The sequence below is a fragment of the Theropithecus gelada genome, chromosome 5 (assembly GCF_003255815.1).
Source record: "Theropithecus gelada isolate Dixy chromosome 5, Tgel_1.0, whole genome shotgun sequence".
Taxonomy (NCBI): domain Eukaryota; kingdom Metazoa; phylum Chordata; class Mammalia; order Primates; family Cercopithecidae; genus Theropithecus; species Theropithecus gelada.
In genome coordinates this window covers 61,682,599-61,754,687 of record NC_037672.1, presented here as the reverse complement: position 1 = coordinate 61,754,687, position 72,089 = coordinate 61,682,599, and the positions used below count along the sequence as shown (strand labels likewise).

Sequence of the window (72,089 nt, the reverse complement as noted above, 5' to 3'; positions counted from 1 at the left end):
GTGCATGCTGGACAAAATGATGATTCACGTCCCGGGCAGGATGGAGCAGGATGGCATGGGATTCATCACACTACTTTGAATGTCATACAATAGAAAACTTATGAATTACTTATTCTGGAATTTTTCTTTTACTATTTTTGGACCAGGACTGACCATGAGTAACTGAAACTGGGGAAAGCAAAACCATGGACGAGGCGGAGGATACTGCTGAATTACTTCATTCTTTCTCTCATCCTTTCTATAAATCCTTACCATTACTTCCCATACCCAGGCAGTTGAATATTTTGGGCAAGCTTGATGAACGGCTCACAGAAAGAAATGAGAAAAGTGTATTTACAATTTTCCAAATATGGTCCTTGTTAGAAATGTCTCACCATTAGAAATTAGTGACAAATAGGTTGTTAATATGACTGAATAAGAGCTTGAGCTATTAATTTAAATTCCTTTAGCCCTATATTTCCTCTTTCTATGACCTCCATACAAGCAAGTGGCTGACTCTTCACTTTATTGAGTTAGAGAAACTATATGGTTGTGTAGAAACAAGAGCAGCATACAATATTTTTGGGATTTGTAGTTAAAACCCTAACACTTAGAAGAGGTTAAAGGGTTTGTGGATGAAGACAAAGAGACAAGGGGATTCACAGATATCAGTTGGGTGTCTTAAAGACTCAACAGCAGAAACTAAAAAAACAACCCACAAACTAACTTCCACCCACAAACTAAAAGAACAACCTCTGACATTGTAGAATCATTCAGTCAGGAGACAAATATATGAAGAAAGAAATATCTTGGGGCTGTAAAACTCTGGTAGCTTTGTCCGAGAGGAAAAAGACAGAGAACAGTGTCTGGCAGATTCCTACTGCAGATACAGTACACATATACCAGAGGTTTAATAATTGTTAAGGAATAGTTTAGGACAATAACCATTCCACTGGCAATCAATATTAACAAATGGCTAATAATTGAGGTCCCCTAAATTACCTTAAGCTTGCCCCAAACCTGGAGGGAGGGATGGAAAACCCAAGAGAGACTCACTGATATCTGGTCAATCTGACATAATGAAGAATTAGAGAACAATGAATATTGAGTTTACATCTCTGATTCTTCATTATGTTGGATTCGCAAAAGTTATGTTAATAAGTCACTCTTGGGTTTTCCATCCCTCCCTCCGGATTTACTCAATTATAAACTTTTAAAAATTACATTGCTCACACCTGTAATTTGGAAATTCTTATTTCTTACAACAGAGTTGTACTTAGTTCCCTACTAGTGAAACGTGTTTAAGGAAAAAGCATATTTCCCCAACCATTCACAATTTCACCTGCACGCAATCTGTTTAAAATTATATTTTTCAACCTGCGAAGCATGGTCTATTAGTGGGTTATGAAATCAAATCAGTAACTTGCAACATTTTAAAGAGAATAGTTCAGATGAAAAAAGAAAATAGAATATATCAAATGTATGACACATGCCTAGCTTAAGTATTACTTGGTGCAAGTGTGCACTGGAAGTCACATACAATGTACTGCTTAAAGCAAACTGTTTTAAAGACACTGTTTCAGGAAACCATCAGGACTCATCCCATCATGCCCTACATTCCAATTTACTACATCATCATAAGAAATCTCTCATCTCCATATAATTCTGAGCATTTTCTCATCTAACCCTTATTTTCCCTTTCTTCCCTCTCATTTTCCACTGTGCCTTCTGGAACTCACTTCCTTATGAGAAAAATCCATTATATATTCAGTGACATTGAAAAATGCCCCTTATCGTCTTGTCCCAACTTAATCCTTGCTCGCCCTCAATGATCATGCTTCCCCTACAGACCTTTCAAGTCACAGCTGTTTCTCTCATGCTTCTTATGCCATTTAGGCCAGAAGAGGGGTAAGTATTCTTCCAGACCACTGTCCCTCACTTCTTCCTAAAACCCCCAACTTCAGACCTCTTGCCATCAGATTATACCACTTGCTACCCTCCTTATTGGGGACAATACAGATGCTCAAATCTCTTTATTTCTTACATATATTATTTCCTGGTTCTCTCTCTCCCTCATTACTTCTGTTTTTTCTCTTCATAATTATTTCCATCTCCATATTGTATATCCTTCAGTACTATCGCCTCTCAGTTTTTTTTAATCTGCTTTCTTCTGATGATCATGTCCTCCACCCACAACCGTAGATATAATGCCTTAAGCGTGCTGACTGGTTTTTACTTTAAATTTACTACCATTACCTTTAGCTCTTTGGCAATTGAACTATAACTCCCTAGACTATTCACCCTCCCACTCTCCTAGATGCTGCTCTTCTTCTCTCCAATCTCCAATGCATTTTTTTTCCATTCTCATTCTCAAATGAAACAGAAACAATCAGAAGTAATTTCATATATTCCCACTATTACATCTTCAAGGTTACCAGTATCCATGACCATTTTACCTGCTTTTCCTCCTGATATGATAGACGGACTCTCTGTACCTTTACCTAAGAGCAAGTCATACACAAATGTTTCTCAACCGGGAGTGATTTTGTCCCCCAAAGGGCAAATGTCTAGACACATTTTTGGTTGTTACAACTCAATGATGGGGAGCAGGTGATTCTGGCATTTAGTAGGTAGAGGGCAGAGATACTGCTAAACATCCTGCAATATAGAGAAGAGCTCCCACAACAAAGAATTGTCTGGTCGAGGGTCCAGGAAGTCAGTAGTGCCAAGACAAAGAAACCCTGTCTTAACGATAATGCACTGAAACCTGCCCCTCCACAGCACCTCTCCCCTTCCTCTTTTACATCCCCAAGTTTTCTTCTTATTGGATCATTTCTACCTTCATACAAACATACTGTTGATATTTCCTATTTTAAAAAGATTTTTCTCATTGCCATATTTCCTTCTAGCTACTCCCCCTTTCTCTGATCCCAATAAAAAACAAAATTCATGAATGAGAGAATTTTCTGCTCAAGAAATTACCAAATCTTTTCTTTCTGCTCTCTCTTGAGCTCAGAGAGTTCAACCAAACTTTCTCATCACTCACAATAATAGTATATCATTGTCAAATTTAATGGTCAGTTCTCATCTGACAAGTATTAACATTTAGCATGGTTGATTACTTCCTGCTTCTTGAAATAATTTTTTCTCTTGGTTGCTGGTCACCTCTCTGAGTTTGTCTCTTACCTTACTGACTGGGGATTTTCAGTGTCTTGCTTTCATTTTATTCATGGCTTAACTTTAAAATCTTTTGATCTCTTTTCTAACTGTACTAGTTTCCTGGATGACCTCATCTAATCTCATGGCTTTAAATTTCATCTATATGCTGATGGCTTCTGAATTTATATCTCTAGGATCAATTTCTAACTCCAGACTTTTGTAATCAACACCTATTTAGCATTGTCATGGATTTACCTAATAGGTAGCCATAACAGAACTCCTAATTGTATCCCCTAGACCTATGCTTCCAGCAATCTGTCCTTTCTAAGTTAATGGACCCATTCTGCAAAGTAGCTTGGTGTCATTCCTATCTTCCTCTGTTTCCTTTGTACTGTACACTTTCTATCAGTCACTCCTGCTGCGCTATCTTCAAAATGTATCCAACATCCAACCTTTCAATCGACTCCAATGCAAATACATCAGTCAAAGCTGCATTCTCTTAGGACTGGATTATTTCATAGTCTCCTAATAGAACTTCTGGCTTTCACCCTTGTGTCCAGTACAGTCTATCCTCTACCCAACTCCAGAGAGATCATTTTGAAAATTAATTCAGACCATGTAATTTTGCTCAGAACCCTTCATTGGTGTCCCTTATCTTTCATAATAAAACTTGCAATCCTTGCCGTTATCTGTAAGGTCACACATGATAGTGATCACTTTTTCCTTTAACCTCTTCTTTTACCAATCTTGTTCTCTCTTACTCTTTGTCAATCACATTGGCTTCCTTGTTCTTCCTGGACTACATCAAGCATTTTATCTTTTCCCAGAACATTTTTTTCTCTCCATGGCTGTGCAACTTGCTTCCTCACTTTCCACGTTTCTGTTCAATGGCAATTTGTTAAAAATGCCTCCCTTGACCACCAGTTGTTATTTAACAACACTTCCTTCTCCCACCTGATATCTCCATCCTGCTTACTATGAAAAATATTTTGTTCTATTCTATTCTATTCTATTCAGACAGGGTCTTGCTATGTCACCCAGCTGAGTTCAGGGGCACAGTCACAGCTCACTGCAGCCTCAACCTTCTGGGTTCAAGCAACCTTCCCACTTCAGTCTCTCAAGTAGCTGAGACTACAGGCATGTGCCACCATGCCTGGCTAATTTTTTTATTTTTTGTAGAGACGGGGTCATGCTATGTTGCCCAGCTGGTCTTGAACTCCTGGATACAAGCAGTCCTCCTGCCTGGGCCTCACAAAAGGCTGGGATTACAGACATGAGCCACTATGCCAGGCTAGATTTTTTTTTAAAGTGATTTATTTATCATTTGCCTCGCTCTATTGGAATTTAGTTCATAAAGGTCACAGTTGTTTTGTTGTTATTGTTATTTATTATCATATCTCCAGCCCCCAGAATCATACCTGGGTACTATTATTTTAGTAAACACTTTTAGTACATTTAAAAAATTTTGTCATTATAAGTTGACATTTTAAAAACAACAGCTTTCAAATTATTATTGTCTCAGAAAACATATCATAAGGTAATGAAATGAAACTCTGCTTTGCAACTCAACCTTCCCCTGAGCAGGACTGACGCTTTTGGAATACTATTCTCCTTGAGGACTACCTTCTTGTGTGAGACAATTTGTCAAGGCAAACATAATAAAATATTGATGGAATTCCATCACATTGAATTAAAATGTCTGCACATTGTACTGTTACATAGTGTCAGGGCAGGACCCAAACCCAGCATTGCAGGAGTCCTCAGTGACTTGCTATTTTGTTAGAAGTTTAATGCAGCAATCTGGCATCGGTAAATATTAACTCAATTGAATCATATGACAGAAGTACTTTACAATCATTTGTAATTAACCATCTTGATATATGGTCTCAACATAGCTGTAGAATTGGGGCTCTAACAACATGTTCAATCTCTGATTTCTAGGCTAAGAACTCTGGGTTCTTAGAGTATTTGTGGATACACAAGGGCTTCTTTTGGATTATTGTCCCCCAAGTGGAAAAAGAGGAAAGCATCAACAATAAATGAAAAATAAAATATTGCTAAGATTCATTTCCCTTTGTTTTCCACTCTCCATGGTGACTGCAGTGTATCACCTGGCTTCTGGCATATAAGCTCTAGGTGACTCTCGGGTCTGCTGGAGTACTGCAGGCTTCCCTGTCATCGTGGTGTGATCCTCCCAAGCCAATTTGGGGCTGCAGGCCACCACTTCCACTCTCATCACGTTCCCTGTTTGTGCTTGTTTGGGGGAGTACCTATCATCCTGCTATGACAGTCTGTTCTGCCCTGCTTCTTTATCCCCGTGCCACCGTCTCTGCAATTTCTCTGCTATCACTAGTTCCTGAACTCTGGTTACCGACAGCTTGCCAACAGCACACTCTGTGCCCTTGTCATCTCTAGCCTATCACACCTGCTGCTGCCACCTGCTCCAGTACCTTGCCAACATCTCCCCTACTGCCTTCAATGCCAGCCCTGCTCCTTCAGGAGGAGAAAGGACTTTTTCTAATCAGTGGCTGCTGCTGGACAGTGACACACTAAACAGTGACATCTGGGAAATATCAAGTCATCTGTCCTTGAGATGGTGTATACTCTTATTGTTGCCAAGGTATTTTGCCATCAAATTCTGGGTTCTGTGGTGTTTACTGTTCTAATACCTTCTTTTCCTGGCTAAGACCTGCAGCCTCTATTAAAATAAATTCTAACCATTAAATATTCTATTGTCTTGTTTTCAAAGTCTTCTCCTTTGATTGTCATACAAAAATTTAGTTATGGGGGAGGGAGGGAGGAATATGCAGTGGTTAAAAGTTTGGTTCCAACATCACTATCATTATCTAGGATAATAGAAATATATCAAGACAAAGAGCTCTCTTTTATGTTTACAGGTATGCCTGAATTAAACATTTACATGTTAACACGAATATTAAGTCGGTAAATGATCTGTAAAAGATAACTAATTAGGGTATTGGTAACTGTATTACATACTTCTAGATAAATAATATGTCCCATAATATTCTATTTTTCCAAAGCGTCAAGGACAAGACTGGAGATGTGTATGTGAAAGAGAGAGAGTAAGAAAATGGGAGAATATTTTGGGATTAATATAAATTTTCTATTTATATCAATATAAACTAAAATTGTTTTTAAAATATCTATAAAATAACAGATTAGTGGGGATCCATAGATAAATGGAAATCAAGATATATTAATGTTCTCTATAAACAATAAATTATAATGTAAATATGAAGATGATTAATAGGTTATTTCCAAAGCACAGCCTCCAAAATAGTAAAATAACTTATTAATAAGGCAGTCTATGTCATTAATGAGTGGCTCTAATGCTAGAAAAATTATACTAAGCCAAAAGCTACTTTCCTTTATACTAGTTCTACATACTGAGTGACACAAAATAGTCTAATCTCATTTGCAAAGCTCGTTAAATAGTTGAAGACACTTTTATGAAATTGTAAAATCTAGAAGAGCCATGTTCCTTTAGAAGTGAGGAGTCAAGAGTTTCATGCATTGCTCAAGGGGTTTGTGGAGAGCTTTTTGAAAAGTAATCTGGCAATATATAGTGTAATATAAAATACACATAAACTTTGACCCAGCTATCCCAGTTTTAGGAATCTATGTCACAGACATACAATCATTGGTACATTTGAATGCACCAATGTATATTAATGCATTGTAAACAAATGGCAAAAAATTATTGGAAACAACTTGAATGATTATAAAATGTAGATATATTTATTCTATGTAACTCTATTGAACATAAAGCAAATATTTAAGAAAGAGAACTGTATCCATATGTATTGATCTAGTTTGCCCTTAGTATATTTTTACATGAGGAAAGCATAACTACGTGTATTATAAAATCCAGTTTCTTAAAACTAACAATCCAATTATGTATTTGGGGATAATAGCATAGAAAAGACATGGAAGAGGATGGTACACACTGCTAACTGTCCATTACATTTTTAAAAATATACATCTCTTTTGTTTGAATAAGTTTGCATTTCTTTTAAAATTCAATTATCTAATACTTAAAATGTAAATCATTTTAAAAATAAAGCTCAATCTATGCTGTTTCATAACTACATGAAAATATATTTACTTCTAAAATTTCTTGTGGTTTGAAAATTGTATGCTCATTTTCTAGTCACAGACAAACTTATACCCAAGAAACCCTTGGTTTTCATACGTTAATCACTAAGGATCTTGTTAATAGTTATTCAACTTTAGTAAAGTTATTCAACTTTAATAAAGTTATGGCAATAAATCCTCTGTTATTTTAGAAGTACACATTTTTATATTTGGATCAAAAGTGAGAATACATCTAAGTAAATGTCAAAAGGTTATATCTGCAGGAAAAGGTAAGGTCCCCCCAAATATTTTATTTTCTAGGCTAAACATCTTTCGAACAAACAAAACATTCTCAGATCCTTTACATCATGTTAATTGTCATTCTCTGGTTCCAGTTTAAGATATGTTATTCTGCTTTGGAGACATTTATCTATATCTTTCTTAAAATATACCAATATTGCAACTGATTTTTAGAAGACTTATCTCAATGAAATTTACACTAATAGTATAGCAAATGTTTATTGTATTGTAATTGTGGATGTTTTAACACAGCCTTGTTGAGTCCTCTATTATCTATTTTGTTTTTGAGCAACTTGTGTTTTTTTAGCCTAAATGCAGGACTTTAACATTATCCATTTTCAATTTGATGATGTTCACTATGTTGAAATTAGAAAGGAACTATATTGTACATACAGTATGGTTACCACTACATGAAAAATATACCTACCTGTTAAAATAAATCATGCTTACAGTGGTGCTATTCACAATAGCAAAGAGGTAGAAGCAATCCAAATGTCCATCAATGGACATACAGTAGAATATTATTGGACTTTGAATGAATATACAGTAGAATATTATTGGACTTTAAATAGAAAGGAAATCCTATCATATGCCACAGCATGGATAAACCTTGAGGATATTATGCTAAATGCAATAAACTACTCACAAAAAGACAAATATGATTCTACTTGTATACGAGATCTAAAATAGTCAAATTCACAAAAAAAAAGTAGAATGGTGGTTACCAGAAACTGAGGAAAGGGGAGGATAGGAGTTGTTTAACAGGTATAAATTTTCAGTTTTGCAAGAACAAAAAGCTCTGGATATCCATTTCACAACAATCTGAATGTACTTAACACTACTGAATTATACACTTAAAAGTAGATAATATGAGAAATTTTATGTTAAGTGTTATCTACTACAATTTAAAAAGCAGAAGGAGCAAAACGTACTGATACAGATGTGAGGGATTGAGGGATGTGGATACACACAATAACTCAAAGCATTCTGCCTTGGGCAACTTGATAATGGTGATTGCATTAACAGAAAAGTGAGGCTGGGCATGGTGGCTCATGTCTGTAATCCCTGTACTTTGGGAGGCTCAGGTGGGAAGATCATTTGAGGCCAGGAGTTTGAGACCAGCTTGGCCAACATGATGAAAAACTCTCTCTCAAAATACAAAAATTAGCCAGGTGTGGTGGCATGCCCCTGTAATCCCAGCTACGCAGGAGGCTGAGGCAGGAAAATAACTTGAACCCAGGAGGCAGAAGTTGCCGTGAGCTGAGATTGCACCACTGCACTCTAGCCTGAGTGACAGAGTGCAAAGCTCCATCTCAACAACAACAACAACAACAAACACACAGAAAACAAAATGTGAATATATATGGGGAGGAGCAATCTGAAGTAAAGGTTATAATAGACACTGTGGTACTTTGCACCATCTCTTCTTTGCCCAAGTGATTTCAGCACTGTCTGGTAAGCAGTTCCATGCACATTGCTAGGGTCCCATCTTAATGAGAAGATGTGCATCATTGCTTTCCTATTTCAGGGGCTTTCTTCTAAGACGCACGTATTCCAAACCAACACACAGATGCAGCTTGGAAGTGGGAGGAAGAGGAAATAATGGATCATTGCTCCTACTTCCCCATCCTACGGGGGTAATGCTTTCAGGCAATTTCTACAGGGTTCCCAATATGTCCCAGTGGATCTGAGCCCCAGCTGCTGTTGCTGGTAACCAGTTTAATAATGTACCCCACTCTTGCCTTTTTTGTCTTTTTTTCCCCCCATTTCTGGTTTCATTCTCTGAAAGCTCTTTTTTCGTCCTGATTCTTAGAGTAATCTTCCAAATAAAATATATATTAATACACCCAATCTTTGTCTCAGGTTTTCATCAAAACTACAGACAGTTTTCAAAAGAAGACATACATGTGGCCAACAATCATATGAAGAAAAAGTTCAACATCACTTATCATTACAGAAATGCAAATCAAAATCACAATGAGATACCATCTCACAGCAGTCAGAATGGCTATTACTAGAAAGTCGAAAAATAACAGATGCTGGTAAAGTTGTGGAAGAAAAGGAATGCTTATACACTGTTGGTGGGAGTGTAAATTAGTTCAACTATTGTGAAAGTGTGGCAATTCCTCAGAAATCCAAAGACAGAACAACCATTCAATCAAGGAATCCCATTACTGGATATATACCCAAAGGGATATAAATCATTATATTATATGGACACACACACATACTTATTTGTTCATTGCCGCACTATTCACATTAGTAAAGAAAGGAATGCCAACCCAAATGCCCATCAACCCAAATGCCCATCAATGATGGACTGCATAAAGAAAATGTGGTACACATACACCATAGAACACTATGCAGCCTTGAAAAAGAATGAGGTCAAGTCCTTTGCAGGGACATGGATGGAGCTGGAGGCCATTATCCTTAAAAAACTAATGCAGGAACAGAAAGCCAAATACCCCACTTTCTCACTTATGAGTGGGAACTAAATGATGAGAACACATGGACACAGAGGGAAACAACACACACTGGGGCCTATTGGAGAGTGGAGGGTGGGAGGAAGGGGAGGATTATGAAAAATAACTATTGGGTACTAGGCTTAATACCTGAGTGATGAAATAATCTGTACAACAACCCCCCACGACATAAACCTATGTAACAAATCTGCACAAATGCCCCTGAATTTAAAATAAAAGTTTAAAAAAGGAAAATATATGGAATATTTAGGACATGCAAAGTTTTAGGAATCTTTGGGAAATTTAGTTGAAGATGTTCATTAGAAAGTTAGAAATTGGCTGGGTATGGTGGCTCATGCCTGAAATCCCAACACTTTGGGAGGCCAAGGCAGGAGGATCGCTTGAGCCCAGGAGTTCTAGACTAGCCCCAACAACATAACGAGACCCTGTTTCTATATCTGTATCTATATCTATATCTATATCTATATGTAAAATTAATTAGCTAGGGTGATGTCTCACATTTGTAGTTCCAGCTACTTGAGAGTCCGAGGTAGGAGGATAACTTGAGCTCAGGAGTTCGAGGCCTGCAGGACCTATAAACCAGCTACTGCACTCCAGCCTGGGTGACAAAGCCAGACCCTGTCTCAAAAAATAAAAAAGAAATTAAAAACAGAAAGTTAGAAATCAATTAGTGTCACCTCATAAGTAGTTGTCTTTTCCATTTCTTGATCCATTCTGCTCTTCATCTTCCAGAAACTGCTTTCTGCCACTCATTTACATTTGTCATTGTTTCTGTGCTTTTTCTCCTGTTTTGCTAGTTTTTTGTTTTGTTTTGTTTTTTAAGTCAGAAAGCTTAAGAAAGTTCACTGAATAAAAAGTTTGTCTAAAATGCCTCAACTTTCTCTTTCTCAAATGGATCATTTGTGACTATATAAAGCTCTAGTTTTCTTTCAATGACTCTTCTGTCCTTCATGAGTTTCTGGCCGTAGGGCCATGCCTAATTTGCTTCTCAATAGAATTGCTCTGAATAATAATAATGATATGTTATCTACCTTCTCTGAAACTTTATTTCATCCAAAAAAAAAAACAAAAAAAAAAAACCGGTATCCTTTAAATAGAACGTGAAAAATCTTAAAGATATTTTGGCTCAGCCTGGTCTTGTCAGTCTAACAGAGGTTTACTCTTATAACAAAGAGGTAGGTTTTCTTTTCTTTTCTTTCTTTCTTTTTTTTTAATACCTCTAGGAACCCATTCTGTCCATGTGTCATATCTTATTTGATGCACGATGTCAGAAATGTGGTTGAAATCTGGAAAACATCCTGGATCTTTGGCACTTTTCCAAAGGCTAAAAGAAATCTTTGCAGAACTGAAAGCTGTCATTCATGTCCGGGGAGAAGTAAAATTGTTCTACTTAAATCCAAAATTGTTGTTTCAAAGAGAACAAAAATGAAAAGTTTGGAAGATAAAATGGTGACTAATCCACTCTTGTAAGTTAGAGTACTCTTCTTTTTGTTTTAGTAGATGCTGTGATCGTGTTTCCTTATACTAATCCTCCTGCAAGCACAATGATCCCCATCTCCTGGGATATCATTTTCCCCCTATGCTTTGTTTCTCCCAGTTTTATACCTACCTCTATTGTATTTTTCAGAAACGTTTTTTTCTATGAATTGTATCTTCTTCATAAAGTTTAGAGGACTGATTAATTTCACTTAAGTTTAAAAAGGATCATTAGAAATTGGACAGTTAAAAGACATTAATTCAAGAATTTTCTTTTTTTTTTTTTTAGACGGGGTCTGACTCTTGCCCAGGTTGGAGTGAAATGGCGTGATCTCAGCTCACTACAACCTCTACCTCCCAAGTTCAAGCAGTCCTCACACCTCAGTCTCCCAACTAGCTGGGATTACAAGCTTGCACCACCACACTCGGCTAATTTTTGTACTTTCAGTAGAGACAGGATTTTGCCACATTAGCCAGGCTGGTCTCAAACTCCTGACCTCAAGTGATCCATCTGCCTTGGCTTCCCAAAGTGCTGGGACTACAGGCACCATGCCTGGCCTAATTAAAGAATTTTCATAGTTTTAAATAAAACCTGTAAAAGAAACTGGAATAATCTGATGTTGATGTTGAAAAGTATCAGAAATATCTTCATTATTCTCCTAGGTTTATATATAAGAAAATGAAGGTCCATGCAATTTAAATAATATGTCCAAAGCCATATATCAATAATCAGCATTACTAGAACTAAAACACACTCTTTCTGTCATTTAATACAGTTTAATTGAATTGAACCAATTTAATATGATCAGTAAACCCTGAGATTAAGAGGAGGCATAAGTGACTTTTTCTTGTTTATCCTGTTTATTAGTTTTTTGCTTGTTTGTTTTAGATGGAGTCTCACTCTGTTGCCCAGGCTGGAGTGCAGTGGTGCTATTTTGGTTCACTGCAATCTCTGCCGCCTGGTTCAAGTGATTTTTGTGCCTCAGCCTCTGGAGTAGCTGGGATCACGGTGTGCGCCACCACATTCAGCTAGTTTTTCTATTTTTAGTAGAGATGGGGTTTTACCACATTGACCAGGCTGGTCTCAAACTCTTAGTCTCATGTGATCTGCCTGCGTAGGCCTCCCAAAGCCCTGGGATTACAGGCGTGGATCACCCTGCCTGGCCTCTATCTAGTTTTTAAAGGTTTTAGCTGAGTGTGGTGGCTCATGCCTGTAATCCCAGCACTTTGGGAGTCTGAGGTGGGAGAATCCCTCAAGTCCAGAAGTTTGAGACCAGCCTGGACAACAGGCAAAAACCCATTTCTACAAAAAATACAAAAATTAGCTGGACATGGTGGTGTGAGCCAGTAGTCCCTGCTACTTTAAAGGCTGAGGTGGGAGGATAGCTTGAGCCCAGCAGGTGGAGGTTGCAGGGAGCCACGATGGCTCCACTGCACTCCAGACTGGCGACAGAGGGAAATTTTGTCTCAATAACAACAATAATAATAACTTTTACATATTTTACATTTTATAGATGAGATTGACACATGGAGAGGGTAACTTGCCCAACCACGTGGTAAATCAATGGCAGAGTCAGAACTAGCACTGACTTATAAGTGCATTTGCTTACTCATGCAATAAATATTTTGAGTGCATTCTCTGTTGCAGGCATTATGCTAGGTAATGAGGATTCAGTTAAATAATAAACAAAATAGAGTCTCCAACAGCATAAAGTTCATAGTAGGCCATGACTGGGCTGCTACATGTCTATGATGATGGAAATAAGAATTCAAGAGCATTTCATTGTGGAGTAGCAAGAATTCCTAGTTGATAGAACCTTCAGTGCTGATGTGGCCTGTTTCCCTTAAAACACATACACGGTGGTAGTCTTATGTTTTTGTTTTTTCAGTTTTTTATTTTTATTTTTTGGCTCCTCTTACCCCATTAGTACTTTAAAGGACTGACTAAATCAACATACTTTGCACCCACTAACCAATATGAAGAACTTAGGAAGAAATAAGCAGTCACATGCAGTCCTTCATAAGTTCATATGATGCATGCTCTTTACTTATTTGTGGGTTCTGTAGTAAAGCAAAATGAAAGAAACCTTTGCTATTATCTGAGTTGCCTCTCTTGCCAGTTTTTGAACCCAGGCCAACTTTTGTGGGCCAGCCTAGCTTAGAGTATATTGTTCAGTAAAAGCTACTAAAAAGTGCAGTAGACTGTAGACTAACTCTAGAGGGAGTGAGACTAGAGGCAGATGTTGTGTCATTTGTTAGTTGGGCAATAAGTTGATATAAAGAAGGTTCCACATGTAACTTCATTTACATGCTTTATAAATCACACTGTTGATTTGCTGTTATACACTCTGACTCTTACTTCTCACAGCTTTTATCTAATTACCATAGAAGTGGGTGGGTGGTTAATTTAAAATTTAATGAAAAGAATTAGGCTTTTTTTGACCTAGTACCTTAAAAGAATTGTTAAAACAAATGGCGTTCTTTAGAGAGAATAGAGGACCAATGAATATTCAACTCCTTTATTAGCTGAGTCAGTGTGGGAGACAGACATGAGACAAATTGTCCAACAAAAGCTATATATATACATATATACACACATATACATATCTATATAGATATAATTGTGGTAATAAGGGATACTTTAAAAAGAAGAGAACACTTAGAAACACATCATGGAAGAACTTAGGTGTAGATTCGTCTAGATTTGGGGTAGGGGATGAGTCAGGGAAGGCTGTTGTGAGAAAATGGCTTTTAAGTTGAGATACTAGAAAAATAAATAAAAGAGAAGAAATGAATAAAAAAATTGTGAGAAGTGGATGCTTCATTGCAGAAGACAGAAGCATATCTCAGAAGACAGAACTTTCCTCTGATATTTTTCCCCATTCTTCATGTTTTCCATTTGAAGGACTGAGCCAGGCACACTTTATCATTCAAATTATGTTACATATTTCTTAGCGCTAATTGAAACCAGATTAAGATATTGATTGTGGTAATAGCTACATGACTGAGAATTTTTCCCAACTCAGATCCACATGCCAAAAGAATGACATTTACTACATATACATTTTGAAAAGAAATAAAACCAAAATAAAAGAAAATACAAATTAAGTTTACACCATTGACTACTGTTGTCCAGTTGCTCTTTCAGCTTCATACTGAAAAGCAACAAGTAAAATATAAGTGTGCACAGGATTATGTGTGTTTCATGGAAACTCTAATCTCCTTCTTGCTATTAAAATATTTGCTCTTGTCTGATTTTTTCCATTTCAAACACAAAAGGGACTCTTTAATATGGCTTTAATATGTAGACAGGCTAGGGAAATTCCCAAAAGAAAAATGTGTTTTGTAACATACTGATTTGACAAATGGAGTGTCATTTTAAGGCTTTATTCTGGCACTACCTGACAGGCACCTTTGTTATCTAGAAGAGATATGGCTACACTTGCTGGTAGAACACATAATGGAGGTACCAGAAAGTCATCACTCCAGTAATGACAAGATGCCAGAGATCATTATTTCCTAGCCTGAAAAAATTGTGTACCATTGTTGTTAAATTGGAGGCCTGTCATTTTACTGTATGTCATCTGATGACATTATCTCTGATATTTATGACAAAGGAAACACCTTGTGATTTTTTACCATTCAAATTAAACAGCATTTTTTAATCTTTCACTGGATTGAAGAAATCTGACTTAGGAAGGGAAAGCCCATTTGGATACATTTGTTGACTTGCATTGAAATGTGAATCCCTCCCTCCTCCAGAATCTCCAAGGGGGAGAAAGAGGGATTCTGTTTTGACAGTGAGGCTTACAAGGTCCCAGAAATTGACAGTACTGATTTGTTTATGGGCATTAGCTCCTTAATTTTCACAACAATAATTGAAACAGTACTTCCCCGAGGCAGAGGTTATTGGCGTTTCAATTTTGCAAAAGCAGAAATTAAAGTCCAGAGAGGTCAAGAAACTTGCTCCAGGTGGCAGAGCCAGGAAGTGTTCTGAGAGTTGTGCATGTCACGGAGGCTCGCGTGCTTTATCTTCTAGGGTCGGGTGTGCTGCTGGAGAGGGATGATGCTGCGTAGCTCACCCAAGCAGCTGCCAGTGCTGATGCTTAGATGTGTGCTGATTTCTTCCTGTCAGATGCTCGAATCTTGTGTCAATTCACATTAGGACCTTAGTGTTTCCTGCTTCTCAGCATTAACATTCCCTGTAAGAAGCTTTTTGTGATTCCCTTTAAGGAGCTCCAACTGAAGAGTCCCCAGAGTTTTGCTTAGTTAATAATCCTGCTTTCAATGGCAGTGTATTAACTATGAAACAATTGCAAGGGAACAGTGTAAGAGTTTCTCTCTGCCTTATTAATAAATAAAAAGATAATAGTAATACAATTTATTTATTTATTTTTATTTTTATTTTTTGAGAAAGGGTGTTGCTTTGTTGGCTAGGCTGGAGCTGGAGTGCAGCAGGTGCAGTCACAGCTTACTGCAGCCTTGAACCCCTGGGCTCAAATGATCCTCCCACCTCAGCATCCTGGGTAGTTGGGACTGCAGGCTTATGCCACCAGGCCCGGATAATTTTTTTAAAAAAATCTTTGGTAGAGATAGGGGTCTCACTGTGTTGCTCAGGCTGGTCTCTAACTCCTGGGTTCACACGATCCTCTTGCCTCTGCCTCCCAAAGTGCTGGGATTACAGGCATGAGCCACCACATCCAGCCACAAATTCTTAATAGCAATTTCAAATGTTACTAACAAACCAATGGTGATCTTTCACATTGATATAGACTTTTTTTTTGTTTTTTGAGACAGAGTGACACTCTGTTGCCCAGTCTGGAGTGCAGTGGTATGATTTCAGCTCATTGCAACCTCTGCAGTAGCTGGGATTACAGGTGCTTGCCACCACACCCAGCTAATATTTATATTTTTAGTAGAGACGGGGTTTCCCCATTTTGGCCAGGCTGGTCTCGAACTCCTGACCTCAGGTGATCCGCCTACCTTGGCCTCCCAAAGTGCTACGATTACAGACACAAGCCACTGTGCCCAGCCTGATTTAGACTCTTTATGATTCTTCTGTTTCTTAAAACATGTAATCTTTTTAATTTTAATCTTAGCCATGCTCAAAACTTTTACTAATATGACTTGTTATAGTAAACATACAGTCCTGTTGCTTATCTTTCTCCAACAAATCAAAGTACATAGTAGATGAAGAGGCCTGAAAGTACTTTTTAAAACTTTAAAAAGTAATCATATATGAGGAAAACAAAGTTGAGAAGGTTGTATCTTGGTTTTACTAATGGAGAAACAGAGGTGAAAACGGGTTAAAGTTTGTTGCAACTTAGCCACTGCAAAGTTTAACTCAATCAATGTGAGGTTGTTTTAAGACACATAGCTTTAACTACCGTGGCATGAGGGTATCTGCTACAAGGGTATTCTGACATGGAAACCTGAAGTGAACTACCTTTCTTTTAGAGAGTTTACAGCTTATCAATATGGATCAGAGTCAAAAGAGATGACAGGTTGGTGACACTTGCCACCTTTATATGGTTCTGGCAAGAGCAACAACAATACTACTATTTGAAGAAGATGGTTGAAAATGCAGATGGACTTCTTTAATTACTTTCCTTTCCTTTAGTGTTGTCCTTCAAAATAAGGTAGATAAATTTCATTCATTCTATAATCCACAAATGTTCACTGGAACTGTCTTTCAGCTGCTGAAATGCCAATAGAGAATCATATCAACCTTGTAAAAAGCTACAGGACCAAACTCTTCTGCCACAAAAAAGCAAAGAAGATGATGAATTTCATTTGCTTTACTGTTTGCATTTCCCTAAGACAAAATGAACTGATTAAATGACTTTTATACTCATTCATTAGGCTTTTTTGTAGATTAAGGTGCATTATTTTGACATACTTACCACATAATTATGTTTATGTAATGATTTCACATTCATAGTCACACGTGTGTTATTTTCTTCTCACAACAAAGAATACCAGAGTAAAAGTTACAACTCCCATTTTTACAAAGAACAAAAATAAGGCTTTGGAATTTGACCATGGCTATGCAGCTGCTTTGTGTGTGTGTGTGTGTATGTTTATATGTGGCAGTGGGCTACAGAATTAGACTTCATGTATAGTGGTTTATACTAGCACTTTCTATATTCCCCGTGCTGTCTTTACAAAATGAACTAAGTTTTGAAGCACCACAGGCTTCTACTAGACTCTGCTGGCATTTTCAGGAAATGTAGATGACGAGGTTTTCTTTGTTCTGTTTTCAATTGTGGGTACCTCAAAGAACCAGCGGCATTTCTGGCAAACAGTCCAATTTTCTGATTCAAAATCTCTCTATCTGCCTGATGTTGTTACTAGGAAATTCAAGTAGAAAATCACGTTAAAAGGTTAAGTGGTTTTGGTGTGTGTAAGAACACCCTACTACTTCTTTTTTTCCTGGATCACATTTACCTACTTCATTTATGGGATAGAGAGGGATAGGTGGAGTTGTAAAAGAAATAATAAAAGCAGAGGGAAATAAGAGCAGCACCTCTGAGGAAATTTCCTGCATTCAAAAATTATAGGCTGAAATAAAACATCTGGATTAGAATGCTGTTTCTCCTCATTCTACTCTGCCTGAAGCCACATGGAGTAAAGCTGAGGTTCCTGAGAAGTGAAAGTTCTGGACAATGAACCTGAAACAATGTATCTCAAGATGGAGAGCAAAAGCTCAATCTTGAAGTTTATTATTTATTCAAAGACTAATTATTGGGTACCAACAATGTGTCAAGCATCATTCTCGGTGTTTGGTAAATACTTGTGAACAAAAGAAAGATTTCTACCCTCAGGAAGCTTACATGCTAGCAGGGAGAAACAGACAATAAGCAATAAATGTCATACAGAAGAATGTTCCCTTGTGGGTTAGTGGGTGATAAGTGCAGCAAAACAAAGTTATAAAAGCATTACTCCTAGAGCCAGACTGTCTGAATTCAAACCTTAGCCCCACCACTTCCTAACTGTGTGACTTGGGTAGGTTATTTACCCTCTCTGTGCCTCGTATTCTTGTGACGTATAAAATAGACAAGACAATAGTGCTGGAATATCTGGCTTATAGTAAGAACTCTGTAACTGCTTATTCAAAAAGAATTGCTGTGGAAAAATTTAAAAGATAAGCAGTATGGATATGAGGGACTGTATAGAGGGTGTAGGTATCGTTTGAGGGGAAAACATGTGAGCAAAAACTTAAGGAGGAGAAGGAGTTAGCCAGACAAATATATCGGGAATGAGCAGTCCCAAAAGAGGACATGGCCTTTGTGAATGTGGATAGATGAGAGCCTAGCTGCTGAGTTTGAAGAATGCAAGGAAGCAAGCATGGTTTGAAAGGAGTGAGCCGGGGAGCAGGTAGTGGTTTCATAATCACTGAAAGACTTTAGCTTTTGAATAACATAAGAATTGATTGGCTGGGAGTGGTGGCTCATGCCTGGAATCCCAACACTTTGGAAGGCTGAGGCGGGTGGATCACCTGAGGTCCAGAGTTTGAGATCAGCCTGACCAACAAGAAGAAACCCCATCTCTACTAAAAATATAAAAATTAGCAGGGCTTGGAGGCGCATGCCTGTAATCCAAGCTACTTGGGAGGCTGAGGCAGGAGAATCGCTTGAACCTGGGAGGTGGAGGCTGCAGTGAGCTGAGATCACGCCACTGCACTCCAACCTAGGCAACAAGAATGAAACTCCATCTCAATAAATAAAGAAAGAAAGAGATAAGAATTGATTGATGGTTTTAAGAAGAGGAGTGGGTCGGGTTCAGTAGCTCATGCCTGTAGCCTGTAACGTCAGCATTTTGGGAGGCCAAAGTGGAAGGATTGTTTGAGCCTAGGAGTTGGAACCATGCCTGGGCAACATAGCAAGATCCCATCTCTAAAAAAAAAACATAAAAATATATATCTGGGAATGGTGGTGGGAGCATGTAGTTCCAGCTACACAGGAGCCTGAGGTGCAAGGATCACTTGCTTGAACTTGGAAAGTTGAGGGTGTATTGATCTGTGATTCCATCACTGCACTCTAGCCTGGGTGATGGAGGGATACCGTGTCAAAAAAAAGAAAAGAAGAAAGAGGAGTGACAGAAACTGACTTTTATTTTTTAAAGGATTATTTTGATTTCTGCATTAAGAATACATTTTAAGGGCCCAAGGCCAAAAGCAAGGAGACCAATTATTGCAGTCATCCATGTGAGAGGTGATGAGGGTTGCAGTGGAGATGGTAGAAAGTATTTGGATTCTGGATGTATTTGGAAGATAAAGCCAAAGGAGTTTCCAATGGATTGCATACAGAGAGTGCAGGAAAAAGAAAAACCAAGGATGAATCCAAGATTAGAAGTTCTCTTAATGATTTCTCCTGCCTGTCCTCCTTCCTGCCTACAGGTTTTTTCATCCACCCACAATTTCCCTTTGTATTTAATGCTAAGAGACCCCCAAAGACTAGGAAAATAATAATATAAGGAAAGGAGAGTGGCTTTGTGAGAGACAATGGGGCAGAGGAGAAAGCAGTCTCCGTCTGGAGGAAGAATTCAGGCTGGCAGCTCCTCCCACAGAATATTGTGGAGAGTCATTCCAACTGGAAAGAGATACAGATGGAAAAGCTCAAGTGCCCGATCCTTGTAACATCCAGCTCTGTGGGTAATCTTTCACAGGATCATGGAGGTTCAAGAAATTTCCCTGAGCTACACCCCATAAATATATGTACCTACTATGTACCCACAAAAATTGAAAATAAAAATAAATTTAAAAAAGGAACATTTTCCTGAGCCAATATGGATTTCTATGTATCTTAAGCATGAGCAACAAAAGACTAGGATTTCTAAAGATAAACACTGGTACTAAAATTTATCTTTGAAAAAATGTGAGCTTTTAAATTTTCTCTTTCTCTTTCCTTGCCAAAGGTTTTTTTTTTTTTTTTTTTCCATTTTGTTTTCCTCCATTTCCACGTGTAGGCATAAGCCGCATTTAAGTATCTAAACTGTCAAGGGAATTGATAAAGACTTTTCCAGGGACATCTATTTTACTGGATCTATGTTTATACACAGAACTAGCCCAGTACCACTAATGCACTCAAAATGGTCACTTTCTGAAAGAAATGATCACATAGAAAAAAATCATCTTTGTCCCTTTTTTCATGTCAATATTTCTTTGTTTCCTCTCCCATTTCTTATTACTTCCCTCTTTCACTCTTATCACCTGGATATTCTCCTATAAAAGGCATTTAGATTTTGATGCCTCAAAGGCCTCATATCTCTTAAACTATTTCCTTTAAAAAGTGATTTTCCTCAAATTTGGCCACATTCAATCATTCGTTAACAGATGTTGTGGCCACAGGCTGCATTTCTCAGAAGCAGGCAGAGGAAAGGGAATGTATTCATAGACATCTTTGGTCAGAAGTCAATAAGCTGTCATTTGACTCTCCTGGGCCCTAAGCAGGTGCTCCTTCCTTTCTTCTGACAATTGCAAAGTTTCCCTAGACCCCCATGACAGCTCCTGAGTTAGTACTTAGTGGCTTCACTGACAGGTGTTTCTCTGTTTAACCAGACAACAGGTGTTTGCCCAATGCAGCCTGCCAAAAGCCAGGGATTCAGAGTAGAAAACAAAGCCTATTTGCAAAAATGATTACTGTAATTAAGAGCCATGGTGATGCAAACGATGAAAACACTTGTACGTACGCCCCCCACACACATACACACTCACACTCACACTCTTTCAAATCCTCACTCCCCTAGAAAAAGGAAACAGCAGGCAGAAAAAAAAATCATTCACCATTACAATATGCTTTAAAATACTGTAGAGTCTCATTTCTTTGGGGGAGAAAATTTAAATAATTATTAAGTCATCTTTTGAAGCCACTCCTTATAAGGATCTTCATTTAGGATTTCAGTTAATTGTGCATTTGGGGGATTAAAAGGCAGTGTAAACTGACAGATTTCCTTTGAGGAGCTTAAGATTTACTTGAGACCATATATATCATAAGAAATGTGAAACAGCTAAGCAAAATCAAATCACAATACATTTGATGGTGGCCCTGGTTACAACGTGGAGTTCCACTGTGTGCTCCTCCAGCTCCCAGAAGAAAATTGCCTTCTTTACAAGGAAGAAAAGTTGTATTACAGTATGCTGTATGCTCCTAAATCCCCCCCTTAAGGATTACACAGGAGCTTCAAAGATAGGGTAGACAGCAGGGTGATTTGCATGAAGTAAATTCTTTGTTTAAAAAAAAATCTGTGAATGTAAGATTAGTCACTTTTTTTTTTCTTTTTTTTTTTTTTTTTTTTTTTTTTTTGAGACGGAGTCTTGCTCTGTCACCCAGGCTGGAGTGCAGTGGCCGGATCTCAGCTCACTGCAAGCTCCTCCTCTCGGGTTCACGCCATTCTCCTGCCTCAGCCTCCCGAGTAGCTGGGACTACAGGCACCCGCCACTTCGCCCGGCTAGTTTTTTGTATTTTTTTTTTAGTAGAGACGGGGTTTCACCGTGTTAGCCAGGATGGTCTCGATCTCCCGACCTCGTGATCCGCCCGTTTTGGCCTCCCAAAGTGCTGGGATTACAGGCTTGAGCCACCGCGCCCGGCCTTTTTTTTCTTTTTTTAGGAGCTAAGCTAGGACCTTCTCATTGCTCTGACCTGGGCCAGCTACTGAAATGAAAAGCAAATGGACCAAGGGTGTGGACACAGTAGATATATGAGAAGTCATAGAATTTATCAGCATGATGGTCATAATATGAGCAAATGATCACAACATTAAAACTAAGTTGTATGTGTCATGTCTTTCTACTCCATTTTAAATCTCATTTTGTGTGTGACTGCATGGGAGCTAAAGTGGGGACCTGTAGTAAGTTCGATTTTAGTTGTTATATACCATGATTATCAAATGTTCCCATACTGTGCTTATTGAATAAATGGTCCAAGATTGTTGGGCTAGTTAATTTGCAATTTGAAAAAAAATGATTAAAGGTGACAAAAAGTGCAGTTTACAAATAATTCCCTTTTAGGAGGCCACAGGAAAAGGAATTCTTTTCTTTACTTCTCTTCTCTCTTTTTCTTTCTCTCTCTCTCTCTTTTTTTTTTTTGTTAACAGCTTTTGTTTAAGTCAAAATCATTTTTTTGACTTCACACAAAGTGTCTGGTTTCAGAAAAAGTATGCAAGGAATATTTCTCTAGAATGTGATGCCTATACTTTTCCTCAAAGAAAACAGCAACAAAACACACCAAAAACTAAACTGAAGCAAATTATCTACTTGCTATTGTTGAGGACATCTTTCAGATTTGGTGCACTCTCACCACAACAGTTGCATCTCCAAGTATTGTCCCCCTGAAGAAAACTAAGCACTTTATTTTAAAAAAATAAATAAATAAAACATAGTCTGTGTGTTCTGGCTCTCAGACTTAGTCTGAAAGGTCACATTTGATCAAATTATTTTCTGAACAAACAGCCTTTGAATGGGTTGGTGAATGAATAGCACGTGCATCATAGTTCCAGCAGCTTCCTACCTGTTTTCTTGCTGGTACCAGGCTTGGTCTCACTTCTGTTCTCTTCCTGCCCTTCCCATTTTGCACAGGAAAGATGTTCTAGAAGAGGACACGACTTTTCCCCCCATCCTCTACTCCCACTTTTCTTGAATGAGTACCCATTTGCTTATGGTCTGTCTCTGGATACAAACCAAACGCTAGAGCTATTCAAATAGCAGCTATGCTAATTTATCTTTTTTTTTTTTTTTTTTTGCTTTTCTCATAGATAAGAAAAGTCTGATTTCCACCCAAGGCACTCCTTTAGAGGAATTAAGACCGGAAGTATAGGCCGGGCTTGGTGGCTCATGCCAGTAATCCCAGCACTTTGGGATGCCGAGGCAGGCAAATCATTTGAGTGCAGGAGTTTAAGACCAGCCTGGGCAACATAGTGAGACCGCCCCCCACAAACCCCCGTCTCTATGAAAAATACAAAAACTAGCCAGGTGTGGTGGTGTGTGCCTGTAGTTTCAGCTACTCAGCAGGCTAAGGTGGGAGGATCACTTGAGCATAGTAGATGGAGGCTTCAGTGAACCCCGATTGTGCCACTGCACTCTAGCCTGGGAGAAAGAGTAAGACCCTGTTTCACTTAAAAAAAAAAAAAAAAAAAGAGACTGGAAGTACTGCACCCATCCACATACGTTTAGAATTTCCCCTTTGGCATTATTAGATACAGACTGTGCCAGTAAGAAAACCCATTGCAAAGAGCAGAGAGGACTTTATTTGGGGGGCAGGGAATGGTGGTATGATTTTAAATCATGATTTTCATATGCATGCGTAAGGAGTACAGGGAATTTTATCCTTCATCTTCTATGGCTGGCCATAGATAGGATAAAAGGCTTCTAGTTCTCAGGAGCAAGTATTTCCCTACAACTGGATAATGTATGCTAAGATAACTGGGGGTCTATAGTGCTTTGGGACTTAGTGCATGGATGTACCAGAAGCTAAAACAAAAATAGTCACTGGGATAATTGGAAAGCACAGGAGTTGGGCTTTATGAGAAAAACTGATTGCATTGAGTTCACTTAGGTCGCAAAGTACCTCTCTTTAGTAGCAAATGCTGCTTTACTTTCTGACTTCACAGATATAATGCCTGGTGGCTATTGGCCATTTGCAAACAGGCCTCTCCTCAGAGAAAAGGACTGGACCCTTGAGGAAGGAGAAATCTAACCTCAGAACTTGCACAATTTCTAACTATACCTTCATCACCCCAAAAGTAGACACTGCACACATTCTTCTGTCTCTCTTGGTCTTTGGTTCTTCCTCTCACAGCCAGCCCTTCCCAGCTCAGTGCTCCTTTATCCGCAGGCTATTTGTTGCTGTAGTTGCTGCCAACTTGGCTGGTGAGAAGCCAGGCCTGGAGGAAATAGAGGGTCCTGGCAAGAACATGGACTGAGGGCCCCCACCAGGTTAGCTTCCGAGTCCTGCAATGCACTGTGATTCTGTCTCAGTTGGCTTGGGTTGCTATAACAAGACAACCATGGACTGAATGGTTTAAACAACAAACATATTTCTCATCGTTCTGGAGGTTGGGAAGTCTGCCATCAGGGTGCCAGTATGGAGGGAACCCTTCCTTGTTTCCTCATTTGAGGGACTGGGATTGTGAGAGGAAGCGAGCTCTCTCCTCTTTTTATAAGGGGAAGGGAGAGGGGCCTGCATTAATCCAACCTCATGACCTAATTACTTTCCAAATCCCCATATCCAAATAGTATCACATAAAAGAACAGAGTTTTAACATGAATTTTGGGTACCCAAACATTCAGTCCACAGCAGTCTGTATTAAAAAGTGTATGCAATTAGAGGCCATCGTGGGGCTCCCAGGACCTGATTAACAAAAGATGGTACTATCTGGGTATAGCCTGAGAATATGAAAGGGTGATAGGAATAGAGAGTTGGGTAGGGGTGAGGTGCAGAGGCCTTTAGGGGCACGTTTGAAACAGTTCTCCCAGGAAAGCATTCTAAAAATCCTTGGGCTTTCTTTGGATCAAAAAAAGAAAACTTGGCCTTGCCTTCAAACTGTACAGGCATCTTAAAGCTCAGAACAGGCAAATTTCTCATAGCACCTGCACCTCCAGGAGTAGAGATTTTGGGGTGACTGAAGCTCTTGGAACAGAAGTCTGTGTAAGATTGGCCTGGCACAGTGGCAACCTGGTTCCTGAGTCAGACAGCTTCCCAGTACAGTGGCTTGCATTGCCAGGGTTGTTCATCCTACTCCATCATCTGTCTCTGGTCCTTCCTTCCACCCCAGCATGGGACATTGTAGGATGAACAGTCTTGCCTTCAGGACTCTTGCCTCAGTGAGGCCTGGCCTCAGTTTAAACCCAGGGGAATGTTGTAAATATTGAATTGGCTCCAGAGTGAAGGAAATATTGGGCTTATACACTGACTTGACTTATACACCCTGACTTCTCTTTTCTTAGGCTTCTGGGTTCCAACCGGAGGTTGCCGGTAACTTCATCTTCTTTTGCATTGATTTCTGTCTCTCATAACCAGATCACACTTCTAGTTACAAAAGGGATAGAGGAAATTCACCACCAGTTTTCCACACAGAAATAGGGGAGGCCCGGAAAGAAAGTTCAGATGCTGGGGTCCAGGAAAAGTGAGCCTGAGGAGGTTGGTGTAGGAAATGTGAGGCCCAGCGGGTGAGAAGCTGCTGAAAGGGAACCCAAGAAGAGGGGGTGGGGACCTAAGCCGAGGCCCGCACACTCACGGCCTGGAGCCTAGGTGGCTGGTGGAATCTGTTATTCTGTTGGGTAGTTGTTCTGTCCTCTGTCAGGTGGCCATGAGTGGAAACTAATCTTCGGGGCCGCTTGTCTTACCTTTGCAGGAAGCACAGCGCATGCACCTTCTCCCAAACTTGCTTTCTTAGCTGGGAGAACCGAGCTGTGGGCTCGAATCCGCTCATGCCCTGGAGATCTGGACCAAGCTCCGACCGAGGCTTAATGGGGAAAGCTGAGATGTACCCAGCAGGGGACTTTGGGTGACAAACTTTTCGGAAAGTCGCCAGATGAAAGTGTGGTGCAGGCTTGCGCTCTTTTGGGTGGAGTTCACGGGACTAGGGCTCCAGGTGGCCAAAACAGTGAATTGAGATTCCTCCCCGCCCCACACTCCCCACTGCAGGTTTGCTGTGGACACAGGCTCTGGAAGACCGGCTGGCGTGGTAGCAGAATGTAGACCAGGGCGGGCGCGACCCTGGCGCATAGCGCCACCCTTTCCTCTCTCAGCGGAGCTACGGAGGAAGGCGGCTTGGCAACTCAGCTCACGGAACAAGCGCAGTGCTGTCTTTCGTGTTGCACTGTTCAGCTTTGGCAGCTTTTTAAAATGGCCCCATACGTAACCCTCTTGTGAAAAAAAAAATTAAAAGTTTAATAGCATCCACCCTACACGCTTATGAGCACCAATGGAGATTTTAAGCCCCGCCCATGTGGGCACATTCCTCTGCCCGCCCAACCCCCAATCCTCCCACTCCAGTATGGAAGACAGTTGGGCATTGAGGACTGGTTTGCCAAATTCAATCACTGTCCACATCAGCTGGCCACTTGTCTCCTGTTGGTGAGCCCTTGGCTCTTTCTAAGTTCTTGGAATCCAGAAGAGTGTATCTCGCCATCCTCTAGGTTGAGGTAGACTAAAGTCTGAGCAGGTGTCTTTGCCTTCCTGGGTCATCCCTAGGCAAGGATTTGATCCCCAGTTTGGCTCCTGCAGGAGTCAAGAGGGAAACAAGGATGGTTACTTCAGTGCAGGCTGGGCTGCAGAAACCGAGAGAAGGGAGCAAAGTCAGGAGGCTGATATCAGCTCCAGAAACTGGGCCCCAGAGTCCTTTTGACCTCCTGGGTTTAGACAGGGGGCTGATAATGCAGCTGGGGCAGGAACCACTCTTGTCCTCTTTCAGCAGACTCCTAGGGAAAAGGAAAGCGAGAAACAAGCAACTGAATTTGCTTTGGAGAATCTTCATCACTTGAGGAATGGGCTGTGTATTTGCATGGCATGAGGGGACTTACAAATGGCATTCAGCAGCAGCAATGTGGCTTAAACGCTGACAGCTTTGCCATAGACTGAAGAAGGAACAACACCCAGGTTCAGAACCATCCTACAATCATCCACCCCAGAAGAAGGTGATTTCAGTCAAGTAGACCATTTTGAGAGATACTGTGACTGTTCTCAATATCTACTTTTAGGGTTGCCTTGTAAGGATCTGCCTACCCACCCTAGTTAAGGGAGAAGTATGTAACTTGAGCCTAGAACAGTGGGGAGGGGATGTGTTCAGCCCTGGACAGTATCTCATATAGTGTGCCCATGTTATGTACATCTATGTGTGACGTCCTCTTTATCACAGTGGTTTTACTACACTTTCCAGGTAACCTTCTGTTTTACAAGTTCTTTGATGTTAAGTACTCTGGCGATGGAAGATTACAAACCTGAAAATTCTACATTCGTTTTATATGCTTTTCATTATTGAGATGGAAAACCTTAAGCAGGTACTCGATAATGGATAAGGCCATTTCTTAGCATCAACCTTGGCTCATTTGAATTGACCTTATCAGTCAATAACACGGGCCGTTTCATAAACCAATGAATAATGTATCATAGCTTAGTTTAAAGTTTCAAATATGTTTTTAGACAGAAACATTCCAAGAATGCAAGTCAGGTGTATTTCCCAGATAAATAACAGTCTGGGGGCGTTGAGTTCAGGGAAATTCTCCGTTCTCGAGGAAATTCTCCGTTCTAGGTTTCCTAAGGTTGAAATCCAGCGCGCACATCATTAATTATTCGTTGGGGTCGGTCCCTCAGTCAATGGCAGGTCTGAGAAAGCTAAAGCGAGCAGTTAACTAATCCTTCCTGCCACGGGGATCCTGGGGCGAAAGAGGACAACTGGGCGGTCAGTCACACTTGCTGGTGGCCAGCCCCTGCCCCTCTTTCCCCGGTCCGGGCGCAGGGGTGCGTGTGCCCTCACTCTCACGAACACAGACCGAGAGCTTCCCAGAAGGAAAAACAAATTCGTCATAATGTTCAGCGCAGCCGAGAGTTTCCAACAAGAAAGCAGCTCCAGTCGTGGCCTGATGACTCAGGGTGGCGTTTTAAACGCCGAATAAACCCATTCCTTAGCTCTTTAATAAATCGGTAACAACAACAACAACAACAGCAACAGCAACTACAACAGCCTTCTCCCCCAGCCGCGCCACACCAAAGGCTTCCTAAGTTGGGCTGCGAATCCCTGTTTGGTTTTCCAACGCCGAAAGCCTTAGAAGCAGTGCGATCTCCTGGCGGGACGCGGTTCTCGAAGGGCTCCCGGGGAGAGGACAAGATAGCAGGGTTTACAGGGCAAAGAGAGGAGAACCTGAAAATCGTGTCCTGGGGGGCAAAAGTGCGTCGCCCAGTCACAAGTGTGCTGTAGAGGTGGGAGAGGACGAGGATCCATTTCCACATTTCAACACCCCCGTTTCTGCAGCTGCCCCTGGAGGACTCAGCTGCTCACGCCGAGCTCCTTTCCACGCGGCTCTGGCCCTAATAGGGGAAGCCAGGTGACCGCGCGACCCGTGAGAAATGCTTGGGCGCGTGGCCCTGGTATGGGCGCACCCAGCGTCCGGGGCGCAGGTTCTCTCAGCCCAGCTTCTCCTCCCACTCACTTGCTCGGATCTCCTCCCTCCTTCACATCCCCCGCCCCCGGGACCGCGAGGCTCCCTCCCCGCACCGGCCAGTGAGTACACAAAGCCGCGGGTGAGGGGAAGCTTCGCAGGCGTGCACGGAGCAGTGAGATCACTGGCGTTATAAATATCCCGGTGCCAGCGCGGAGATCCGCTCCGGTGGCCTCTCTCTCCCCCTCTCCCCTTCTCTTCCCAGAGGCTATGTCCACCCAGTGCGGCGAGGCGAGCAGCGCCAGAGGCACGCAGCCGCAGAGGGGCCACAGAGCCCAGAATCAGCCCTGCAAGATGCACTTAGGACCCCCGCGGCTGGAAGAATGAGCTTGTCCTTCCTCCTCCTCCTCTTCTTCAGCCACCTGATCCTCAACGCCTGGGCTCACGGGGAGAAGCGTCTCGTCCCCAAAGGGCAACTCGGACCCGCTGCCACTGATAGGAACCCTAGAGGCTCTAGCAGCAGACAGAGCAGCAGTAGCGCTATGTCTTCCTCTTCTGCCTCCTCCTCCCCCGCAGCTTCTCTGGGCAGCCAAGGAAGTGGCTTGGAGCAGAGCAGTTTCCAGTGGAGCCCCTCGGGGCGCCGGACCGGCAGCCTCTACTGCAGAGTAGGCATCGGTTTCCATCTGCAGATCTATCCGGATGGCAAAGTCAACGGCTCCCACGAAGCCAATATGTTAAGTAAGTTACTCGCTCTCCTACAAAACCCGTCCTAGGCGGGCAGCGGAAGATTTGGGAGGGACAGCAGGTATTTCCCGGGCCACAGGCGCACCTTCCTGAGCCCAGGGCACTGGGACCAACTGATACTCAGAAACAGCCGGGCAGGTTGGGTGGAGATGCATCTATATGGCGTTCGCACACGCACCCCTCTCCTGGTCATGAGGAATTGCGATTTCTGAGGTGTATGTTACCTAGAGGCTGGTGCCCAGACGGGTACCTTGTTTCCAGTTTGCCCTAGCCTCAAAGACGAGTCTCCAGCCATGACGAGAGAGAACAAAAAATCTCATTTCTTCTCGTTCAATTTGTTTACCTTCTGCTTATGAACTAGCCTGGCATTTTTCATTAGGCATCAAAGTGCAGCCCTTCTCCCTATCCATAACTGAAGTTATTTTTTAAAAAGAGGAATCAAATCCCAAATACTTGCCTCTTCCAACCGCTACCATAAACCTCAAATTAATATTGTATATGTATATGCATATATGTATATATATGTATGTATACAATGTATACACATAGGTATATAGAGACACAAGATATAGATAGATAGATAGATAGATAGATAGATAGATAGATAGATAGATAGATAGATAGATAGATAGATAGATAGATAGATAGATAGATAGATAGATAGATGACAGACAGATAGATAACTAGGGGACACCAGACAGACATTCCTGCTTGGAAGAAGATTGTGCTCTGGAAAACTGGACACGTTTAGAGAGGGAGACGTGATGAACATTGAAATTACTAACTCCAGAGTTGGATTTAACAACGTTTAGTATCTTGAGACCATGACTACACCGTGTTAGGAGAGTGGCCAGCCTTTGGTTCCCAAGAACAGTTAGGGGAAAGTTCTTTATTTTAGAAGAAACGCAGAGGTTAAATTTGGTAGGGGTGCAAATTTTGTAGGACTTTTTATAAACAAAGTTTTAAATTTTCCCTCTGAGTTTTTTTCTTTTAGCATGCGCTCTTTTTTCCTTTCTCATCTCCTCTTCCCTTCCACCCCATCTATGTTTCCAGACCATGGCAGCCACTCCTCTGGTTTCTCTTCACTGCCTCTAGGCAGCTGGGGGCAGAGGCGATTTGGGGCTGTGTGTAGGAGTGGAGAGATCTCTGTGGGGCTTTTGTTCAGTAGGGCCAGATCGCTCTTCCAGCGCGGGTTGGTCCACCAGGCAGAGCTCCAGCCAGGGCCTGTTAGGTACCCAGGGAGAGCGGAAATGTAGCCAGGAGACAGCAGCGCGCACAGTCACCTGTCTTTCAGTGTCAGCCTGGTTGCTCCTAGATGTTCCTAACTTGCTCCATCTCAGACCAACGACTCCACGGGCCACTGGGCTCCTTCTTACTACACAGGCTCCAGAGGAGCGTGGACGCCACCGGTGGGCTGAAAATTTGGCAGCCAGCGGTCTCCAGAGCGGGGTCGGAGGCGCGCAAGTGGGTAAGGCGGTAGGCTGACTAGCCTCCTCTCGTGGGTTAAGGGGGCCTAATGTGGAAGACCTGATGGTTCATGCTGAGAGAAAAGCAGGTCTATGCCAGCCCCCCTGCGCCTGTCTAGTCTATCTGATCTCGCTGATTCAGCAGCCTGCTGCGCACGTGGTGAGGGGGCCTGGAGCGCCCAGCTGGCGAGAGGGCCCTCCGCACACGCACCACGGAGTTCCAGGGCCCCCCTCACACTCTCGAGAGGAACCTATTTGCATATTTTAGAGTTTATTTCGCTCATCGAATAACTGCTCATTTGGGGGATAAAGGGCAAGATCTGTTAGGGTGAAGGGGAATTTTCTGAGATTTGAGGAATAACCAGGAACATCTATTTATTTCCATTTATCTTTCTCACTTTGTCTCAACCATCTCTTGACTCCATTAACCATCACAGCTTATTCCCACTTCCGGCAACCTTTCCTTCTCTCTTACAAGAAAACTTTCTCTCTTCAGTTCTTCTTGTGATTTATCCAGGAATCAGCACCAACAGAGGATAACTTCTGTGAGCTCAAGGGAGGACCCCTAACTACCATGCAGCAAGCAGCAGGTTGGAGCCCAGGGAGCTCAGATAAAGCTTCTGGGGAGGCTTTAGGTGTGCTAGAGATCTTGGAAAGCAAGGCTCATTCCCAGGATATTAACCATCTTCTCTAAGAAGACACGATATGAGACAAAGATAGTTTTACAGCTTAGGCCTTGCTAGAGGGGATGTTGTAGAAAAGCAAAGGGGGGGAAACAAGAGCAGATCAAAAAGAATGCACCCAGATAAACAAGACATTGACCACTACCCAGTATGTAAAATGTACATTTTCTTTTAAAATCCATGTTGAAAGATATCTACAAGAGAACAGGGATGTGTCCTAAAACAGAGCCAACAAAAAACTTAATTTAAACTTTTTCCTAATTTATTCCTGTTTACAATAACCTTTCAGAGTTTAGTTTCTGTGTCTTTCACATGACTTGCTTTCATTCATGCCATAAATCATGTACCCAATGTAAGATACCCATCTCATTAAGCACGATATTTTGGTTACTTTTGTGTTTGTCTTCCATAGAGTTTTTTTATTTTTATTTTTTTCCCAGAAGAAAGCATAGCAAATATTCAAATCATAGTGATTTTCCGCTTTGTGATATTTGGAGTGTCTAATACTACTTCATAAAATTTTTACTACCATTGATCAATGCCGAATTTGCATGTAATTTGAGAATTTAACATGGATCTCTGCCATTATCTACCTGTAAAAGAGAAACAGAAGCTAGCTAATTACAATCGGTCATTTACCTCTTTGAAGGCAGCATTTGATGTTTCCTGACATTCATGTAAACTAAGGTGTTGGCCATGACCTTTCTTAGAGTATGTGAGGAAATGTGTTTAAATCTCCTAAGAGAGGCTGAGAGGGCTGGGTCAAGGGCCGTAGAGGATACCTCAGTTTGATCTCATCCTCTAATTCTACTGTCTGTGAGTCAGCGATGACAGAAAACATATTCTTTTTGTTACAAACCTGATACTTCAGAAAAGTCAAAGCTTTGCCATGAAACTGCATTCTAACAAGTTATTTTAAACCTAATAATATTCTGTAGTATTTGTCTGATAGAACAGATAATCATATGTGTTTCACAACTATTATTTGACAGTAAGCTTTTTTTTTTTTTTCAAATTGCAAATATTTTCTGGTTTCACCATGAGAAGTACACCATGGCCATGGACTTTTAAATATTACTTGTTTAGTTTACATGGACCAATTAATATATTCTTAACTTCTCTTATACAATAGTTATCCCGAGTTTTGAAGACAGAAAATGAAATTAAGCTCATTGTATATAAATCCTTATTATGAGGAAATACTGTGGAAAAATGAAGAAATATGAATAAGAAAAGATAGATGACCCAACTATTGCATGGAAAAAAGGGTTTGCATTAATTTATATGCCTTCAAGTTTAATTTCAATACAGTGCTTCTGTTGACTTACCTTGGGCCACTGAAGAATAGGCAATCAAGTAGTTTTCAGTTTAGGGAAGAAAAGTTTAAGGCTTTGGCTATACAGACTCAAAGCGTTTACATAAAATATGAAAATTCCAAGCACACATTTTGGCTAATAGAATCATCAATGTTACTACTTTTTAAAAAAATCTAAACTCACTACCAATTTTGGGATCATGTGGAGTCATTAGACAGTCCCCCAAGCCTAGATAAATCAGAATCTATATCTACTATGCAGAAAAATCAAGTGGAAAATTTCAGTTGCTAATTTAATCAGTGAAGACTGCTAAACTGAATATTTCAAGATTCAGATTTGATAACTTGGCACAGCATATCTGTTACTTTGTGGATGCAAGTAGAGAAACTTCAGTTTTAAAATATTTTTCTCTGGGGATTTTCAGATGGGTTGTTGAAAGCTTCTGAATACATTGAATATCTGTGCTTTTCTATATTTTATTCATTAACAAATGAGAGAAAAAGGAAAAATTTGTATAATTGTATCAACCACTATCAATAAAGCCCTATTATATTAAGAAATCTGCAGAGGACTAAGTCAAAAATCTAGAAATATTTTTTATGGAAGTAAACTTACATCATAATGAATAAGTGGAATTGACTGTGTGTATAAGCTGAGAGACCCCAAGACATTCTTGCCTTCTTCAGCTTAGGTGTCAATGCTGAAATTCCACAAAGAGAGAATAATTCCTTCTGTTAAGCATTCTCCTCTTCCTTTGACCCTCTTAAATGGGAATGCCTTAAGAAAAATAACACACTGTCAGTAGCACTTTAATGTGAATTTATTTACACTGAGCCACCCCTCCACCCCATGCCTTCTCAAGCAGGAGAAGGCCACAGTAGCAGGAGAGCACTAAGACACCTGTCCATACTTGTGTATGCATAGGGTGTCCTGATGAGAGAAAAGAGAGGTAGTGAGAGGATAAAAGAAGGCAGTCAAATTTAGCAAACAGTCATTGACTATATACTATCTATGAGACAAGCTTGGCCTTCCACAATTTTGCTTAGAAATACTGCCTTGGCGTCCATAAGGAGAATTGTAAGTTTCCATCAAATTTAATATATGTGACTCCCGATGATAAAGGTCAGAAAATTGCTGAAATTAAAAAAAAAAAAATAAGTGTCAGAGAAATGTTTTCTGAAACTTATATATTTGTGATTTAAGGCCCATGGGTTTAAAAAATTATGTAGAATTCCTGAATGAGTTACTGAGATTTGTCATAGTAAAATCAATAGGCCTGTGATATTTTGGGGAGGAGGGCAGGAAACTGAACTGTGAGACTCGTTGAATCTGCTCCAGAAAACAAGGCATTGTGAAATCACTGCTGACATTACTTTGGAAATTATGATCATAACAGTGTTCTTAATATTATGTCATAATTATAGTAAGATTTAGCAGATCAATACCAAAGTCACGCATATGAAAAATAATTCATTCATCTAATCTCATCTCTTATATCTCTTTCATTCTTTATAATATTAAATAGAATGATATATGTAAAGTGTATTTTTAAGCTTTCAGTTAAAGATAATTTTCTTAAAGTTATAAAATCCTTTAATTCTCAGGCAATATATCATTTTTATCCTGGAACTTTTAAGAAGAAACTCTGCAATATGTAACACAATAATAACACTTTCACATATATTATTTCATCTTCCCCATATTTAAAATACATTACATGCAAATTGTATATAATATTTACACACAGAGTGTACACTGTATTGAAATACAAGTTAAATGCATCTAAATGGATATTTGTTTAAAAAGAGAATAAGCTAATTATCAGAAGCTATTTATTTAAGCAAAGCAGTAGTATTTCTATTAAAACAAATATTTATAAAGCCTTTTTATCTCAACATCTTAAAAGTTAGCATACAAACACATACACTTATGAGACTTTTATGTTTTACTCTACCATGTATTTTTTCATTAATATACAATATATCTGCATGTTCAAAACCAGATCATTTTCCAGAGAATGGAATTGAAAGCCTCTAACAATTTAGTACCATGATTAAATTGGAGTAAATATATAACCAAATCTCTCCTCTATCAACTCCGTGTTGCCCCTTTTGTATCTATCATTCCACACATATACAATTTCTCACTTTCTTTCTTTCCCATTTTTGAATGTACATGTTTACATAAATATTCACAATCACATCCCCCATCTCCCAAATATCTAAAATCATTAATGCTCTTCTCAATATAATTCCATAATTCTGATAGAAATTTAACTTGGTATCACTGTTATAGTCATGCTTTAGTAATAATATTATTACAACATATTACATCTGTGTAGAGTATTTAACTTCACAAAGCATTTGGTGTGTTTTGTTAATATTTGATAAAATGATACGCTTCTAAACGTTTAGAAGCACACTCAAATAATGTTTATAATAAACTCTATTATAAATAGCATTTAAAAAACATTTTGAAGGAAAGGATTTATACGACACTAGTGGTTTTGTTTTTTCTTTCTTTCTTTTTTTTTTTTTCAGTTTCCTTCTAACAGCAAAAGTAGCTTCCAATAGTTTTTGGTTTTTGTTTTTCAATTTAAAGAAACACCTATTAATGAACTGGTACCTGCAGTTTCCCTAAGGTGTGTTTTATTTACTTTGGGCTAAAAACATTTATTTTTTAAAAAGTTGTTCAGTTATCCCCTTTTTCACATAAACTTTCTAATCAAGTTTTTTAAGAAACCAAGTTGAATAAATAAACAGCAATGCTTGCTAGAATTATAGATGTTAGCTCACATTGCACAATATAAATGCTCAATTTTATAAAATATTTCTTATTTTTGGTAAGCAGAATAATTTTATATGTGCCTCAAATACTGCAGGGAGAGTTTGCTGTTTCGAGAAAATCTGATGAATCTCTCTATTTGGCAGAGTCCTATTGAGATATCCTAATTAGTATATATGCTCAGAATATTATAGATGGAAATATTGAGACGTGCTTTTTTTCTTCCCCTCTGTTCTTTATTTCCTTCTTTTCTTCCTTCCTTCCTTCTTTTCCTTTTTAAAAGTAGAGATGCAGTGTCACTATTTTGACCAGGATGGTCTTGAACTCCTGGTATCAGGCGATCCTTCAGCCTCAGCCTCCCAAAGTGCTGGAATTACAGGCGTGAGGTACTGCACCTGGCTTCCCTTTTTCCTTTCTAAGACAGGTCCCTTTTTAGCTCTATTGAGCTAAAAATCTTTTTTTGAAATAGACAACTTTTGAAATTTTGAAATAGACAACTAATAAAAAACATTGTGCTCTTTTCATGTTCATATAAAATACATAATTTATTTTAAATAAGCAGGCTTTCTAATTAAGTGCAGACTATGTGTTTTATCTTATTAAACTACTCTATGAACTTTGGTGTGTAATTCTCTTGATCCAGTAGATGTGAACTTTGAAATTACTGTAGGAGACAGGGAACATTGACTTCATAATGCTAACTATGAAATACAAACTATAAACAATAATGTAATAAATTATCTCATTAATTTTTTTCTAGGAAATGATTCAAAATGCCAGATGTCTCAAAGCATAATCCATTAAACATTTCATTGAACCAATAATTTTAAGTTATTTATAATGCTTTCAGTATCTTACATGTAGTCTTTAAATGCAGTCACTAAAAGACTGAGTATAGTATATGTTTATTTGTAACTACCATTATAACCATGATAATTAGAGTAGAGGAATTTATTTAATGTAAATAAGTATTATTTTCCAGACTTTCAAATAGTTATACTAGTCTTGAGCACAGATTTGTGCTTTAATATTCAAAGTAGTGTATTATCTTTGATGAAGAAATAATGGAGAAGAATTATTTTGCAAAACATTTTTTAAATGTCTTTTTAATTTCTTTAGAACCTGAGAAAACTTCATGCTCATTGTGTACTAAAAGTGACTTATCTGTCCAAATAATTACTGATGAAGTAGAATCAAATTTTTTAATCTTGAAATTATTTTAAATGAACACTTGAATCCTAGCCTTCTTTGTTTTTAACATAGTAAATGTCATGAAAAATAAGGATGTTAAATACTAAGTTCTTTTTTTAAATCACAATAATAAAGAATGGAAAGAATCTATGTAGAAATTTAATTCTTCACAATGATATAAAGAAGAGCCTGTGTTTTATTTTGGGATTTCTGTCATCCTAGGTATTTTGGAAATATTTGCTGTGTCTCAGGGGATTGTAGGAATACGAGGAGTTTTCAGCAACAAATTTTTAGCGATGTCAAAAAAAGGAAAACTCCATGCAAGTGTAAGTAGAACCACTTTATATTTGTTAAAGGTGCTATAAAGATTTTACATTTGTAAAACAGAATAATTTTCCAAGTTGGTAGGTAAGACAATTTGCCCAAAGAACTTAATTATTTAAAAAGCATATTTACATTTAACCAAGGGAATTTTGTATGCTTCTAGAAGTAATAATTTAAATATTTAATTTACTTAAAAAGATATTATAGAGTCTACAAAAAGTTTAAGCCTAAGTGTATTTGAAAATAGCGTTCTCAAAGGGGTAGCCATCCACTTATTTCTTAGAAGTGGGCCACATAAGAAGAAACATGGCAATAATATATTTCACCACATTTTAAACTTACAAGTTTATAGTGATTGTGTTTGTGCTAAGTAGATGAGGTTCTTACTTAATTTTACAAGCTACTCATAATACCAAAAATCGGGTCTCAGTAATGTAAAATATTTTCATATTAACAAGTAGGGAGGGAAGAAACCAATAATTAGAAGACTGTGACTTTCATAGACAAATTTTAATTAATTTGAAGAATTTTTATCTTGTATTTTTGTCACATCAAAAATAACGATTTCTTAATACTATGAAAACTAATTTTGCATTCTCAAAAATTTATTCAGACCAGTTTTATATATTGTGATCAGTTCATAAACTATTTATTTGCTTTGTTATGAAAGTTTCCATTACCTGGGAAGTATTAAAACATTTTAAAGATAATAAAATATGTTCAGCTTAGTTTTCCCACTCACAGATTCTATTTATTTGTATTAGTATATACACACGGAACTTAAAGGTGCTTTATGCTTTTTCTGTGGCATACTTATTTTCTTCACATTAAAACATTTTGAAAGCAATTATTGTTTAAAGTTAGTCATTTAATTCTGATTCTTTATAGTCTTTATTAAATAAATTATTGGAATATCACTTTTTCAATTTTCAAAGTTATAGAAAGTTTCAACTGATAGCAATCAATTGAAACTTACTATATATAATTTTATTTTATAGATCTTTAAAAACTTCAACGAAAACGCCACTTGGTTTAATGTGTAAGACTTTTATAATTTTACTTTTCTTAACATCTAAAGTGATTTGTTAATATCTTTTGGAAGAGACAGAATTTGAGCAATTTCTGTAGTTACTTGAGGATTCGATGAGATAATACATGCAATGTGCTAAGAATACTATCTGGTGTGTTATAAGTGCTCAATAAGTATTGCCTATTATTATAGGGTAACAATCTAAATATAATCTAAATATAATAAATTGCTAAAATATCAGTTTAGCAGCATAAATGGAAATCCTTTGTTAAATTCTTAAATCGCCTATTGCAAGAACTATTAAACAATTTACCATTTCATTTTTTGAGCTGGTTACTATGCTCTAGCAAACTGTAATATAGTATTCATAGAAATATATTTTTAAATTTTTTTCATTTATTTAAGGGACAACATTCTGCATCACTGTGAAAAAAGTAGGGTATTACATGTTTTAATTTTATTTTTTATTTCAATAGGATTTTAAGGAGCAGGTGGCATTTGGTTACATGAAAAAGTTCTTTAGTGGTGATTTCTGAGATTTAGGTGCACCCATCACCCCAGTAGTGTACACTGTACCCGATGTGTAGTCTTTTGTCTCCAACCCCCTCCCCTTTCCCCCTGAGTCACCAAAGTCCAATGTATCATTCTCAGGGCATTTAATTTTATTTTAAAATATTATTTAAAATTCACATGCAGATGAGTTCTCATGAGAACTGTATAAAAGCAAAAAAGAAAAAAAATCCACATACAGAATAGAAAACAATGATTAAACACATCTGAACGGAATAACTTTTCCTCAGTCTACTTTTAAGTTTATAAAAGATTAAAACACCTTCAAAATCTAACCTCATAATAATACACAGTGCATGCAAAGAAACTTTCTCTTACTGGTTTGTTTTGAGTGAAAATCTTAACTTTTAAAATATTCTGATTTATGCCATAGTACTTGCAAAAAATAGACTAAACTTGGAACAGCTTAAGGATAATTGCCCCAGAAAGTAACATATTACAAATGGAAGCCAATTAGAAAGGTCAAACTGAGAGGTTAAGATACATGATTCCTCTGTCAAATGCAAGTAACAAATTTCTAGAAATTTGACCCAAATGTCTAAGGATGGCTGGTTGAAATAATGCAGATAATGCAAAAACAGCATCTGTTATTCTTTCTCATCTTGGCAGGCTAAAGTTATTTCATAGAATAATGACTTTTAAACAGTACAAAGCAAGTCTTGCTCTTGTCACTCTCTGAAGCTCTTTGATATAAAAGTCATTCTGATGACTTTGAGCTAAATTGTAGATAAAAATATTAAGCCCTATGATTATGTGGATTCTTTTTAAACCAATTATCCAAGCCCACTTTCTTTTATTTGAGCTTTTATTAGCACTTTTCCTTTAGGTGAAAACCTAATTAAATTATAAAGTGATTTACTTTTTAAAGACGTTAAATTTAGAAATAGTATTAATGCTAGTAATTACCAGTTTTATGCCCACTTGATTTCTTTCCTGTTTTCACATTCTAGTTAAACATGTTGGGAAATTGTTCTTGTAACTCTAAATATGACTATTTGATTTAGTTAATAGTTTTGGTTTTTACAGCTTTACATCATCCCCAAAAAGGTTAAAAACTCATAGACTTTTAGGATTAAACTTGTAATTTGTGAGTTGCTTTAATTTAAAAATTTTGCAGAGGCATTTAAAGAGTACTTTTAGGGTTCTATCTACAAAGCAAATGTAAACTAAAAATATAAAACATTAATAGAATTCTGGGAAAAGTAATCCCCCATTGTACTGAGAAATATTCATTGATACTTGTAGATATTCAACTCAGTTTTTGTAATAATAATCAGAGTACTAAAAATTAGCTACTAGGCAGAGATAATGTACTTCCATAGCTCTTTAAAAGCTCTTTTGCTCACCTTATCTCATTAGATAATGAGGTGACGAAAGAGTCTCCTAGTTGTTAAATTATTTTCCCAAGGTTACACAGTTAACAAGTGATTGAACCAGAACTATAGCCTCCCAGAATTTTCTCTTTCTCTTTAAATGCTATAGTGCTTGGTAAATAAAAGTTAGCTTCAAAGAAGATATTAAGTTTTGTTTGGAACCAATTACATTGTTTTCACCTCTTAGTGTATATAAATTAATATGTGCATGAAAATATTTTTGTATTACATATAAAAATGAATACTGTGGCACATCATTAGAATATTTATAGCACTCTATTTAATAGGCAAATAAACAGGCAATTTGAGATTTATAGTTAAAGTTGCAAATTTCCTCATTCTAGGTACATGTTTTTCTCTTTGATTCACATCTCTTTTCTGAACTGGCGTTTCCCCCATCTCCTGTGTCTCCAGTACTTCACTTTAAAATCTAGAGAAGAGGGGACGTGTCGCCACAGAATTTTACAAATGTTGGTTATTCATTGTCAATGACAGTTGCATAGGGAACCCCTCCCTCCCAAGATAAACTTTCAAAACAGAAAAGAGACCTATTTTGCTCACAGAAATCTTCATTTAGTAAATATTTTACTGTTCATAGACACAAATATGACACACTGAAAGGGTAGCGCAGAGCAGATTCAGGCAGCATTGATGCTGATTCCATTTTTGTGCTAAATTTGTTAATCCCATCAGAGAAGTTTTATTTGGGCTTCAGTGATCTAAATGTGTGGGGCTCCCTGGACTCATTCAAGCCCCTGGAGCCTGGCACATTTAAATGTAGCAAACCTGCACCTTGTGCACATGTACCCTAGAACTTAAAGTATAATAATAAAAAAAATATATATATATATATATAAAGTATGTGTGGCTCCCTGGACTCATTCAAGCCCCTGATCTACAGGCAGCTCTCCTTCAAACTTTTATTGGCATACTCTAAATAGGCAGTGCAACTAGATTCCTATCATGCAGGTTTTTCAGCATTCTTCACAAGGATGAGGATGTATGGTCTTCTCTTTGTCCAAATGTATCAAAAATCATCAAGAACAGGAGGAGATAATTGCTTTTCTAAAGATCCATGAGGGCTACTCCAAGCCACAGCTGTGGCCTTTACCCTCTTTCTCAACACATTCCATGCTAAGGTACCTTCTGAGACTGAGCACTCTTCCTGCCTTAACCGTCTGTCTGTCCCTGCTCCCTCCTCAGGTTGGCATCCTTACTGAAAGTCCCACAGAGAGCCTTTCTGGATTTATCTGAGGTGGGTCCAGACTAGGAGTCAAAGACCTTGAGTGTGATGGTAAAGACAGTTAGATTGCCCCAGGCTGAATCCTACTCTACCACTTCCTAACTGTGTCATTTTACTTCATCTTTCTACTCCTTGGTTTATCAACTACAAAAGAAGGAAAATTGAAGTCACAATCTATCGGGGTAGTTAAGTGTTTTAAACAAGATAATGCATATAAAACAGAGTACTGCCTGAAAAGTATTCCACACTTAATGTTTAAACAGATTTTCCTGAATTTGCTCTCAGGCAGCTGTTTGTCAATCCTTAATCTCTTTCTTTCTGATTTTGGGGTCAGGGAGCTGTGACCCTTAAATTATTCAGACCAGCCTCAACTCCGATTTATCACTGATCTTTTCTTCCCCACATCCAAACTTTGTGTGCTTATAGGTGTCCCTTATCTACTAGGTTTTCCTTTCTCCCAGGAACCTAATTTCAAAGCAAAATTTCCAAGCTCAACCTCTTAAAGAGGCATGGATTTCCTATGGTCATAATCTTGCCATTTTTTTCGTAGCTCTGTTGTCCATCTTGATTTTTCCCTAAAAAACATAAATCTTGGAAAAGGTGATTATCATGTATTCTTCAGTATACTTCAGCATACTTCATAAAGTATGCAGAAAGCTCATTGCTTATTGGGGAAAAACATGTTAGCTTATTTTAAAGATGCAGAGAGAAGCATGTGGTGGAATTATTTTTGTTTCTCAGGGTTTTAGGGGATCATGTTTGAAAGGAAAGCTAATTGCAGAGTTTACGAAACAGGCATGGAATGTGTGCTTGATCAGTCCTAAGCAAGGGCTAGAACATCCTCCTTTCCTGGTTTCAGAGTGTGCCAGCTGGCTTGCCTGGGATGAGACTCCAGACTGGACTTCTTGCACTGCAGGCAGAGTGAAGAGGAGTAGGCAGCCCCTAAAGCTGAGCATATTTACTGAAAGGAGAAATGGAGGCTTGAGCAATACTTATCTTCCTCATTAAAAAATGACTTACTAAGCACTCCACTCTGCCAGTCAAGACCATGCATTAGCTAGATCAAGGCATTTGAAAAGAATTTTTTTCTTTTTTTGCCCTCTAAGGACTTTCAATATACAGTAAAATTGAATGTCTAACTACTCAGGCACAAAAATGGGTTCAAACTCTGCCTTTGCAGTAAATGCCAGTTTCCCCTCAATTTTGCACTGTGGAAGTCATTAGAAGACCTGTTTTATTGAGGAAATCTGGGTGTGATGAATTGCCTTGTAGATTCGGAAATCCATTTTAGCAGAAAGTGAGAGATAGTAATATATTTCTTTGATGATTTGAAGAGTGACACTTGTCATTCATCAATATTTTAACAGGAAGCAACTTCAGAGCAAGTAAGACTGTATAAGAAAAGCCTAGGAAATAGCTTTGGTTTGTATAGTGTTATGGAGAGACCCTTAGTCTAGGAATCAGAAGATGCAATTTAAATCACAGGTCTATTCTGGTACTTGATAAATGCAGGGTGATAGATGGATCATATTCTTTACTTCGCTGGCTGAAAAAATCAGATAATACTATCCTAATAGCAGCCATGGAATTACTGTGAGTGAAATTATATATGTAAACCACCTGACACACAGTAGTCTCCAATAGTCCAGCTTTGTGAAGTTATTAAGGTCCTCAGAAAGAAAGTCATGCTATTCCATGTTTTGCCTGGTGTGGTCCTTACTTCACAGGTGTCAAAATCACATAGGATGCTGGTTAATGATACATCAAGCCCAGGGTCTCACCTCAGACTTACAAAAACATAGTCTCTGGAAATAGGGCTTGGGGAGCTGTATTTGAGCCTGCTCTCTAAGTAATTTGAAGGGAAATTATATAAGTGAAGAAAAGAGATCCTATAGTTGATATTCTTTACTACATTATCTCAGCTTGGGTAATATTAAAACCAGCTTGTGTATTTTGTCTGTTGCTCAGTATGAGGAACTGAGATATAGAAGGAATGAATGGTACCAAGCAGGAGATATGGCTGTGCCTGGGAGATAGCACGGCAGGGCTACAACTGGCCATTACACAGTTTATATAGTAAAGAGTAAGAAGTAGCCCTTTGGGTGCATGCTGCCCTGTACCAGGGCACAAGTATAAAAAATGAGCCGAGTTTAGGGCACCTGTCCCAGGCGGCTCCATTGGTGGAGGGAAGGGATGGGAATTAAGCAGCTCTAAAAGGAGGTAGGGGAACTAGAAGTGATGAATGTGGCGAAGAAACTTAGTTTGTAGCAAAATTTGGTCTATAGTTGTTTTTGTTACAGTCTATGATAACCTTTTTGTTATTTAATAATATTAGTCTAGAACAACATTTTAATTATTTAGATTTGGCTTTTTTTCCCCTTAACTTTATAAGGTTTTTCAGGAGAAAGAGGCAAATCAAAGAAAACAAGCTGAAATAAATAATTAAAATTGATTAAATACACACAGATTCCAAGATTTATACTGGTGTCAGTTCAAATTCACTCCTATTTCCATATCTCATATACTACATATTTACTTCTACAGTTGCACATGAGAGTCGGTAATTGCACAGCTTTAATTCATACTATACAAGGTACTCAATCATCATAGATCGTGATATTTACTAAGGAAAAAACTACAAGAAGATATTTTAGAGAGCTTTTTTTAAAAACAATATCATTTGGGAAATAATTTATTTGGTTTAATTGACCTGTTTAATTTCAGCTTGGCAGAATTAGTCATTTCTGGAATATTGTAGTTAATTGGAGCTGTGCTTTCTTTGAATTCAATTTGACTTTTTAAAAAATATCTGTTCTTTAAAATGGATCCTTCACTGTGAGAAGGGATGAGTAGAGCCACGACAGTTTACTTCTAGTGAAAATGTTCTTTTTTTTTTTTTTGAGATGGATTTTTGCTCTTATCGCCTAGGCTGGAGTGCAATGGTAGGATCCCAGCTCACTGCAACCTCCGCCTCCCAGGTCCAAGCGATTCTCCTGCCTCAGCCTCCCCAGTAGCTGGGACTACAGGTGCCCACCACCACACTTGGCTGACTTTGTATGTTTAGTACAGACAGGGTTTTACCATGTTGGTCAGGCTGGTCTCGAACTCCTAACCTCAAATGATCCGCCTGCCTCAGCCTCCCAAAGTGCTGGGATTACAGGTGTGAGCCACCATGCCCAGCAAAAAGTTCTTATTTCTCTTAATAGCAGTGTGTTTCCTCTCCTTGTAATAATTTAGATATTCAAGAAAAAAATAGTTCAATTTGTTTAAAGTTTTTTTTTTTTTTTTGTCAATTAGGAGTATATACTAAACTACAAAAAATGATGATTTTAAACATTTATTTTAATTTTGCAATTATGGTTTATTGAATGTAACCTGTTTTTATTCTTGCCAGATCAAGGAGAAATTAAAGAGATTTTAATGTAATTTAAGTCAATGAAAACATGGGCAGGACTATGTCAATATTGTTTTCCACTGTAAAAGTGGCTCCTAGCACAGTGCCTAGCATGTGATATCTGTGGAATAAATTAGTGAAAAATGAATATGAAACATTTTTAAACAAATATTTAAACAATTGCTTTCACTGTAGTGGCTGATGGTGGTAAGGCAATTAGATGAAGGAGTCTTGATTTCAGCAACTTATCTGAAATTTGATTCATGCCTCAACATCATACTCTTAACTATAGAAAAAGTGTGTTTGTTAGTTTCAGTTTTTTTTCTAGAAAAATAATGGAGTTCTATTATTTTAAAAGTGTATATTTTATTAGAGGACTTCTTATAATTTTAAAAAAGGTTTAAAAAATAAAAATCAGCCTGGAAAATTTATTGTCCAAAATTTTCTAATGGCAAATGTATGTATTTTAGTACCTCTAGCTAAGACCTATGACTCTTTGCTATAAAGATGGTCTATGCACAACACTATATACAGAGATGTACTGCTTAGGGTCACCATCTTGTCTGAGCCAGACTGGGAAGACTAATAGGAAGAGTCGATCCTTCAAGATGAATAAATTCACTGAAATGTTTGCTTCAAATGAGTCTGTGTTCCATCACATCTGGAATAATTTTGTAGACAAAACATTAAATTAAAAGTCAATTAAGAAAGTCAAAACAGTCTAACTGCGTTTACTCCTGTATTAATGTAGAATGTAGGATTTGGACAGCTGAGGGGCTGTGTGTAGTGTGTGGGTCCTTAGGACTCTGCACATTTCTACCCTGGGTAACAGTTAGGTGACCTCTGAAAAATCTGAATTCCGAATAGCCATCTCCTTAAAGGGGCTCCTCTTAAGAAAGAACTTTAGAATATGAATCTGGAGGAAAAGAGGAGGAAAAGAGAAAGATTTTAGATGAAACAATTGTAGCGGGTGGGGCAGGTGGGTTTCACTCATATGAAAGACCCTAAAATGGAAATGATATAGATTTCTGTTTTTTTAAAAAAAGAAATGCTGTGGTGTGTGTCTGCACATGCACCTGTGCATGCGTATGTGTGCCTGTCATCTACATCAATTAAAAATGGACATGTTCGTTCTTTATTTTCTTGGGCACTGTTGGGGGAAAATATTAAAAAATGAGGTACATTTTAACAACCCAACTCTGTCAAAATTGAGTAAAGCAATCACTGCTATTTTTGTGAAACAGAGGTAGAAGTCAGGTCAAGGCATAATGTATTACACATTTTCAAAAATGTCATTCGACTGCATTGTAAGAAAAAAAAACCTGAGACAAGGTAAATATACTAGATACTCTTTTTAATGAAATGTTTCACACCTTTCTAAACTTCTTATTATCCGTTTATAGAGCCAGAAACATTCTAGATGTCTATAGCTTTTATTTTGAAATAAAATATTGGGATTATCTAATTAAATGGGAAAGCCACTTTAAGAGCTAAGCAGCTGTAGACAAATCTACAATGAATTTGTAAGCAAGTCTTTCTAATAAAAAATAGGAATAGTCAATGTGTGATCTTTGAAAGTGGTATCAGCATAGCAGTCCTGGCCTAAATGTAGGCTGGCAAGGTGTATCGTAAGACAGGGTGAGAGGGATGCCATACATAGGTGGTGATTCTTTAAAATACCTGCCTTCGGCTGGGTGCAGTGGCTCACACCTGTAATCCCAGCACTGTGGGAGGCTGAGGTGGGCAGATTACCTGGGGTCAGGAATTCGAGACCAGTCTGGCCAATATGGTGAAACCCCCACCTCTACTAAAAATACAAAAATTAGCTGGGCATGGTGGCACACACCAGTAATCCCAGCTACTCGGGAGGCTGAGGCAGGAGAATTGCATGAGCCCGGGAGATGGAGGTTGCAGTGAGCCGAGATCATGCCACTGCACTCTTGCCTGACCAATAGAGCAAGAACCTGTCTCAAACAACAACAACGACAACAACAAAAAACAAAACAAAACAAAACAAAAAACACCTGCCTTCAGTCTGCTTGAGATCATATCCAAAGATTCGCCAGTAAACTTGTGAAAGATCTATATATATGGCTTCATAACCCCCAAATAGAACTGTGTTGATTGAACTACACTTAAATATAAGTAACTCCAGTAAACTATCGTACATAAAGTTAATGTGCTCTTGTAAATGCTCTGATATCGGTTGGCTTCTAATACTGTCAGTATCTTGCACTACTCACAAATTCCATGTGGATTTCAACAGTGGATCTATGTAGATTGCCTTGCAATATTCAGATTTTTAGATTTCAGTGTTATGATCAGTATTCCAAAGAAAAGTTTGGCATTATTAGAAAAAGCAAGGAAAAAAGGCCATTTTATTCTCATATAAAACTTCTTGATTTGATATAGAAGTATGTAGCTTTTAGTGTTTTTATACATAGTGGACAAAATATTTGGTATTCTCAAGCACAGGAATTCTGTGTAAATAGTACTCCTTGAAATTATGAAACCTGGTAGTCTGACCTAGTACAGGAATTCTTAATTCTTTGGGCGTTATGGACTCTTTCAAGTTTGATGAAAGTTACAGAATCCTCCTTTGGATTCTCATAAAAGCCCTGTTGTTGTAAGTGTTATGGATAAGGAGGCTAAGGCTAAGAGCTTAATTGGCATCACTGGTTTTTGATTGTATGTCTGATTCCAAGTTCACACTCTTCCCCCATTCTCCCGCATATTCCTTCAAATTTCACAACATGGCAAAGTAAGTCCTTTCAGAGCTGGTGCTGACCTACATTGTCAGGCTCATCTCCTTATTTCCCAGGTGCATCCTAGGTAGAGGTCACGCTGAACTACTTACAGGTATTTGAAAGTGTCATGTTGACCTTTCAACACCCTGTTCCCTCTCCCTGAAAATCCTTTCTTATTTTGTCTGCCTCTCTAATGTTAGTTAGAGTACATTCCTAGTTGTACTTGAAGACTCAGCTCAAATGTCACCTTTTATAGGAAGACTTTTCTGCCCTCTTCTTGGCCACCTCCACCCTCTTAGATGCCCTTCCTCTATGCTGTCATTGTACCCTCTGCATACCACTGTCATAATTCTGTTTATCAAGCTGCACCATGACGGATGTCTACTTGTCTGTTTTTCCACTATTCTGTAAGTATTTCAAGGGCAGATATTCTGTGTGTGTGTAAGATCTGGCCAAAGCATAGTAATTCCAGTGACTTTTTTCTTCTTGGAGTCAAATATACTTTCCTGTAATGCCTGAGTAAAGATACATTTTTTTTTTCTAAAGAACTCTAACACCTGCAATATTAATGGGGGCCATATGCTATTTCTCTCTCAGCAGCCTCAATCACACTGATAACATTGAAAAAATGCATGCTTGTTTCAAAGGAATAATTTTGACCCCATTTCTATGAACAGGAATTTATATTTTACCAGGCAATTGTTTCTTAGTAATATAGTTCTATTTATTTTCTTGGTGAGTTAGGAGGAAAAATAGTATGTTAAAATATTTGTAACTATACATTTCAAAGTATTTAAACAATAGTAACAAGGTTTAAATGTATCAAGAGTTCTGGTTACTTTTATATTCATCGATACTATGTCACCAAATAGGTAGTGAACAGAAATGTGTTACAAAGATAAATGAAGTAGAAACATAAAAAGAAAAATAGTAATTTTAAAGCAACTTTAAAATAAGCAAACATGTCTTTATAAAAAGGAATGGAGTAGGAGGAACAGAGATCGACAAAATTATTATTATTTTTTTCCTACAAGAACTTATATTTTATTACATGCTGAAAAGATTGTCACAACTTACATTTCCTCTTTTTTTCTCCTCCCTAGGCCAAGTTCACAGATGACTGCAAGTTCAGGGAGCGTTTTCAAGAAAACAGCTATAATACCTATGCCTCAGCAATACATAGAACTGAAAAAACAGGGCGGGAGTGGTATGTGGCCCTGAATAAAAGAGGAAAAGCCAAACGAGGGTGCAGCCCCCGGGTTAAACCCCAGCACATCTCTACCCATTTTCTCCCAAGATTCAAGCAGTCGGAGCAGCCAGAACTTTCTTTCACGGTTACTGTTCCTGAAAAGAAAAAGCCACCTAGCCCTATCAAGCCAAAGGTTCCCCTTTCTGCACCTCGGAAAAATACCAACACAGTGAAATACAGACTCAAGTTTCGCTTTGGATAATATTCCTCTTGGCCTTGTGAGAACGATTCTTTCCCCTCAGGAGTTTCTATAGGTGTCTTCAGAGTTCTGAAGGAAAATTTTTGGACACAGCTTCAGCTATACTTACCCTGTATTGAAGTCACGTCATTTGTTTCAGTGTGACTGAAACAAAATGTTTTTTGATAGGATGGAAACTGGAATTCTTTGTACTAATACAGGGAGCACACTGCTTCAGGTCAGCAAGACATAAAGCCTTTTGCTTTATGCTTGAGGGATATTTAGAACTTTGTATTTTCGGAAAGTTAAATAACATGGACTATGTATTTTTCTGACTTTTACAGATCAACCTGAAAGAACATACATGGTACATTTTTATTTTTGGTTTCCAAAGAATATTTTGATGCAGATAAAATATTTTGTTAACTTTTGTTTTTTTGTTTGTTTTCTTAAAAGTACCTCTGCATTGAGCATATTTTCTTACTTTTATTATTTTAATTAATATGACAGAAGCAATCATTTTATGCTGTTTATGAATTATAAATGTGTTTATATCTCATTTGTAATGTGGAAATCTTTTAAATTTTTTCTATTCACTGCACTTTTTTATTGTTTTTTATTTCTAGCCATACCTCAGATAATATGTTTAGTTTTACATTTTAAAATGTTTAAATTCTCTTTCACAGCACCAAAGGCTCCGCTTGGATTTGTGTGTATGTGTATGTAAATTCATGACTTTATGTGGAATCCTACACCTTTGGTGGCTGGGATATGATGGGTTATAAGCAAGGAAAAAATATAAGGACTTTTTAATAGAATTAAATGTGGGAGGTAAGGAAAAGGATTTAGAGGTAAACGTACACTAAGTTTACAACATTGATTGAGATCTAAGTCTGTCTTGCCTTCATTTCTCTTTTTATCCCCCCCTTGCCCTCATTCTTGAACAGCTGGAGGAATACATTTTATTCTGTCCGTGAAGCATACACTACGAGATTGGAGTGCTTAAAAATACTTCTATGATTCTCTGCTGTCCCACTGTGTAGATCCACAGGGAGCAAACACTTAGAAACGACAGAGAACTGAAGGAGATGAATGGTTTAACAGTTATCCATGCCAAGTCCCGTTGTCAGAAATATTCTTATTACTCAGGCAAACACTCTTTGAGCTTCCCTTCCTAAAGGTAACCATTTCAGTGAATAGATGTGCACTTTTATAAGGAAACTTCTGATGTTTATTTAAAAAACTGGCCTTTTGATAGAGGTAAATTAATCTGGGAATTCAATGTGTTGAAAGTGGCATTTAATTTCTCCTTAAATACTGACTGCTGGACATAAATCACAGAAAATTTAACTTAAGAAAATTTACAAAATTTATTATCAGGTAATCATTTTAATAAAGTTCTGCAAAATACAAGTGTTTACATTACATTCCAAAATGTGGCAAAAAAGATATAGCTAATGGTTAAAAGTATGACTTTTGTAGTAACAGAAGAGTTCATAGAAATTTCATGGTTTGCATTTAAACATGTTTAAAGTATACTTATAAACTATTTTTTCCTTAAAGCAAACTATGATTTATTTTGGTGCAAATACAAAATGGAAGCTTGTCAAAATTGAGCTAGCTACCATATAAGCAGATTGCTTTAATTTGATGGGAAAACAGTACACACATATATATAACAAATAATATATCTAAAAACCCATCCATCAACTAAAACATTATATGTATACATTAGTATAGTGTTTTATTATAAAGCCAATTATCTGATTAAACATTCTTTCCGCTTAATGCATAATTTTTAAATAGCATAAAATGAAATGCTACAAAAAATTGAACTAATTTATACTTTAAAGTATTTCTGGGTTAAATGGAACAATGAAATTTTTTAAACAAAGATATGCCCAACTCTTATTCAAATGGCATATCACCGTGTTTACACAGTATAAAGCTAAAAATATTACTCTAGTTTATTCTAATCTATTGTTAAGTATTGTGCGCCGTATACCAAGTTCTTAGGGCACATGAAAAATTTCAGTTGCCAAACAGAAACTAGTAAACATATGTTCCTAATTAGTGAACGGAAAGATAATAATGATGGTCAACAACAGGCCACGTTAATGAATAAGTTGTATAGGCTAAATGTTGCTTGTAGGCTACATTAAATTCAAATGTAATAGTTTATCTTATACTCCTGGTTTGATTTGATTAGCATATGAACATGAAAGTAGGATAACTACCAAATATATATTACGCGTCAGGAATCATTAATTTCAAAATTTAAAGCCATTCTAAAATTAAAAAGAAAATATTAAATTACACAATTACACTTCTCTTCACTGGCCATACACAATGATTTTTTTTTTTTTTTTTTTTTTGAGACAGTCTTGCTCTGTCACCAGGCTGGAGTGCAGTGGCATGATCTTGGCTCACTGCAACCTCCGACTCCCTGGTTCAAGCGATTCTCCTGCCTCACCCTCCCAAGTAGCTAGGATTACAGGTGCGTGCCACCACGCCAGTTCATTTTGTATTTTTAATAGAGACGAGGTTTCACCATGTTGACCAGGATGGTCTCAATCCTGGCCTCTTGATAGTCCTGACCTCATAATCCACCTGCCTCAGCCTCCCCAAATTGCTGGGATTACAGGTACAACGATGCTTAATGAATGCTTAGTGAAGCATAAAGTTACCTACATCAATTAATTAAATGAACCTATGTACAGAAAATGTGTATAAATATAAGTCCATACTAATGCTTACAACTTTCTAAGCGGGTTCTTGCTTACATAGCTTTTTATTATTTTAAGTAACCAGAACTACCAAATACCAAAATTATTTGATTATGGTTATGTTCATCTAAACACAACAATAAATTTTGTATTATTATTTAGGAGTCTATTTTGCCTATAGGTAACAAACATCTCCAGACTAACATGTCAGTTTTATCAATTATATTATGTTTAAATATTTAAGATTTCTTTATATGGAACATCTATAGAGATAAATAGAGGTTTTCAATAAGATGTAGTAACACTGTGATTTTTCTGTCACAGAGTCTCTCTTCACTTCCTTCTAAAGAGACTAATTTGAGAGTATAGGTGTATATTAATTTTCTTGATTCTTTCAGCTGAATTACACTGGTCCAGAAGTTCAAAATCATGTGACAACAATAAGAGATACTGACAGAAGTCATTTCCAAGTTTGTACATATATTTAAAAAATTACATATATAAAACTGAGACTTTTATTTCTGTTATTTTAAAGCTTTTATTTCTTGTAGCTAAAAATAAAACATAAATCTGGTAGGTAAATTTCTTATGAAATCGATCTTGAAATAGAAAATGTACTGATTTTCTTACCATTAACATTTTTTACCCTTCCAAAGAAGGGAGGGAATAAATCATGACTTATTCCATTTTCAATAACAAAATGAAACTATGGCACTAACCAAAAACTTGCATTCTGGCATCATTTTTACAGTTGCAGAGAATTGTTTCTGGGCTCATTAAAAATATATGATTCCATTGCCGCAATGGAAAGCAAACAATAACTTCTTAAAGGAGTTCTACACCTCCTTTAAGATTTATTTCATTGCTACCTCTAAATTCTGATAATTTAAAATCCATTTTAAGGTGACAAAATTTTTAAAAATTTTGGAGGAAACCTCTGGATAAATGGACAAGGCCTTTTTTTTTTTTTTTTTTGTAGTCAATCCAAATGTACTGGCCAAGCCAACTTTTGAAATAAGATTATATGATTAGGTATTAGCAGAGACAAAGAGTTACTGCCTCCATCTTACTCTGCCCTATTTGAAAGTCTCAGGGGAGAGAAGGGAACAAGATGCCGACCTAACCTGAGTGGAGTCAGGTGAGGCATCTTTACATCTAAGAATTTTTATGACATTGAATCTGTCAACTGGGCTACACATCATCAATCAGTATTTCAGCAATTTTATGCAATAAAAATAACATTAGATTATAAACCAAGAACTCTCATTTATGTTTTAGTTTATTAAATGGTTTTTGTCTTTATTCAGACATGAATCACATCACTCTCTAGCACCTGTTTTGTCCTTTACCATTTGATCTCTAACATGATTTCTAGCTTTATTACCAGTGATTGTAGGAGTCTTACAATGTTGAAAGTTCTATGAGGTCATAAAAAGGGACATGTTCCCTTCTGTAATGAAACCAAATTTAAATTTATGTCCAGATGAAACTGGACAACCACATGAGAAAAAAAGCTGTCAATGAAGTTATAAATATAGATCTTTTAAAAATATCTTTTCTTAGTTTAAAAAAAAATGCCACTGAGTAAGTGTGTGAGATTTGATCAAGATATTTACAAAGCTGGGATCGATTTTGGGCTTAGCATTTTATGAAGGATGTAAAAAATTTGAATTAACCTGGAGGGGGAATGGTCAGAGTGGTATCATTGTTGATAATAAATAGCTCTACTTAATTAAACATGTAATTTTAAAAACACTTCTTTTGTGATTAAAGTTCCCCATTCACCATGAAGCCTTCTAGAAATTCTTGAAGAAATATGAGTAATTTCTTCTTGACATCATGCCTCCAAATAAGGATAGCACAGGACACAATTTTCTGTCACCATTCCCTTACTTTCCCCAAAATTCAGGAAGTGATTTCTGAGATCCCTCCTTGCACAAGGCACTGAGCTAGTAAGACATTCTTGGACTTGCTCAGTGCTTGTTTAGTAGTTCTCTGTGGATATTTACATCAACGTACTATCATATTTTGAACTTCTGGAGAAAATATACCTGCCCTCATTGCATATTTCCCACGCTAAAATCAGGCTAATAAAATTAACTTAATAAATGCTCTTAGTGAAAAGCAAATTTGAATGATGTGTTCCTCTGGCTTAAACACTTTGTAGAGGCTATTGGATATTCTAGTTATTCACCAAACTTACTGTATAATTATAGGTTCCTGGCATATGTTAGTTGCTCAGAAATGCTTTTAGGATGTATACAGGTGCTGAATAAGTTTTATGGGACAAAAATGATGATGACAGGTAAGATAATTTCCTGTTAAATATGAAATATATCCTACAACAAGAGTAAGAACATCCGCTGCCCCTCCTACTGTACTTGAAGTTCTCAAACATACATTTTTAGACCAAACTAAATATATCAGGCACTTGCAGCTGCATTTAATTATCAATACATGTCATCATATGACACTTCAATTTCACTGGCAATCATAAAAATAGGTTACTATGCAAATCCCAATGCTTTTGCTATTTGTAGGCCAAACAAGCAGTCTGGTAGGATGCCAGTAGGTATCAGTGGGAGAATAAAGGCATTTCTTTTTGGTAATTTATTTCTAGATGTGTTTGTCCCTTTCCCTAGATAAACTCTCTCAGAGAAGACTGACATTTTTCTGTACCCTACAGAGAGATTAGTGAATGCATAATCACACAGTGACAGGTCCGGCTCCAATGTGTTTCTCATTAAATTCTCTGTCGTTCCCTCTGCGGGAAACTGGACAATTTATCAGATTTTCATACAGGGAGGTGAATTTCTGCTGAGGAGGCAACACAATGCCTTTTACTCTCCGGAGTGCAATTATGGCTGAGCTTCCCCGACAGTACTCCATTTTATGATAGGGTTGTCTTGTAGGAGGTATGCATTCTACAACTCGTTTCTATATTCTGACACCGGTTATATATTTACACTTTTTAAAGTTAGCTAGTTTTCCTACATTCGCCTTAATACAGAATGTCTGAGATTAAGCATACCTATATACCAGAATATTAATTGTACAAGGAGAATATAGAAAGACTTCTCTAACAGTCACCATCTTAATGGAGCATGTGAGAGAATGAGTTTCAATTTTGGAAACAGAAAAGAGTGTAAAAGCGTGTGTTCTCAGTCAATTCTTGTTTTTTCTTTTTGAATAAAAGATGAATTTCAAAGGGGGAGAAAAAATATGTTTTCTGTTTAAGTAATGAAAGAATAACAATTATGTCAATAATTACCATAAATTTTACCTGAGATCTGGAGTTCCTGTAAGTTATGATTAGGAGGAAAAGTCATGCCCATTTATTTATGTTGCCACATTAGTTGTATCACTGTGTAAAACAACAGACCAGCTCTGACAGAGAGTTTGTTTTCACCTTAGATATCATGTTGCCTAAGATTCTCAGCCTTTACCATTTAGTGAGTAAGCGAACAAATGAAAAAAATGCACACGCATCCCACCTCACTGGTGCAGAGCAGAAATCACAAGATTTTGCTACTAGTCAAGGGAGTTTAATGTTTAATGATACAAAATCAACTCAGTCTAGCAAAACTCCAAGGTCCAAAGGAACCAAGCAAACAAAAAGAATAATGATTTCTTGATTGCTAATAATTTATGGCAGAAACCACTAATAAGTTTCTTTTCTTTTTGTTTGGTATTAATTTATTTGATCCTCATAACCTTCCATCATGCAGATACTATACTATATTCCTACTTTACAATTGAGGAAAATAAGGAATAACTGAGCTTTTGATGACCAATCAAAATAGGCAGTACCTGCCCATGGTATTAGAAGACTCTGTCCTAAAGTTTGTTCTTACTGTGCATTTTCTCTCTTTCTTCTCCTTCTTTCTTTCTTTTTTTTTTTTTTTTTTTACAGTTTACACATGATTTTTTTTTTATATATATATATACACTTTAAGTTCTAGGGTACATGTGCACAATGTGCAGGTTTGTTACATATGTATATATGTGTCATGTTGGTGTGCTGCTGCACTCATTAACTCATCATTTACATTAGGTATATCTCCTAATGCTATCCCTCCCCCCTCCCCCCTCCCCCTACCTCACGATAGGCCCTGGTGTGTGGTGTTCCCCACCTTGTGTCCAAGTGTTCTCATTGTTCGATTCCCACCTATGAGTGAGAACATGCAGTGTTTGATTTTCTGTCCTTGCGGTAGTTTGCTCAGATGGTGGTTTCCAGCTTCATCCATGTCCCGAAAAAGGACATAAACTCATCATTTTTTATGGCTGCACAGTATTCCATGGTGTGTATGTGCCACTTTTTCTTAATCCAGTCTATCATTGGTGGACATTTGGGTTGGTTCTGAGTCTTTGCTATTGTGAATAGTGCCGCAATAAACATACATGTCCATGTGTCTTTTTAGCAGCATGATTTATAATCCTTTGGATATATACCCATTAATGGGATGGCTGGGTCAAATGGTATTTCTAGTTCTAGATCCTTGAGGAATTGCCACACTGTCTTCCACAATGGTTGAACTAGTTTACATTCCCACCAACAGTGTAAAAGTGTTCCTATTTCTCCACATCCTCTCCAGCACCTGTTGTTTCCTGACTTGTTAATGGTCGCCATTCTAACTGGTGTGAGATGGTATCTCATTGTGGTTTTGATTTGCATTTCTCTGATGACCAGTGATGATGAGCATTTTTTCATGTTTCTGTTGGCTGTGTAAATGTGTAAATGTCTTCTTTTGAGAAGTATCTGTTAATATCCTTTGCCCACTTTTGTATGGGGTTGTTTGATTTTTTCTTGTGAATTTGTTTAAGTTCTTTGTAGATTCTGGATATTAGCCCTTTGGCAGATGGTTAGATTGCAAAAAGCATGGTACTGGTACCAAAACAGAGATATAGACCAATGGAACAGAACAGGGCCCTCAGAAATAATACCACAAATCTACAACCACCTGATCTTTGACAAACCTTACAAAAACAAGAAATAGGGAAAAAAAGATTCCCTATTTAATAAATGGTGCTGGGAAAACTGGTTAGCCATATGCAGAAAGCTGAAACTAGATCCCTTCCTTACACCTTATACAAAAATTAATTCAAGATGGATTACAGACTTAATTGTCAGACCTAAAACCATAAAAACCCTAGAAGAAAATCTAGGCAATACCATTCAGGACACAGGCATGGGCAAGGACTTCATATCTAAAACACCAAAAGCAATGGCAACAAAAGCCAAAATTGACAAATTGGATCTAATTAAACTAAAAAGCTTCTGCACAGCAAAAGAAACTACCATCCGAGTGAACAGGCAACCCACAGAATGGGAGAAACAACTAATAAGTTTCTAATAAAAGCATTCAGTGTTCATTTAACCCCTTATACCTGGCATTATGCTGGGGTTCTGGCAATAGAATTAAACATATTGGTTTGAGGGAAATTTACCTTCTTGCTGATAATATTAGGGAAGTGAACCACAGCTTTAGAATGTGATATTCAGTTCTTGGTAGGATAAAAATGACACTTATTCTTGCCAAAAAAATTTAGTTTGTTGGGTCACTGTTTACCAAGATAGACCCAAAAGCTTAAGCTATAGTTTACATTACATGTTTTAGAAGTAACTCACAAGTTTCTTTGATGCTCCTTTTGGGAATGTATAGCATTTTTAAACTGATTATTAACCTACAGGATCTTATCAAAGATGCAAGATATTTCTATGCTTATTTTAAGATAATTAGGGATCCACTAGAATGTAAGAAAATTGTGTGCAGACTTTTCTAATTCTATCTGCTATAACAAACATTTACCTTACAGCTGGGATTGGAAAAGCAATGCGATCTGATTTCAGGATTGCTCAGAAATTGGAAAAAAACTGACCTGTGCTTCCCAAATTTATTTCCCAAGACAAAGATGTCTATAGCACAGAAACGTTTGCATGAATTAAAAAATCAAGATGTATTATTAAATATGGTCCTCAGTATTGCTTAACATTTCAGTTCTTTTTCTACCTGTTTGCTGGAAGCAAGAACATTGTTAACAATTTAGCACCTTTTTTATTAAACACCACCTCCCACTGTTGGTCTTAAATAAAGGATTATATATATCAGACTTCCTTTGAGAACAGCTGCTGCTTTTTGGACTGCTAGGATTAGTGCAAACAAACCTCCCCCAGGACATTTAAGGGGGTTGGCAAATGTTGCTGTGTCTACTTTGGTTGTTATAGACGCACCCTTGCAGTGGTTTCAGCCAGCGTTCCTGTAACATTGGCCTGCAGTCAATAAATATTTCATGTCTCTTTCCCCTAGGGTGTGCTCAGAAGACCACCCTGCAAGTTTCTGCCTCTGTGGTCACAGCTTCATGCCGTGGGCGTAAAGGTGGGTGTGCAGCCAGAGGCAGGATGTGCAGGCAAGATCCAATGTGGTTAAAATTTGGGATCACTAGTCTGGCTTTAGGGAATCTGGAGACTACTTCATGTTAACACTCATTTTAAGAGAGAAAGCATGTCCATCAGAGGACTATCATTAAGCATCAGTGTGATTCACTCAAGGGTTAATAGAAGGAAACATTCATAAGAGGCGAGGTTTCAGGTTAAGAGAGAAATAGAAGCCTCTTGTTCTTCTCACCAGAGTGTAGAATGTCTCCTTCCCCTTAGGAAGAAGACCCTCAAAGTTTCCAGAAGGTTCCAAAGGTTCCTAAAGGGACCCAGGTGGGAAAGGATCTATGTCTCCTTAGCTCTTTAAAACATGTCATGACTCATGCATCCAAACAATAATGCACTCAGTGACTGAGTGAACATCTAGTGAACCGAATGATTCAGAGATTGGTCAAGATTTATTAATTACCTAAAACAGAGACTCAAAGGCCAGGGAGTATAGAACCAGTTTTGCTTTGCTTAAGAAAATAAGAGGAAAAATAAAAATGATGTCGCACGTTGATTTTGAGGCCCAATATCACTTTCCCTCCACCCTCGCGGAGGGTAGGTCTAACTGTTGTTAGTTTCCATTTGGATGGTTTGCTTAGTTATTCCCTGTCTGTTTTCCATAGACATTGCTTGAGTACCTACTACCTGCCAAATATGCCCCAAGTGATGGGTGCCAAGATAAATAAGACCTGGTTTCTTCCCTCAAGAAGCTTGTAGTCTAGATGAGAAGATGAACAATTAAAAAAATACGCTCTATATATCCCACGGGTGCGGAGCTGGACTACTATAATAAGTACTGCCACCTTACTTTTGAACAGTCCCTTTTAGTTTTAATGTAGCACTTAAAGCATTCAGAATATATTTAGCTGCCTTAACTAATAAGATACAGTTATTAATAGGAAATGAATGGCTTCTAAGAAGTTAGCATTTAAACCTAAGATACCTTGATGCTTGGTCCAGATTCCCTCTTCAGTGCTCATAACTCAGCTGCTGAATGTGCAGCTGCTCAAGGCTGTGCCTCTTACCTTAGGCAACTGCCAAGGGTAGTTACATTCATTCCCAGGGTACCCTGAGGCCAATAACTAGCTGATTCAGAAATACAATGGCCTGACCCTTTGCCACGATTTTTAATCAACATGAAGGGCCATAGCAGCTTCAGGGCACCCCTAGGATCAGCTGAGGCCTCAGTTGCTGACAGAGAAGATAATTTTCTCCCTCCACCCTGCCTTTTTCATTTCCTTACAGGTAGGGACACAGATGCAAGACAATACTCTCGGTTAAATTTGAATTCTAGGTAAACAATTCATAATTTTTTATATAAGTATGTCCCAGATACTGCATAGCTATCCCATATGTTTATTTGCTAGGTCTGGCACTACTATGTACCATCGTAACTTTGAAGATCACTCCCTGTGAACCAACTGTGTGCTACTCTCAGCCTCAGAGTGTTGCTGGGGAATCCATTCCCTGGGAAAAGGTATTGTGGTCAGGAAGCACAAGGGAGGGCCTGGGCTGCCAAAGAAAAGTGTGAGGGGAATAAGAAGAGGATCCTCTTTCTACAGTCGGAGATGAGGGCATATTTCAACATTCTCATGGGCATAAAGAAGTTTATACTCATAAGCAAGGCAAAATTCAAAAGTTTCAGTGGTTATACAAAGCTTAAAATGTTCTTTATCCAAAGCATGATCTTGAGGCCTTAATTCTTTGTTCAGCCTCCCAAAACATTAGCTGTATGTGTTTGTACATATAATACTAAGGCGCACAGACTGTCTTTTCCTAAATTATGCAAGGCATGTGATCAATTTGGGACTTACTACTGATATTTCTTAAAGTCTCTCAAAAAGTTGATCACCCTTTCTTCATAAAACACATTTTTTATGTGCTTTACAAATTGCCACATGCACCTGGCCTTTCTACTACCTCAGCAGCTATTTCTTCCTGTCTCTTTGGCTAGCTCCTCTTTTACCTGACCTGTAAACCTTGCGGGACCCCAGGGCTCAGTTTTTGCCTCTTTTGTATTCTCTCTGTAAACTTACTTCCCATGTGATTTCACCTCTGCCTTACATACCAGATATATGCTGATGACTTCCACATTTAAATCTGCAGCCTCAACCTCTCCCAGAATTCTACGTTCACGTAGCCAACTGCCTGTTGTAGCAATTCTATATTGCTGCAGGATATCTAACAGGCATCTGAAGCCTGACATGTTCACAACTCAACTCTTGTTCCCAAACCAGTTAAGCCTCCAGACTTCTACAGTTTAATAAACAGCACAATGATTTATTCAGTGACTCGAGCCAAAAATCTAGGAATCATCCTTGTGCCTTTCCTTTCTCTCATAACCCTCATCCAGTACACCAGCAACTCCTTTTGGCTAAACCTTTCAACAAATTCTGAGTTCTGTCACCTTTCTCTGTCTCTACTCCCTACCTCTCTCTACTTGATCTGTTGCTATAGCCTCTCAACTGGTCTCTCTTCTTCTCACTACAGTGGATTTGACAGAGAAGTCAAAGTGAAATTTTAAAAACAGAAATCACGTGTTTTTCCTGCTCCGAACTCTTCAGTGGCTTCCCAGCCCACTAAGATGGATCTAGTCCTTTCCTCGCTCTCTTGTTCCATCCCCTAGTCTCTTCCACCTCACTAACTCTGCTTTAACCCAACGCCTGGAATGCCTTTCCCCCAGTTGTTCAGCTATTCTACTCTTTCCCTTCTCAGAGATGTCTTCCCTCATGACTGTTTGAAGTGTCTTCCCCCACTTACTCCATCTCATTGCTCTTCTTATTTTTGTTAGTGCATTTTTCATGCTCCTTGATTATCTTGTATACTTTGGTGTTTACTGATTTCCTCAGGGTTATATAAGTAGTCTGTTTCCCCCAAGTAGGATATAAACACCTTGTGTAAAGACACTTGGCTTGGCTTCTTCACTGCAGGATTTCTGGTGCCTGGTGTGAACCTGTCACAAAGGAGGTACTTGATATTTATTTATTTATTGGAATGACAATATTCCCTATTCTAGAAAAGGCTCGAGGGTTGAAAGTAAGTGAACTATACAATTAGCCAGAATGATTAGTCAAACTTTAATTCTAATAAGCTCTCCAACTGGAATGCCAAGTTTGTCTGAAAATGCAATTCATTCTCTGGCCAAACATGAAAAACCTCACGATGATTTACTGATTTTTCAGTAAGATAAATTTTGTAGAAGGATTAGGAAACCCTTAAATCCTAATGTGGTATCACCATGTTTGCAAGCTCCCCTAGACAATTTATCTGTGCCCTTGCTGGATGTGGTCAAGATTCTAAGGATCTGCCTTATGATCAACAGTTAACAGTTGAACACAAAATAGCATATTAATATTAATAAATACCTGTAAGGCCTAAAACTGAGACATTCACGAACAAATATGCAAATACATAACTACTCTTTGATTATTTTTAGGATACTCCACCAAAAGTAATGTGAATGTCACACTTTTCTTTTTATCCAATATTTAAAAAATTTTAATTGACACATAATTGTACATATTTATGGGATACAATTTGATGTTTCAATACACATACATGTTATATAATGATCAAATTAGGGCAGCTAGCATTTCCATCATCTCATGTATTTATCTTTGTGGTGAGAACATTCACAAGCCTCTCTTCTAGATATTTTGTATTATACAATACATTATTGTTAAGTATAGTCACCCTATTGTGCAACAGAACACTAGAACTTATTCCTTCTATCTAATTGCAACTTTGTACCTGTTGACCTACCTCTCCCATGTTTCTTTCCTCCCTCCCCTCCCCACTCAGTCTCTGGTAATTACTGTTCCACTTCCTGCTTCTACAATATCAACTTTCCTATTTGTTTTTCTGTGTTTGACTTTTTCACATAAAATTATATCCTCCAGGTTCATCCATGTTGTCCAAATGACAGGGTTTCATTTTCTTTTATGGCTGAAAACTATTTCATTGTGTATATTTACCACATTTTCTTTACGTGTTTATCCATTGTTGGACACTAATTTGATTCCGTATCTTAGCTATTGTAAATAGTGCTGCAATAAACATGGGAGTGCAGATACGTTTTCAACACGTGTGTTTCTGTTGGATATATCCCTAGTAGGCGGATTGCTGGATAAGAGGGTAGTTTTGTTTTTAATAATTTGAGGAAATTTCCTACCGTGTTTCATAATTGCTATACTAATTTACAATCCCAAAAACCATATGTAAGTGTTCCCTTTTCTCCACATCCTTGCCAATAGTTTTGTTTTGTCTTTTTTGATAATGGCCATTCTAACTAGAATGAGGTGGCATTTTGTTGTGGTTTTCATTTGTATTTAGCATAAACGATTAATGACATTCAGCATTTTTTTCATATACCTGTTGGCCATTTGTTTGTCTTCAAAGTCTACTGAGGTCTTCTGCCCACTTTTAAATTGGATTATTATTATTATTATTATTATTAGCTGTTGTTTGAGTTTCCTTTATATACCGGGTATTAGCTCCATGTCACATGTATAGTTTACAAATATTTTCTCCTATCCTGTAGGTTTTATTTTCACTCTTGTTTCATTCGCTGTATGAAAGCTTTTTCATTTGATATAATTCCGTTTTTCTATTTTTGCTTTTGCTGCCTGTGCTTTGAGGTCTTACTTAAAAAATTTTTGCCCAGTCCAAAGTTGTCAAGTGTTTCTCCCAGAAAAATTACGCTATGAAGCATTTCTTCCAGTAGTTTTGATAGGTGACAAAGTGCTAGCAGCCCTCACTCTCAGCGCCTCCTCGGCCTCAGCGTCCACTCTGGCGGTGCTTGAGGTGCCCTTCAGCCTGCCGGGGCACCGTGGGAGCCCCTCTCTGAGCTGGCTGAGGCTGGAGCTCCCTCCCTCTGCTGGCCAGGTGGTGTGGAGGGACAGGCGCGGGCGGGAACCGGGGCTGCCCGCTGCGCTCGCCGGCCGGTGTGAGTTCTGGCCGGCGCCGGCTCGGCGGGCCCCGCGGGCCCCGCACACACAGTGGCCGGCTGGCACCGCCGGCCCAGGGCAGTGAGGGGCCAGCAGCTGCGGAGGTTGTGCCCGGTCCCCCAGCAGTGCCTGGCCCGCCGGCGTGGCACTCAAAGTCTGGCCAGGCCCTGGCTGCCTCCCTGCGGGGCAGGGCTCTGGGACCTGCAGCCCGCCATGTTTGAGCTCCTCCCCCTGCAGTGGGCTCCCGGGCAGCCTGAGCCTCCTGCCACAGGCGCAGCCCCCTGCTCCGTGGCACCTGGTCTCACGGACAGCCCAAGGGCTGAAGAGTGCAGGCGCCACTGGGGACTGGCAGGCAGCTCAGCCTGCAGCCCTGGTGCAGGATCCACTGGGTGAAGCCAGCTGGACTCCTGAACTGGATGGGGTCTTGGAGAACTTTTATATCTAGCCAGAGGATCCTATGTGCACCAATCAGCACTCTGTGTCTAGCTCAAGGTTTGTGAATACACCAATTGGTACTCTGTATCTAGCTAACCTACTGGAGACTTGGAGGACTAGCACTCTGACTCTGTGTCTAGCTCAAGGATTGTAAATGCACCAATCAGCACTCAGTGTCTAGCTCAAGGTTTGTAAATACACCAATGAGTACTCTGTGTCTAGCTCAAGGTTTGTAAGCGCACCAATTGGTACTCTGTATCTAGCTAAGGCTGTATCTAGCTAACTAGCACTTTGTGACTCTGTGTCTAGCTCAAGGATTGTAAACGTACCAATCAGCACTCTGTAAAGCAGACCAATCAGCGCTCTGTAAAGTGGACCAATCAGCGCTCTGTAAAATGGACCATTCAGCAGGATTGGGTGGGGCCAGATAAAGGAATAAAAGCAGGCTGCAAGAGCCAGCATGTGGCAACGCGGTGGGGTTCACTTCGAAAGTGTGGGAGTTTCGTTGTTTTGCTCTCTGCAATAAATCTTGCTGCTGCTCACTCTGTGGGTTCATGCTTTCTTTATGAGGTGTAACACGCACCAGGAAAGTCCGCAGCTTCACTCCTGAAGCCAGTGAGATCATGAACCCACCGGGAAGAAGGAACAACTCAGACGCATTGTCTTTAAAAGTTGTAACACTGGGCCGGGTGCGGTGGCTCACGCCTGTAATCCCAGCACTTTGGGAGGCCAAGACGGGTGGATCATGAGGTCAGGAGATCCAGACCATCCTGGCTAACATGGTGAAACCCCGTCTCTACTAAAAATACAAAAAAAATGAGCTGGGCAGGGTGGTGGGCGCCTGTAGTCCCAGCTACAGGGGAGGTTGAGGCAGGAGAATGGCGTGAACCTGGGAGGTGGAGCTTGCAGTGAGCGGAGGTGGCGCCACAGCACGCCAGCCTGGGCGCCAGAGCGAGACTCCGTCTCAGGAAAAAAAAAAATAGAGCTGAAACACTCACCACAAAAGTCTGCAGCTTTACTCCTGACAGCCAGACCACAAACCCACCAGAAAGAAGCAGCTCCAGACACATCTGAACGTCTGAAGGAACAAACTCTGGACACTCCATGTTTAACAACTGTAACAGTCACTGCGAGTGTCCGTGGCTTCATTCTTGAAATCAGTGAGACCAAGAACCCACCAACCCACCAAGTCCGGACACAGTTTTATAGTTTTAGGTAGTATTTATTGATTGAATGAGTACTGTCAGTTTTACTACAACAGTTGTTTTGAAAATCCTAATTTGGTCCAACTCCATTGATTGATTAAGAAAACATTTGAGTGTAATGTAAATTTTGTGTTGATTCATACGCAATTTCATCTGTGAGAAACACTAGATATTTCAGCTGAACTGAGCTATGTGGCAATACACAATATATACATCCACATCATGAGATCAATGAGCCATATCTATTCATATCTGTCATTACAATTTTCCCTCATATTCCTCCTTCAAACCTGTTGTGGACTAAATTGTTTCCCCCAAAAATTCATATGTTGAAGTCCTTACCGTTAATATAACTGTATTTGGAGATGGGGGCTTTAAGGAGATAATTAAGGTCAAATGAAATCAGAAGGATGAGATACTGATCAGTTAGGACTGGTCCTTAAAACAAAGGAAGAGACCCTGGAGCTCTCTTTTCCCTCATACACAGGAAAACAGCAAGTGAGGACAAAGCAACAAGGCAACCCTCTGTAAGCTGGCAAAAGAGCCCTCAACAGGAACTGAATCTGTTGGCACTTTGATCTGGGACTTTCAGCTTCCAGAACTGAAAAAATAAATTTGTTGTTTAACTCACCTAGTCTGTGGTATTTTGTTATGGCAGCCTGGGAAGGCTAATACAAACCACTTGAGGATACCTCACAAGCCACAACCCTTTCTATTGCTACCGTAGCCATGCAGCCCAGCATGCATCCTACTATCGATGTCCCTTTCTATGCTTTTTTGAATTTTTCCTCTTTTCTCTTTTCTGTTTCTCTCTTTATCTTTCTTTTATGATAGAAGTTTTTTTGCTCAGTTTATTTCTTCTCTTCTTCTTTTACACAGAATACACTAGAAACTTAAGTACAGGCAAACTTCAGACCATTTTAAAGGTAAGATGCCCTATTTATTATGGTATTTGTATGTTTCTTAAACTTTTAACATGTTTAAAACTATGTGTACTTCTTACTGGGCTCTTATCCTTTTTTCCATTTCTCTGACGACGGTTTGTTTTTTGAAATGGAGTCTGACTGTGTTGCCCAGGCTGGAGTGCAGTAGTGAGATCTTGACTCACTGCAAGCTCCACCTCCCGGATTCATGCCATTCTCCTGCCTCAGCCTCCCGAGTAGCTGGGGCTACAGGCGCCCGCCACCATGCCTGGTTAATTTTTTGTATTTTTAGTAAAGACAGTGTTTCACCATTTCAGCCAGAATGGTCTTGATCTTCTGACCTCTTGATCTGCCCACCTTGGCCTCCCAAAGTGCTGGGATTACAGGCGTGAGCCACCGCGCCCGGCCAGTTTTGTCTTTTAATTTTATTTATTTATTTATTTTTATTTTACTTTAAGTTCTGGGATACACATGCAAAACATGTTTGTTTGTTTACGTAGGCTTGTTACATAGGTATATGTGTGCCATGGTGGTTCGCTGCACCTATCAACCCATCATCTGGGTTTTAAGCCCCGCATGCATTAGCTATTTGTCCTACTGCTCTCCCTCCCCTCGCCCCCAACCCCCAACTAGCCCCAGTGTGTGTCGTTCCCCTCCCTGTGTCCATGTGTTCCCATTGTTTAATGCTCACTTATGAGTGAGAAAATGTGTTTGGTTTTCTGCTCCTGCGTTAGTTTGCTGAGAATGATGACTTTCAGCTTCATCCATTTCCATGCAAAGGACATGATCTCATCCCTTTCTATGGCTGGATAGTATTCCATGGTGTATATGTACCACATTTGCTTTATCTAGTATAGTATTGATGGGTATTTGGCTTGGTTCTGCATTTTGGCTATTGTGAATAGTGCTGCCTCATGAAGTTTTTGAGTATTAATCCCTTAACCCCATTTTCTTATGAGTCCTGTGGTTTTTATTCCATAATTTTGCATTTTGCAGTGATGTTTTTTTGAGAAATACATGTTGAGCTATAACAGAAATGACTGGCTTTTACCCTCACAAAAACTTAGTAAGGTAGAAGAATGTATCCTTATTTTACAGATGAAGCAGAAGATTGAAGCATTAGGTATAAGCCATAATGTGTTCTTTACTGTGCCAAATATACTTTTGTCTTGAATCTTCTGATATTAACTTTTATTTTTTAATGTCAGTAACTAGCTTTCATCTGATCAACCTTTAAAAAATCGTATTTTGTAGTATATTTATCTTGGCACAAGGAAATGAGGAGATGGCCTAGATAATTTAGGTCCAAAGTCAACCACTAACCATATAATCTAGATTAAAATTTTAAATAGTATGTTGTTCTTACTAGGCTCAATTAACTGAGTTGACAATTGCTTGATGCATGCTTCATTTTATCTTGTAGGTCATATACAGATTATTAAATAATATCAGTTTCAAATTAAACAGACTCAGCAGCAATTAAAAATTAATTATATTAACATAAATAACCATTTAAAATATAATTTTAAGAAGCCATGCATTTTGTTAACAGCTAGTATTTATCAAACTTACTATATGCAGGTGTATAAAAATGACTAGAGAAGTCTTATTCTTCCTCTGGTTGTTCCATGTGTTTTGTCTTATTGGTTGTACAGGTTCTCTACAGCTGGGAGCCATTTGTGTTCTCTGCTCTATACAGGAAAGAACTGAGACTGGCCATAGAAATTTATTCTTGAACTTAGGTCTGCTACAAATTAACTGAAAGGGCTTGGACATCTTATTGGGGTTTGACCTGATAAATTGTAAAGTTTCCCAGCAATGAGACCTGGGTTTTCTGCTGCTTCCTCTCTAACTCGGTTTCCGAATTGGATACTTTTAGGACTGAACTGTCTGTTCAGACTGTAAATGTTATCATGAAGAACTTTGCTCTTTCACCACAATTCCCCAGAGCTCTGTAAACTCCCTTTAGAAAGACACTGGTGTATAGATATGAATAAAAGAAAGTCTTCTCTTAGAACACACAGTCAATCAAACTTTTGAACCTGGTGCACTCAGGAAAATGATCTATTTAATAGTTTTAAACTACGAGGTGTGGGGGGAGGGGAGGATGCCAGTAGGACATAGTTTAATTAGTACAGTTGATTAAATGGATAAAAAATTAACAAATATTTCTTCACATCCCTTGCTGGTGTAAGTCAATTCTCTGAGGTCTTTTAACATCATTGCATTCTGGGGTAGAAAGAATGAATGAGATGATTCTACCTTAGGGGTAATCAAAAACATGAAACGCTCCTATGAGGTTTAAGCCTTACCTTAAGCTTGACTCTCCCAAGATAGAGCATCCTCCCACCAATCTCTGATACAGAAGCTCACTTCTTTCCTAAGACTCTTTTATTCTTTCTCAGAATAAATTCTTTTCGAATGAAAAGAGAAAGAGAAGGAAAAAAATCAAACAGTTATAAACACAAACATGACGACAAACCAAGGCAAAGATAGAAATGTATACACAAAGACATAAAAAGTTGGAATAAATTGCTGCTAGGGCACTATTAAAATATAAGGTTTTATAAAATACGTAACTCATAGTTGTAACCATGTTGGCTGACCAGCTGCTACATTAATGATCAATTCAGACATTTGATTAAAAGCTCACTAAAGTGGAAAACGATGGTAATAGCCCTTATAAGAACTGAGCTTAAGATGCGCTTAAATATTTCCACAATAAGCCACACATTCAGGCACTCATTCAAAAAGCATATGATCTTGTGTCTAACAGGTTTTTAAAGACTATTTTCCACATATCTTGAGTAGAAGAAATGAGAACACTATTGTCAACAGCAACAAAATGAGCAGACTGCTGACTGCCACAAAAGATGGTTTGTTTTGTCTTCAAAAAACAATCGAGGGCAAAAGAAAGGGCACTTGAAAAATGACATGCATATTTTTAGCAGAAGTGATGACCACTCATATGATTTAACAGAAAATATGTCTCATCTACATAATAGCTTCATATTTGCTATTGTGCTAATTGAACTATGTACTTTTGATGCATTCCCTATTCATCTTAAAGTGTGGGTAACAAATGATGGAAGTCAACAGTCATGGCAATTGGACACACAGGATATCTTTATTCTATGACTCTGAGTCAGTCTTCTCAGTGGATTACTAAACACATTCCAGAAATCTCATAAGTTACTACTGGTTTAAAAATGGATATAATTAAATATGAGTAAACCTACCGCAGAGCTTGATGTAATCTTTAGGCTAATTAACACAAACTATTTACAACAGACTTTTATTCCACTTTTTTAAAGATTGCTTATATGTTACTACAAGTTCATAGACCTTCCCATCACAGAAGTGACCACCTCCCCAACATATTCATACAAAGAAAGGAGATACCTGTATTGTAACCAGTCTAGGTGAGGTAGATCCAGTAACTATGGTTGTAAACTTTAACCGGAGTCAGCCTAAGATCTGGGAATCTTTAATGAATTTCATTATTTTGAAGGTTTACCAGTAGATACCTCCGGGTTTAGAAGTACTGTGATTTAGAGCAATAACTTCCAATTCTTAAGATCTGATTGCCTCAACTAGGTTGTTTTTTTAAAAATTGCGGTGTTACCAGCTGTTCTCCATGGTGAGGGAAGAGATAATTCATTCCCCAAATTGTTTTTCATTCCAGGTCTGACAGAGTGTTACTAAATTCTTAAAAATAAGGCTCCTTTTCTTGCTGTCTCCAAACTTGCTCTTAACTGAGACACTGACTTTCTGTATTAAGACTTTCCATGCTATGTGAACTAAATAGAAGACCTATGAAAGAATAGGACATTTCTGGATAATTTGTCCTATCTTTGCATTCATATTCAATACCAGGCACCGTACTGAGTGCTTTCATCTTCTCTCTTCAGTTCTCATGACAATGGCATGTGTATGAGTAATTTCGTCTCTTTTAGGTTGAAGAGACTGAGATTGAATAATTATATAAATTCCCATGGTTCACAAAGCAAAGCTCATATTCAATTATTCTCTCCTTTTAGTTCAATGTTAGAAGAATGGTTATTAATTACTAAGTTTTAGTTTATACAGTATGTTCATCTTTGATATGTACATTCATAGTGTGTTACATAGTTCAAAACCTACATTTTTCCTCCTCTATTGAGACAGATATGAGGGTGCTCTAGGTTTAGAAAAGAAGAGCAAATGGTCAGATCTAAGTTTGGTTCACTGAGCCAAAACAAGAAAAGTGTATGAATTTATGTGCTGGTATAAACAAATGTTGCACCAAGCACTGAGGAATTACTTGACCAAATGAGAGGTTGGTTACGGAATTCAGATATTGAGTTGACCTGCTTTAGTCACCCTGTACTTCTAGAGGTGCCCACTGATGTTTGGTATTGTTAATCCTTCTTACTTGCCCATTCTGATCTTTGAAAAATAACACAGAATTTTTTCCCATAGTTACACCTAGAGTTATGTCTGGTGTACTTCCATATTAGGGATTAAAATCAACTTTGATGATTTTTTTTTTCTTGGCATCAGAGATTCAGAAAACAAATTTCAGAAATCAGTTGTCAGTAAACCCAGGATCCAAATTCTGTCTTCCAGATACCTTAGTGTCGTTATAATTTGAGCTGATAGTAGTTTAGGAGTGGTTGAGAATATTTCCCTTTTTCTTAGCTGTCAGGATGCAGTTGATACATCACAGATCCCTAAGCTATGTAGGGAACTCTCCCCTTAATTCCATCCACTTCATTTCTAAGCATCTGTAATAGTCACAGCTGGGTTCAGTGAGAGTTCTGCTTGCTAGAAGTGTGAGATCATGCCCTAAGTAATTACAGTGAGCATGCAGTGAAAATATGTGGTGAATATAATGTCAGGAAATCATGCAAATTTTATTATCATCCGTGAAGTGGTGGCTGGTGGAGAACTTGTCAGTAGTTGCAACTTGAAGCCTCTAATTACCTTGATTTACTTGTAGTACCATTCATAACCTTGCTTCCGTGCTGTTCCTGACAGCACTTTTGCATTTTACAAGAAAGGAATAATGCCTTGTAAATAATTTAAAAACAATAAATCATTTAGAGTGGCTTTAAACCAAAACCTAATGCAGTAGCTGGCTGAGTATTTGCTCCACTTGACAGGTAGCTGGCATGCAAGGATTCATCTGTGTCTAAGAGGTACTTACTTTTAAATTCAGAAATCCAAAACAGGCAGACTGAAGAAAAATGAGACCTAAGCCTTCTCCATGCTGAATAGTCCATTTCACCTCACTGAGGTGAAATGGGAAACAGGGAAATTAAATTCTACATGGGATAATTCTACTTCAAACACAGATTTGCTGAGTTATGCTAGGTAAATGACTAATTAAGGCTGATTCTAGAGCAGAGCTGGCTGAGTGTTGGAGGAATATACAAACATGCCGGAGGCACCACCCCGACCCACGCAAGAGCTGAGGGAGAGACTGGAGAGGCTGGGAGCAGGATGAGAGAACGGGGCTAATACATTACCAGTTCAGGGAAGGCGACACTCATTTCTCTCTGGTCATTTCTAATCACACAAGACAAGGCAGATAATGAAAATGAAAAATCCTTTGAAAAACTCCTAAACAAAAAAAGGTAGGATGACTTCCTTTAGCCAGAGGGGGAACTGGGGCTGGCAGCTGCCTCCGGACAGTTGCGTTCCATGAGTGCCAAGCATGTTATTATCTCTTTTAATCCTCCCAACAATTCTCTGAGGTAGGCATGATTATTCCCTTTTATACATAAGGACAAAACCTGAGCTAGATTAAGTAATTTGCCTGAGATCACCAGCTAGGAAGTGACTATAAGGATTAAGTCTGAATCTGTCTGACTCAGGCAGCTCTTTCTGTCCATCCCCTGCTTTGCCCTCTCTTCCAACCCAATTTCTTTCTTAGCTCAATCTATAAATTCACTTACATCGGTGACATATTTTTAAGATAGTCCTATGAACATTCAGAATGATGGCGTCCCTGGGGTGAAAAGGGGTTCTAAAATCACCCAGTTGGGCTATGTCTGAAATATCCCCTCTTTACCTTCCAGAAAGGCTCTCCTAGTTTATTCTGCCTGAATACGCTCATGATAGGGCAGTAGGCACACAGGCAGCGTGTCTAACGCAGGTAACAGCTCCATTTCTTCTTCAACATTGCTCCTACCCCCTAGGGTTCTTCTTCCCAAGTTCCCAGACACCTTATTTCCCTTAGTATGTCTTTCTCTTTCAGGGGAAACCTTGCCAGGTCTGTTAAAACCCTAAAGTGTTTGTTTCTTTCTTCCAAAATACCAACATTCACATATGTATGTCCCTGGAGCAGTGGTTCTCCAACTTTCGTCCGCATAAGAATCACCTGAAAGGCTTGTGAAAACAGGTTGCTGTCTTGTGAATTAAAAATTCACAATATAATGCTTTGGTTCATAGTAGGCAGTCAGTGAATGTTAGTTCATTTTTTAATTGTAAATTTTTAATGATCTACATATTTTCTTTTTTTTCTTTTTTTCCTTTTTTTGAGACAAAGTCTCGCTCTGTCACCCAGG

At 38.4% G+C, this 72,089-nt stretch overlaps 1 protein-coding gene across 2 annotated transcripts; it reads left to right on the top strand.

The window, feature by feature from the left end:
• The first annotated feature begins 28,680 nt into the window (after positions 1-28,680).
• On the top strand, positions 28,681-49,567 carry FGF5 (fibroblast growth factor 5). Of its 2 annotated transcripts, none has more exons than XM_025385783.1 (3): positions 28,681-29,325; positions 36,994-37,097; positions 48,556-49,567. In XM_025385783.1, exons 1-3 carry the CDS (start codon positions 28,971-28,973, stop codon positions 48,901-48,903), a joined length of 807 nt encoding a protein of 268 aa, XP_025241568.1. In that variant the 5' UTR covers positions 28,681-28,970; the 3' UTR covers positions 48,904-49,567. The 2 variants fall into 2 exon arrangements, with proteins under 2 accessions (XP_025241568.1, XP_025241569.1); XM_025385784.1 differs by lacking the exon at positions 28,681-29,325 and adding an exon at positions 30,499-30,799.
• The last annotated feature ends 22,522 nt before the right edge of the window (positions 49,568-72,089 follow it).

Coding starts and splice junctions, on each gene's coding strand:
- FGF5 (XM_025385783.1), top strand. CDS start 28,971: ATGAGCTTGTCCTTCCTCCTCCTCCTCTTCTTCAGCCACCTGATCCTC. Junction 29,326..36,993: donor CCACGAAGCCAATATGTTAA/GTAAGTTACTCG, acceptor CTGTCATCCTAG/GTATTTTGGAAATATTTGCT. Junction 37,098..48,555: donor AAGGAAAACTCCATGCAAGT/GTAAGTAGAACC, acceptor TCTCCTCCCTAG/GCCAAGTTCACAGATGACTG.